The sequence below is a fragment of the Zea mays genome, chromosome 4, assembly GCF_902167145.1.
Source record: "Zea mays cultivar B73 chromosome 4, Zm-B73-REFERENCE-NAM-5.0, whole genome shotgun sequence".
In the NCBI taxonomy this organism is placed as follows: domain Eukaryota; kingdom Viridiplantae; phylum Streptophyta; class Magnoliopsida; order Poales; family Poaceae; genus Zea; species Zea mays.
This window is the reverse complement of record NC_050099.1, coordinates 96,978,243-97,050,331: the sequence shown is the minus strand read 5'-3', so window position 1 is coordinate 97,050,331 and position 72,089 is coordinate 96,978,243. Positions and strand designations below refer to the sequence as shown.

The 72,089-nt window shown below is 45.0% G+C and overlaps 1 protein-coding gene and 1 long non-coding RNA gene across 3 annotated transcripts; one reads left to right on the top strand and one right to left on the bottom strand.

Moving 5' to 3' along the window:
* Positions 1-54,657: 54,657 nt before the first annotated feature.
* On the bottom strand, positions 54,658-55,037 carry LOC103653533 (uncharacterized). Its single transcript, XR_565538.2, has 3 exons — positions 54,987-55,037; positions 54,846-54,887; positions 54,658-54,746 (listed from the first exon to the last, which is right to left on the bottom strand). It is a non-coding gene; the product is annotated as an uncharacterized lncRNA (long non-coding RNA).
* Positions 55,038-67,479: 12,442 nt separating this feature from the next.
* LOC100281223 (uncharacterized) lies at positions 67,480-71,386 on the top strand. 2 transcript variants are annotated; one of them, NM_001154142.1, is made up of 5 exons: positions 67,574-68,086; positions 68,178-68,275; positions 69,853-69,885; positions 70,751-70,821; positions 70,913-71,154. In NM_001154142.1, the coding sequence occupies exons 1-4, from the start codon at positions 67,693-67,695 to the stop codon at positions 70,811-70,813; spliced, it is 588 nt and encodes a 195-aa protein (NP_001147614.1). In that variant the 5' UTR covers positions 67,574-67,692; the 3' UTR covers positions 70,814-70,821; positions 70,913-71,154. The 2 variants fall into 2 exon arrangements, with proteins under 2 accessions (XP_008677187.1, NP_001147614.1); XM_008678965.4 differs by lacking the exon at positions 69,853-69,885 and having other exon boundaries at positions 67,480-68,086; positions 70,913-71,386.
* Positions 71,387-72,089: the final 703 nt, after the last annotated feature.

Here is a 72,089-nt window from a genome sequence, read left to right as displayed (position 1 = left end):
CCTGTTCACACATTGTACTTACAGAAATACTGTTAAATCCTGTTTTTGAGGACCTTCGGACGCCGAAGGTCCCCAACAACATCAAACTTGTACAAACATTGGCACACAACTCAAAAAGGTATAGTATTAAATACAGGGGAATGAGATCAAGTTATAAAATGGACTAATCCTAATTGGGGATTAATTACCCTCTAAGTGTTTGGAACATGGTTCAAAAAGGTTAAGAGGTAATTAAACAAGTAGAGATTAAATTATAAGAGGAACTATTCTTATTTCGGAATTTGATTATCCTTTAAGTGCCATCCAAAATTACATACCTAATTATATTTATGTCATTAAGGACTAAAGGTTAAGCCAAAAATAAATCCATGTATTGCATAACACTAATCTCACTAGCTTAAATATATTTTAACTCCTAAGGCTTTCATTTTATTTATTTCATCAAATAAAATAAACTAACATAAACATTAATCCTATATTCTAAGTGTAAAATTGAAGTATACAGGTTACAGTTGATCATATTTTATTTGAATAGAGAATAATATTGTGAACATTTTGCAATTTGAACCACTAAATTTGGAGTTCATATGAAAAAGATATGAAATAAACAAGTTTTGAAGTTTGAAATATAAAATTAAGGCTAAATCTGTGATTAAATAAAAGTCCAGGGGTCTAACTAAAACAACCCAGGGACCTATGCGCTAAAACAGAGGACGACAGGTTGATTTCCTAAAACCAGGGGGTTCTTAAGCAAAACCACCACGCGAAGGGGTATGGGGTAATCTCAGTCGTCGGATCAGAAACCGACGACCCAGATTAGATCGTGGGCACGCGGGCGCGACTGACATGCGGGGCCAGGGCGTCAGCGGGTTAGGGCGGGCTGACCGGCCGGGCCCAGGGGCAGAGATGCAGGTGAGGGGGAGAGAGGGGGGTGGTCAGATCCCGATCGAAGGGCTAGGATTAGATCTACTCGGGTTGAGTCTGAACCATCCAATCTCAAACAGACGGTTGAGATCTAATGGCCAAGGCTGGCTTGGGTGCGGTGGTGCCGCTCGGTCCCGCGGCGAGAGTTCGTCGAAGACGGGCAGATCGGCTATGGTGGGGCTCTTGTGGCTTAGGGGAAGGGTCAGACACGTTCAGCGCGACACGGCGAACACGACCGTGGGCGCAGAACCGACATTGGGGCGCCAGAGAACGCAGACCGCGGTAGAAAAGGTTCTGCGGCGGCGCAACTAACTCCGACGAGCAATTGCGCGGGCGCAGGGATGATACTTGGCGAAATAACGGCATGGGAAGGATGCTCACCTCGAGTGCGAACTCCGGGACGCTTGGAGAATGGTGGGGGTGCGGTGGAGGCTCGGGTCGACAGAGGCGGGGCTCCGACTGCGCAAGAACTGCTCCAGTGAGCATGGACCAGGCGCAGCAGGGAGGTAGAGGGCACACCGAAGGGTGTCCTGAGTAGCTGACGGCAAGGCGAAGCTCACCATGGCACTGGACGAGGCACGGGCGCAACGGCGGCCACCGAACAAGAGGTGGACATAGGCAAGCGATGGCGGAGCTCTCGGATCGCGCGGACAGAGAGAGAGAGAGGACGAGGGAGCTGGGCAGAGGGCGCAAATGAGAGAGGGGAGATGGGCGAGCAGGGCGCGGGGCTCAAATGGGGCGCGGGGCTCGGACATGGCCGGAGAACGCGTGGTCGTGGGCGCGTCCACGGCGGGAGATCGTGGGCGAGAGGTTAGAGACGGCTGACAGGTGGGGATGGTGGGACAGAGAGAGAGCGGGTGCGCGCGAGAGAACTAGCGCCGACAGGTCTGGCCCACGGGATAGAGAGAGAGGGAGAGAAGCGCGCTCGGGGTGGCGCCGACAGGCGGGACCCGCCTGTCAGGCAGAGGGGGCGCGCGGGCGCGCGCCGGCCGGCTTGGGCTGAAATGGCCTTTTCTATTTTCCTAGAATTTCTATTGCCTTTTCTATTTATTTTCTCTAGGGTTTTCAATTCAAATTCAATTCAAGTTTCAAATTCAAACCAACTCAAATATGTGCAACAATTTAAAGAATATTTAGGCTCAATATGATGCAACATTCCATGACTCATATGTTTTGGGCAAAATAAACTAAATAATCCCTCACTAATACAACTAACTCTAATTAAAAGAGAAAGAGAGAGAGAAAACTAGAGAGAGAGAGAGAAACTAGAGTGAGATAGAGAAGAGTAACACCTCAATTTGGATGATCATAAGAAAGAAATTTTATACCCCCAAATTTAGGGTGTTACACTCATTCCTCGTGAAGTTGTTGAGCTCCTCTTGCATTGCCACCACGCAATCTAGATCTCTTAGTGCATCCTCTACCCTGCATGGATCAATAGAGGACACAAAAGAGTAATGTTCACAGAATTGAGCAACTTGAGATCTAGTGGTTACCCCCTTATGAATGTCACCAAGTATGGAGTTGACGGGGTGATCTTTTTTAATTGCTTGGTGGACTCTTGGGTGTGGCGGTCGTTGATCCCGAATTTCTTGTTCATCTTCCTTGTCTTCATCATAATCTCCCCCTTGATCAATGTCCTCCTCTTGACGTGGCTCATCGTCTTGATCTTCGTCCTCTTCTTCTTGAGCCTTATCCTCATCCTGAGTAGGTGGAGATGTTTGCATGGAAGATGAAGGTTGATCTTGTGCTTGTGGAGGCTCTTTGGATTCTTTTGGACACACATCCCCAATGGACATGTTCCTTAGCGTGACGCACAGAGCCTCTTCATGATCTAATTCATCAAGACCAACTTGCTCTACTTGAGAGCCATTAGTCTCATCAAACATAATGTCACAAGAAACTTCAACTAATCTAGTGGACTTGTTGAAGACTCTATATGCCCTTGTGTTTGAGTCATAACCAAGTAAAAAAGCCTTCTACTGCTTTAGGAGATGTTTTCTTGAGGATTTGGTGAAGATATAACCGGTTGATGGAGTAGCAGGCGGTGTTAATCGCCTCCGCCCAAAACAGGTCCGGTGTCTTGTACTCATCAAGCATGGTCCTTGCCATATCCAATAGAGTTCTATTATTCCTCTCCACTACACCATTTTATTGAGGTGTGTAGGGAGAAGATAACTCATGCTTGATGCCCTCCTCCTCAAGAAATCCTTCAATTTGTGAGTTCCTGAAATCCGTCCCATTGTCGCTTCTAATCTTTTTGATTCTCAATCCGAACTCATTTTGAGCCCATCTTAAGAATCTCTTTAAGGTCTCTTGGGTTTGAGATTTTTCCTGCAAAAAGAATACCCAAGTGAAGCGAGAATAATCATCCACAATAACTAGACAATACTTTCTCCCGCTGATGCTTATGTAAGCAATCGGGCCGAATAGGTCCATGTGGAGTAGCTCAAGCGGCCTGTCAGTCATCATGATGGACTCTAACTTGCTTCCCTGCTTGACATGCGCTACAAATACTGTCTTTCTCAAAATGAACATTGGTTAGTCCTAAAATGTGTTCTCCCTTTAGAAGTTTGTGAAGATTCTTCATCCCAACATGGGTGAGTCGGCGATGCTAGAGCCAACCCATATTAGTCTTAGCAATTAAGCAAGTCTCTAATTCAGCCTTGTTATCATTAAAATCAACTAAATATAGCTGACCATCTAACACTCCCTTAAATGCTATTGAATCATCACTTCTTTTAAAGACAGTAACACATGTATTAGTAAAGAGACAGTTGTAGTCCATTTTGCAAATTGAAAAACAAAAAGCAAATTGTAATCTAAAGAATCTACGAGAAAAACATTAGAAATGGAATGGTCAGGAGATATAGAAATTTTACCCAAACCTTTGACTAAACCTTGATTTCCATCCCCGAATGTAATAGTCTTTGGGGATCTTCATTTTTCTCATATGAGGAGAACATCCTTTTCTCCCCTGTCATGTGGTTTGTGCACCCGCTATCGATTATCCAACTTGACCCACCAGATGCATAAACCTACAAAACAAATTTAGGCCTTGTTCTTAGGTACCCAAATGGTCTTGGGTCCTTTGACATTAGAAACAAGCACCTTGGGTACCCAGACACAAGTCTTTGGATTCATGTGTTTGCCCCCAACATATTTGGCAACTACTTTGCCTGATTTGTTAGTTAGCACATAAGATGCATCAAAAGTTTTAAATGAAATGTTGTGATCATTTGATGCATTAGGAATTTTCTTTTTAGGCATTTTGACATGAGTGGTATGCCCAGAACTAGAAGCCTCATTTTTATACACAAAAGCATGATGAGAAAGATTGAGGTTTTCTAGCATGAATTTTCCTAATCTTATGCTCAGGATAGTTTGCAGGATATAAAATGTAGCCCTCTCTATCCTGAACCATGGGAGCCTTACCCTTAACAAAATTAGATAATTTCTTGGGGCATTAAGCTTGACATTGCTTTGGCTCCCTTGTTGGAAGCTAATGCCATCCTTAATGCCAGGGCGTCTCCCATTATAGAGCATGCTTCTATCAAATTTCAATTTTTCATTTTCTAGTTCATTGTCACACCCGGATTTAAGGGATAAAGCCGGGTGCATCTCATATGTGCGCCAAGGAAGAACAACACATATAATTACAGAGTGCATAGAGATAAATGTCATAAATATCATAAATGTACTTATTACATAGCGGAAGTCTTAAAAAATAAATGATAAATATAAAACAAACTAAATCTTATTTCTCTGGCGCCACAAAGCTAACTGGGAGACGCCACCTAGATTAAGTCGAACTCCTCACTGGGTGGCTCCTTTTGAAACACCTGTTCTTCTTCTGTGGGGGGTGTGACATAGCAAGGGTGAGCTCACATACGTTCATAGCTCAACAAGTTGTGGGGAATAATGTGCATGAACTCACCAAAGGTGGGAGTTCGTGTGAAGTGTAAGGCTGGTCAACAAAATAAAGGTTGAAGTTGAGCATTGCTTTTATAAGTTGGTCAAAATTTTATTAGCAGTTACTAAGTGTAAGTGATTACCAAACCATAGTAATAATAAATAAAAGTAATGGTAAAATAATCCCAATGTGATGCAAATGACAAATTGAATTTTAATTCCATAAATTAATCATGTGAGGGTCTGGGCTGCTCATGACCGTGAGCACGGCTAGTATACCAGTTTTACACTCCTTAGAGGTTGTGTATCTTTACCCACAAGTCATGTTACCCATCTGCCAAGAGACGGCCAATCCCATACACCTCTACCGAGGAGGCGAGGCAGGGTAACACTATGAGGCCTTTACAAAGTTCCACTAGCTTCAGAAAACCCGCTACAATTTATAGGAAACTCCAGTGCGGGGATCCCTCGCCTGACCGCCATCGCAGCAAAATCAACCCAACGACCTCCCTACGCTGACCACTCCTCTACTACCCTTGCCCCTATTAGGTAAGGTAGTCATCCACTAGCTTTCCTAGTTAATCCGCCAAGGGTGTCCCATACCATCCTTGTGGTAGCACTGTTTTCTCGGATGGTCGCTCCATGTTCCCATTAACATAATGATCTTAACATGAACAGTAATAATAAACTGATAAAGAAGTGATCAAGGGCACAACTTGCCTTCAATGAGCTCCTGCTCAGCAACTTCTATTCGTTGAACCCCCGGCTCTTCAGTAGCTTGCTCATCTACTCACATCAATACAAACATACATAGTATAGCAAGAATTAACATCACACCAAACAATAGATCAGAATGCATAATAATATTCTACGTTGCGTAACGAGATCGTAGGAACAAGAACCACTAATTTTGGAGTTATAGATGTTAAGTTATGAATTTCCAAAGGTTTTATGTATTTGATACAAGATTAACTAAGAAATAAATTTTATTACTGTTTTCCTGTCAAAACAGAGACACTAGGTGATAAACAATAATATTATAAAATTATAGAAATTGGAATGGATTAATTTGGACTAAGTATGAATTTTCTAGGAATTTAACAAGTTCTAGAAATTGTTTTCATATTAAAAATGCATTTTCTAATTCATTTACCCTGATTTTCCATTCCCTGGGATGCGCGCATAAAAACCAGAGAGTGCAGGGGCCTCTGCATAAAAATCCTTAAGACTCAGAGTACTGTTAAACCGGACTGCGGGTTGATACTAAAATAACAGAGGGACTCATCTAGAAATTGCCATGGCCGAAAGGGTATTGTGAATTTTGGGTCGCGAGATCACACACCAACGGTGTGGATTAGATCGCCCCCGGGCCCGAATCGGTACTCGCTCGCAGTCATCGGATACAGATCCGACGGCCCAGACTATCAAGTGCCCGCGATCGATCCACAAACGTGAGATTGGAATCGGACAGACCAAGCTAACCGAACGAAACGCTACCCTCAGTTCCAATCTGTGTCGCAGATCCCACGATCGACGGCCAGGACGTCACTAGACTGAAGCGGTACCTTATCCCTAATCCACACCGTATATTCCAAATCAGACGGTCCGGAGTCATCCCCCCACACGATTCCGACGGCGGTGGTGCTGCTTGGCCATACGGCGGCGCCATGAGCGGCCATTGCCGTTTTCGCACCCTAACGGTCCAAACCGCACGAGCCTAGCTCTACGCAATGTCCAACGATGGACGAATTAGTCATAGGTTGCTTACCAGAGATGGGGAGGCCGTTGGGGCTGTCCATGGCGCGGCGCGGTTGACGGTGGTGCGCCCACACCGGCGAGAAATTGGCGCTGATGCAGCGGAGTTCTCTCCCGTCCGAGCGCAGCACCACACTCCCAACTGCCGGACGATGGTCCGGTGTGCGCTCCAGGGACAGAACGCCAGCGAAGGTGCGGGTTCGCGGCGTTCCCAGCTCCGCCCTGGTTCCGGTTCACCGCACGCTGCGCTCCCTCGCGAATTCTTGGGTAACCGGTGAATGCAGCTGGGAAAAGGGGATGCAGGTGGCTTGCGCATGGGCTTATTAAATGGCAAGGCGGTGATGGAGATTGTGGCTGGATATGTGCGAGCGGCTCCGAGGTCTTCGGTTCGCCCCCGCCATGCACGGAGCTCCGTTGCGAGGGAAGAGGAAAAGGGTGTCGTGGCTGACGTGTGGGGCCCGTTAGTCGGCGCGACAACGCGCACTGGTGAGACTGCCGAGTGGGGCCATGCTATCGGCGCCACTTCTCGGGACTGGGCTGCACGGCGGGATAAGTGGGCCGAATAGGATAGCTGCCGGCCCATTTAACTTTAAACCATTTTCTTTTTATTTTCCATCTTTTTTTCTTCCTTCCCAAATTCAAATTTCCCTTTCAAATTTAAATTCCATTCTTGTGGCAAATTTATCCTTAGGTTTATATTGTGCCATTAAAGTACTGACTTTGAAGATACATCTTTTTATATATATTTTCTATAAATTCTATATTCTTTCTCTTTCTTTTCCTTTTCTATGTTATTTTCCAAATTCCTAAATTGTAGCTTAGGTTAAATTCAAATTTGGATAATAATATATTTTTATCAATATTGCTGGTGTTGGGGGTATGCTTCGTAGCCGAAGATCCTAAAGAAATGAACACCTTCGGCAGATCCTCTCCAAAGCAACACCGAAGCTATCGACTATAAAGCTTCGGCACAGTGACATGTCTCAAGACGAAGGGGTGAACCGACTTAAAGATGAAATGACTTAAAATACCCATGATATTCTGTGTCATTATTGTAGTTCATTGTAAAGGGTATAAATATAATTATATACAGGATGTGAACTGTGCCTATAAATAGGTGAACAGTACCCATGTACTGTTCACGTGCTCTCCTGTAATCACGCATTGGGTATTTGTTTTTGCTTCACGCTGGTATTTTTGCTTTTCTTCAAGCCAAAGGTACATTTGTAATTTGTTATCATTTTTACAACAATGAAATAGAAATAAGTTAATAATAATAATCATGTGTTTAAATTATTTTACATATTTTTTACCCTTCCTCGTTATTTGTTGTGTTTATGAAGGTATAACCTTCATAACCTTCGTCCGGAATCCATTATATCCTGAGGGAAATAATGCTTCGAAGGACGAAGGACTTTAACATTTAACAATTTGTATGTTGCCTTGTTCTTGATTCATAGCAGTTGAGAACGAGTCCCCAACATTGGCGCCCACCTCCGGTGAACTCACTTCCACTTTTTTTGAGCTGATGGCTTCGATCAAGAATCAAGCTGGAACTGCTTTGGCTCCGAAGCTGGTTCTCCCGATAACAGGCGGTTCATGCTCAGAGCCGGCCAACAAGAAACAGAAGAAGGAGGCACAGAGAAGAGTACAACATGTAGGGGTACAAGGACCCTTCATCAAATCAAGATGGTCTCACATCCCAATCACCTTTTCTCAAGAGGATCTTCAGCTCAAGGATTACCCACACAATGATGCTATGGTTATCTCTTGTGTGATCAAAGGATTTCTGGTCCATAATGTTTTGGTTGATACAGGCAGTGCAGCTGATATCATATTTGCTAAGGCCTTCAGACAGATGCAAGAGCCCGAAGACAAGATCCATGATGCCACACATCCCCTTTGTGGCTTCGGAGGAAGGCAGATTGTAGCACTCGGAAAAATTACAATGCCAGTAACCTTCGGATTTATCAACAACACAAGGACTGAACAAGTTGTGTTCGATATTGTTGACATGGAATACCCTTACAATGCAATTATTTGTCGTGGTACTCTCAATGCCTTCGAAGCAATTCTTCATCCAGCATATCTTTGCATGAAGATACCTTCGGACCAAGGACCCATTTCTAGTCATGGAAGTCAGGAAGCTGCTAGAAGGGCCGAAGGAAACTGGACAGACTCAAAGGCAATCCATAACATAGATGGAGCTGAAGCTTGTGAGCAATACAAGTTCAGAAGGGAGAAAGCTGCTTCGGCCGATCAGCCGAAGCCCATGCTCTTATGCGAGGACATAGCAGAGCAGAAGGTGCTATTGGGATCCCAACTGTCCGAAAAACAGGAGAAAACCTTGATAAGGTTTCTGTTCAACAACAAAGATGTTTTTGCATGGTCAGCTAATGATCTTTGTGGAGTCAACAGGGATGTTATTGAACACTCGCTCAATGTTGATCCATCCTTCAGACCCAGAAAGCAGAGGCTTCGGAAGATGTCTGATGACAAGGCCGAAGGTGCTCGGAATGAAGTGAAAAGACTCCTCAGTGCCGGAGTTATCAGAGAGGTAAAATACCCAGAATGGCTGGCTAACACTGTTATGGTAAAAAAGGCCAATGGTAAATGGAGGATGTGTATCGATTTTACTGATCTCAACAAGGCCTGTCCGAAGGACGAGTTTCCATTGCCAAGGATAGATTCCCTAGTTGATGCAGCAGCTTCATCAGAGCTTATGAGTCTGCTGGATTGTTATTCAGGCTATCATCAAATTTGGATGAAGAAGGAGGATGAGCCGAAGACCAGCTTCATAACCCCTAGTGGAACATATTGTTACCTTCGGATGCCTGAGGGACTCAAGAATGCTGGAGGAAGCTTCAGCAGAATGACAGCGAAGGTTCTTCAATCTCAGATAGGCAGAAATGTGCTAACTTATGTTGATGATATCATTGTAAAAAGTACGAAGCAAGAGAATCACATTACTGATCTGCAGGAGACCTTCGCTAATTTTAGACAGGCCGGCTTAAAGTTGAATCCAGAAAAATGTGTCTTCGGAGTGAAGAAAGGGAAATTTCTTGGTTGTCTAGTTTCAACAAAAGGGATTGAGGCTAATCCAAATAAAATCGAAGCTATCCTTCGAATGGAACCACCAAGTACAAAGAAGGGGGCTCAAAGATTAACAGGAAGACTGGCATCTCTCAACAGATTCATATCTAGATCAGCAGAGAGAAATTTACCATTTTTCGAAGTACTGAAGTCAGCCGAAGTTTTTCAATGGGGACCAGTCCAGCAGAGAGCCTTCGAAGAGCTGAAGCAATATTTGATAGACCTAACAACACTAACTCCACCAACGCCAGGGGCTCCTCTGTTGTTATATGTGGCAGCTTCGCACTCAGCGGTAAGTGCGGCACTTGTTCAAGAGAAGCTTGAGGGGCAAGTCAAAAAGCAAGCCCCAATATACTTTGTATCCGAAGTTCTTAGTTTATCAAAGAAAAATTATACAGAATTGGAGAAGGTGCTATATGCTGTTTTGATGGCCTCCAGGAAGCTTCGGCACTACTTTCAAGCATACAATATAGTTGTTCCTTCTTCACAACCGTTGAAGGATATTATGAGAAACAGAGAAGCTACTGGAAGGGTTGGAAAATGGGCTGCGGAGCTCAATGAATTTTGTATTGATTATGTGCACAGATCTTCGATTCAGTCCAAGTGTTAGCAGACTTCATTGCTGACTGGACGCCAGGGGCTCAGGAAGAAGAAACGAGTAAAGATGCCGAAGTTTGGACAGTATTTTGCAATGGATCTTGGGGAACCTTCGGAGCAGGAGCAGCTGCTGTGTTGGTCGCACCTTCCAAAGTTAAAACTTGTTACGCAATAAGACTTGATTTCAGTTGCACAAATAACATTGCTGAGTACGAAGCTTTGCTCTTGGGTCTTCGGAAGTTAAAGGCAATGGGAATCAGAAGGGCGGTTCTTAAAACTGATTCCCAGGTTATTTCTGGTCATATTGACAAAAGTTACAAAGCAAGAGATCCGAAGCTTGAAAAATATTTAGACACGGTCTGAAGGATTGAGGCTTCTTTTGAGGGGTTTTCTGTTAAAAATATTCCTCGTGGAGAAAATAAATATGCTGATTTATTAGCCAAGTCAGCAGCACAGGGGCTGCCCTTACCTTCGGAAGTGTTTTTCGAAACAATAAAAAGCACCTTCGGTTGAGCTTCTTGAAAGAGCAGTCCTCAACATATCCCCTGTCTATAGTGAAGACTGGAGAACTGAGATCATATCTTTCCTTCAGGGTAACTTTCTTTCAGATGACGAAGCTTATAATAGGAGGATAGAGGCAAGAGCTCGACCATATGTTATAATAGAAGGAGAGCTATACAAGCGTGGGGTCTGTTCTCCGTTACTCAAGTGTTTATCCAGAGCCGAAGGTATAGAACTAATGAAGGAAATACACGCAGGCCTGTGTGGATCTCACATTGGATCTAGGCCTTTGCTTGGAAAAGTTTTTCGTCAAGGATTTTATTGGCCAAAGGCAGCTTCGGATGCAGCGGAATTAGTCCAAAAGTGCGAAGGTTGTCAGAAATGTGCAAGCGATCAAAAACAACCTTCGTCTCTAACTCAGTTAACACAACCCACTTGGCCGTTGCAAAGGTGGGGCCTTGATTTGTTAGGTCCGTTACCACCAGCACAAGGGAACTTAAGATATGTTGTAGTGGCAGTGGAATATTTTTCTAAATGGATTGAGGCAAAGCCTTTAGCCACAATAACTTCGGTCACTATTCAAAAGTTTTTCTGGCAAAATATTGTTTGTCGTTTCAGAGTACCGAAGGCTATTACTGTAGATAATGGGACACAGTTTGATTCCGAAGCTTTCAGAGAATTTTGTGATCAAATTGGCACAAAGATCCATTTCGCATCAGTTCGACATCCGGAGTCAAATGGACTTGTTGAAAGAGCTAATGGCATCATAATGACATGAATAATGAAGTTAATCTTCAATCAGCCCAGGGGAAAGTGGCCAGACGAATTAATCAAAGTGGTGTGGAGCCACAACACAACAATATCAAGATCAACAGGCTTTACGCCATTCAAACTATTGTTTGGTGACGAAGCAATAACTCCGGAAGAAGCCAAAGCAGGATCAATAAGAATAGTAGCTTCGACAGAAGGCGAAGCTGAAGCTGATTACTCTGTAGAAAAAGATGCTATAGAGGGGATCAGGCTTCAAGCTGTGGAAAACATCAACAAATACCAAGCTGAAACAATAAAATGGCGTGATAGAAAGGTTAGGCTGAAGAACATCGAACCAGGACATTTGGTGCTTCGAAGAGTAGCCAACCCAGAGACAGTAGGCAAATTACAGCTGAAGTGGGAAGGACCTTTTCTGGTAGTATCTTCGTCAAGACCCGGTTCCTACAGGTTGAAGGATATGGACGGCAACGACATTCCTAGATCATGGAATGCGGACGAGCTTCGGCGATATTATGTTTAGCTTGATTTAATTTTTTCTATTCTTTCTTGTGGCACCCTTTTCCTTTCCAAAGGGGGAGAAAGGTTTTTAATGGGGACACAACATGTAATTTTTCTTTTCCTTATTTCAATTCTATAAGAGTGATATCCCCCAAAGATGTAAATGTAAAAGTTGACAACGCACCATCGAGTGCAAAGGAAAAAGAAAAGAAAACAGGGAGAAGCTCAAAAGTCGTTCCTAAGGGAATGCAGAGCTTACAGCGAAAAATAAACGCTGATTCCGCCGAAAGTAAAAGGCGAAGAAGCTCCTAAGGGAGGCTTACAGCGAAAAATAAATGCTGATTCCGCCAAAAGTAAAAGGCGAAGAAGCTCCTAAGGGAGGCTTACAGCGAAAAGTCAGCGCTGATACACCGAAAAGTAAACGGTGAAGCCGAAAAATAAACGGCAAAAAGATTTGAGTCATTCCCAAGGGAATGAAGGCTATGATTATGGTTTTGAAAATACATTCGGATATTCATTTGCACGATACATTACATCATGACATTTGCATTCATAAACATTCATTTAGGCATATATAGGATCATTATCATCATACCACACAAAAAAGGCAGATGCTTCGGCTATGAGGAAAAAACTTCGGAGAAAGAGGAAATTTTCATGCTTCGTTGTGTACGCAAAGAAGGGAAGGTGTTTTTGCCTATGGCTCAAAAGTATTAATTTCGTCCACACCAAAGCATTTCATACATGGACGGAAAAGTAAGATTATATTACAGAGTAAGACTCAGATTACATCATACTTTATACAAGTTACTACAGAAGTTTTTTTTTTTGAGCTACTTTTACAGATTATTCAAGCTTCGGTACTATCTTTGGAGCTTCGTTCTTCTACTCTACAGCTTCAGCTTCAGCTTCAGCTTGGTCAATCTGCACGAAGGTATTATAAGCTAAATTCAAAAAATTCAAAAGAAAAGGTAACATAAGGTATGATTTTGTTACCAGCTTGAGGTGGCTCCGAGCTTTGTCACCAGCTTTGCTCCGACCACCCTTTGCCCATACTAACTTTATAAATCTGTTTGCAATACTTCGAGCCAGATTCGGAACATCATCTAAGTCTGTCGGTGACAGGCTGAAGTTAGGTCTATTAACAATCTTGTCGTGTTCACAGCCAGACTTCAAAAAAGCAACAGCTGTGCCCCGAGAAGCTACCAGGGCACAAAAGTCGCTATGTCCAGCTATAACTTCGTCAAGATCATTAACTTCACCTTCAATGTGCTCGAAGGCACCAGGCAGATCGTCGGCCGAAGGAGTAAACTCTTCACTACTGGCTCAAACAAAATGGAACACTTGCTTTAGCTGATGAATGCATCGAGTACAGAACTCCAAACATTTATTTTGAAGATTTTTCAAAGATTCTTTCAATTCCAAGTTTCTTTGAGTTTCGGCTTCAAGCCTTGCATCAAGCTTCAGTTTCTCTTGTTCAAAATTTTCTGACTGGGAAAGAAGCTTCGAATTTAATTCTGTTATTTTTGCTTCAGCATCCACTAATAAGCCTTCGGCTGTTTGCAGCTCGAGGTCTTTCTTCTCAATGGCAGCAGATTGCTCCTTTATTTTGTTTTCTAAATTTTCAATTATAACTTCTTGCCTTTTATCCTCCAAATCTTGTTGCATTTTAATGCCTTGCTCAAAAGTATGCTCTGTGTACAAATAGCCTTCGTTAGAAAATATTTTCGTACCACAAGTAATAAGAGTTAGACACAAAATATTTACCTTGAAATTAGAATAGAATAAACTGCCGACAATATGCTGTCGACGGTAGCGGCTGATATCCGCTTCAAGCTTCGGGAAGCCGATACTCTTCGATAAGGTACCGACAACCTTCGCACCGGTTTGGTCTCGTATACAGCTTAACCCTTCATCATCAATACCACCAAAGAGAAGCGCCCCCGGCCGATATCCACAAGATATAGCATATTCTTTTAATTCTTCTTTTTCAGCTTCAGTCAGCTCCTGGCCAACTAAGTTTCGGAAGTCAAAAGTTTCATCTTCCAAGGTATCTTCGGTTATTCCTCCTTTCTCGGGTTTGGCAGCCGTGGTTTCTTCGGTGGCTGCAGCAGTTTCTTCAGCGGCCATGTTTAGCAGCATTTTATCTATATCAGTGGCTATGCTCTCTAAATTAATACCTTCGGAGTTAGCATCTTCGGCTCTGGCCTCTTCTGCGACAGCCTCCGAAGGTACAGCTTCAGTAGCTGTCATGATTTCAATTGCCGGCATCTTCAGAGTTGGAGCTCTTGGTGGTGTTGTTTCAATCACTTCAGTCACGGTAACAATCCTTTGTCTTTTTGGCCTAGATGCTTTTGTCTTTGTGGGCTCCTTTTCATTATGAAAAAGCTTCGTCAGATGAAGCCCCAATGGACTTAGTTTGACAGGCAAAGTTTCAGTCATTACCTTTAGAATTTCCTCTATTTCAGCATCAGAAGATGTCGCAGAAGTCTTCTCTTCTTCATCCATTGGTTTTTGTTCTGGGATTGATTCCTTTCTTTTCTTCGAAGTTAACACTTTCGATTCAAACTTTTCTTTCTTCCTTTTTGATTGATCTTCGTCGTCTTTGATCAAAGCACCAGCTACTCTTTTCCTTTTCTGCCCTTCGGCACCCTTGTCGAGTCGCTCATAATCAGGATATTCAAAGCCTATAGCATCAAGCACTCTGTTTAGCCTTCGTTTCAGCCGGGTGTCGAAGGCTGCTGTCATCAATTGATCTTCTTTTTTAGAATAATTCCCAAGAATTTCAGTGCTCATCACTTCGATTGTTCGAGCCATTCTTGGCAGGGTGCTTTGAAATATTTCTTGAACTTATAGTGGTAGGGCAGTCGGACAAGCTCCCCCTCTTTCTTCTCTCTTTCAAGCTTCGGCATAGCCCATTCCTTCATAGTTGGAAATATTTTGAAAGCCAGAAATTCCTGCACTAAATCTCTAGTGCCAATGTGCTCTGCGATAATCCTGAATTCAGCCAACGCAGTTTGGGTTGGACCTTCTGGTGTCATATTGCATTGGGGTCTGGTTTCTCCGAAGATCAGTTCAAGCGGACTCTGTACTAGCTTCTCCTTGTCATCGTCAACTTTGACGTAGAACCATTTCGATTTCCAGCCTGCCGGCCACTTGCTTCGATAGCTGATCACAGGAAATTTTGTAGTTTTCCGATAGGCAAAATTGTAACAACCAAAATTTTCATGTAACCCATCCTTTCTGGCCTTGGTTTGGTAATGTAGCTCGTGCACCCGGCAGAAACCTTCGGCAAACGGTTCCACCCCCTGGCTTCGGAGAGCCCAAATATAAACACTAAGCCTAACAATAGCGTTAGGAGTTAGTTGGTGAAAGTGGATCCCAAATTTCTTTAGCACATCGGCAATCATCCTATTCAAAGGAAATCTCAAACCAGCTTTGAGGAAACTCTTGAAAATCACTATTTCATCTTTCTGTGGCTTCGGGGTAGTTTCTTCTCCACCAAAGCAAATCAGCTCTTTCTTATCTTCGCTAAAGTAGCCCGACTTCACCATCTTAGGAAAATCAGCTTTGGAGATGGTCGACTTGCTCGGCACTGCGATGTTGTAATCATCTTCAGAATTGGTCTCTTCAATATCTGCTTGCTCTGCTTCAGCAGCAGGGACGTCTTCCGGTGCCACCAACCCAGATCGCTTCATTGCTTCCGAGATAGGAACAGTTTCCACAGCTTCGGTTTCGTCTCCCTCGCGATCGACTCTTGCAGTAGAGCGAACTCTGACCATTTGATTATGACTTACTTGAAATTTTTTGAATTGGCTTTTTTGTCTTTTCCGAAGCTCTTCCACTTGCGCCGAAGCAGATTTTGTATGAGCGCAATGATCAAGCTTCGGCTATGACTAAAAATTTGGCAGCAAAACAGTACAATAGCAATGAATGCTGTGGTAACTTCACACCTACCCGTCTGTTTATATAATGCTGCAGGTGGGAAGGTGAATCGGCAAGGTCTCCAACACTGAACAAACAGTCACCCACACTCACTGAACGGTGGGCCACATAGCTCGAGAAGGTGAATCGCTGGCGAGCGTGTAATTGGTGCAAGATGGGTCGCACGTCCGACGATTATTTTAATCGTTTCTCGCCAACGAGCTCAGGGAAGGTGTTTTTTGGATCTTCGGCATCCCGAAGCTTAGAAGATTTTTCACGGATCAAGCTCGTTACGAAAAATGATCTAGCGCCGCGAAGGGGCTACTGTTGGGGGACACCTTCGGCAGATCCTCTCCAAAGCAACACCGAAGCTATAGACTATAAAGCTTCGACACAGTGACATGTCTCAAGACGAAGGGGTGAACCGACTTAAAGATGAAATGACTTAAAAGACCCATGATATTCTATGTCATTATTGTAGTTCATTGTAAAGGGTATAAATGTAATTATATACAGGCTGTGAACTGTGCCTATAAATAGGTGAACAGTACCCCAGTACTGTTCACGTGCTCTCCTGTAATCACGCATTGGGTATTTGTTTTTGCTTCACGCTGGTATTTTTGCTTTTCTTCAAGCCGAAGGTACATTTGTAATTTGTTATCAATTTTACAATAATGAAATAGAAATAAGTTAATAATAATCATGTGTTTAAATTATTTTACATATTTTTTACCCTTCCTCGTTATTTGTTGTGTTTATGAAGGTATAACCTTCATAACCTTCGTCCGGAATCCATTATATCCTGAGGGAAATAATGCTTCGAAGGACGAAGGACTTTAACATTTAACAATTTCTATTTTGCCTTGTTCTTGATTCATAGCAGTTGAGAACGAGTCCCCAACAACTGGTATTAAATGCACAAACAAATAAATCCAATATGATGCATAGGTTATTTATGTGTCTTTTGTTAATTGTTTATTTGTTTAAGTGAGGTTTTCACATGTGATGGTAAATAGAGACACACACATATATATAAAGGAAAATAATTTCTCCTTTTATTTTTTCTTACAATTTGGGTATTACAAATCCTACCCCCCCTTAAAAAGAATCTCGTCCTCGAGATTTAGGAAGGACTAGGAAAGAGGTGGGGAAAATCTATTAGTAGTTCTTCTTCTCTCTCCCATGTAGCCTCATCTTCTGCATAATGGCTCCGTTGCACTTTGCACATTTTAATCACTTTGCTCCTTGTGACACGAGTCAAGGTATCAAGAATCTTGATAGGATATTCAGTATAAGACAGGTCATCTTGAATAGTAAGGTCCTCCATAGGTAGCTGCTCTTCAGGTACCCTGAGACACTTCTTTAATTGTGATACATGGAAGACATCATGTACATCCGCAAGGTGATCAGGTAGTTCCAGTTGATATGCAACTTCTCCCACCCGCTTTAGGATTAAGAAGGGTTCAATAAAGCGAGGGGACAACTTTCCTTTGACTTTAAATCTTCGCATACCCCGGAGTGGCGACACCTTCAAATATACATGATCACCCTCCTTAAACTCTAATAATCTTCTCCGGGTATCCATAGCTTTTCTGCCTTGACTGTGCAGTTCTCAAATTCTCCCTTATTTGATGGACTTGTTCCTCTGCCTCTTGTATAATTTCAGGCCCAAAGACCTGCATTTCACCAGTTTGATCCCAATACAGTGGAGTCCTGCACTTTCTAGCATACAAGGCCTCAAACAGGGACATTTTCAAACTGGCCTGGTAGCTATTATTATAAGAGAACTCCGCATACGGCAAACTCTTATCCCAACTACCACCATGTTTAAGAGCGCATGCTCTTAACATATCTTCTAGTACTTGGTTGGTTCTCTCGGTCTGCCCATCAGTTTGAGGATGGTAAGCCGAACTAAAATTCAATCTTGTATCCAAGCACTCATGCAACTTCTTCCAATATCGAGAAGTAAACTGTGATCCCCGGTCTGACACAATCTTCTTAGGCACACCATGTAAGCACACAATCCGTGCCATGTACAACTCTACTAGCTTGGCTCCTGAATACATGGTCTTCACTGGAATAAAGTGGGCTACTTTAGTTAGCCTGTCCACAATCACCCATATAGAGTCATACCCAGCAGATGTGCGGGGTAATCCCACAATGAAGTCCATGCCAATCTCTTCCCATTTCCACTCAGGTATCTTAAGCGGGTGCAGCAAAACCAGCAGGTCTTTGATGTTCCGCTTTCACCCTCTAGCAAACATCACATAGTGCTACATGTGAAGCAACATCCTTCTTTAGTCCATATCACCAATACTTCTGCTTCAAGTCCTAGTACATCTTAGTACTACCAGGGTGGATGGAGTAAATTGAGTCATGTGCATCCTTCAATATGGTTTCACGAAGACTGTCGATCTTAGGAACACAAATCTGGTACTAGAACCATATCGTGCCTTGCTCATCCTCCGTGAAATGTGGGCCTCTACCTTCCGTTTCAGATCCTTGATCTCCTGAATTTTGCATCACCGATCTGACCTTTTCGTATTTATTGCTCTAAGGTAGGTTCCACTTCTATGGTAATTCCTTTTGTATGAGCAACTATTCCCAGATTGAGCCTCTCAAAATCTTCTGCTAACTCATCGGGTAACTGGGTGACAATAGCTGCATGGACCTGCCCCTTCCGACTCAAGGCATCCGCAACCAGATTCGTCTTGCCCGGATGATATTGAATTTCTAGGTCATAATCCTTGATGAGCTCCAACCATCGGTGTTGCCTAAGATTGAGATCCTTCTGAGTGAAGATGTATTTTAAGCTCTTGTGATCAGTGTGGACTCGACACTTGGTTCCCATAATATAGTGTCTCCAAATCTTGAAAGCATGCACAACGGCTGCCAGTTCTAAGTCATGAGTGGGTTAATTCAACTCATGTTTCCGTAATTGGCGAGACACATAGGCAATAACATGTCCCTCTTGCATAAGCACACATCTCAAGCCTTGGCCACATGCAACACAATAAATGCCAAATCCCTTCTGTAGATCTGGCACAACCAACACTGGGGGTGACATCAATCTAAACTTCAGTTGATTAAAGCTATCTTGGCACTTCCAGTCCCACTTAAACTCTCTTCCCTTCTCCAGAAGTGAGGTCATAGGCTTAGCAATCTTAGAGAACCCTTCAATAAATCGCCAATAATAGCCTGCAAGTCCCAAGAAACTCTAGACATCGGTAACTGTACTGGGTATACTCCACTCCACTATCTCCTTGACTTTAGCAAGATCCACTGATATCCCACCATTAGAGATGATATGTCCAAGGAATGGCACTTCGTTAATCTAGAACTCGCATTTGCTGTACTTGGCGTAGAGTTGATTATCTTGTAGCTTTTGTAGCACCAATCTCAGATGTTCCTCATGATCACTATCACTCTTGGAATAAATAAGAATATCGTCGATGAATACCACGATGAATCTGCCAAGATACTCCATGAACACCTTATTCATCAAATTCATGAAGTAGGCTGGTGCATTGGTTAAGCCAAATGACATGACTGTGAATTCATATAGACCATATCGGGTAGAGAAAGCCGTCTTGGGAATACCAGATGGCCTAATCTTCATTTGATGGTAGTCCGACCTGAGGTAAATCTTAGAAAACACTCTAGCACCTCTCATCTGATCAAATAAGTCATCAATACGAGGTAATAGGTACTTGTTCTTAATGGTAACATCATTAAGCGATCTATAGTCCACACACATCCGTTGTGAACCATACTTCTTCTGTACAAACAGCACCGGCGCTCGCCAAGGTGAGGAACTCGGACGAATGTACCCTGCTTCCTGCAACTCCGTTAACTGTTTCTTAAGTTCTTTTAACTCTTCCATTGACATCCTATATGGCATTTTTGAAATGGGAGCAGTACCAGGTAAGAGATCAATAACGAATTCGACTTCCCTATCTGGTGGCATTCCGGGTAAATCTTCAGGAAAGACATCTGGAAAGTCTCTAACAACTCGGATGTTTCTACCCACAAATTTTCCATCTACTAGAAATATGGCTGGTCTAGTAGAGGCGGTTACAATAATCTCAACTTCAAACCTTTCCCCTTTGGAACTGGTGAGTTCTACGGTTCCCTTAGCATAGTGTATAACTGCCTTTGCTTTCCTTAACCAGGACATCCCGAGTATCAGATCTATATTGCTTTCTTCTAGTACTATGGGTGTAGACCAGAATTCTCTTCCCATAATTGTCAAGGTCAATCTATGTGTCATATAATTTGCCTCAACAGGCCCTTTAGGTGTAATTACTAACATTGGTGTTTTCATATTTTTCAGTGGTAGCTCATTTGTGTTGGCATATCGAGCAGACATGAATGAATGTGTAGCACTAGAATCAAATAATATTGTTGCAGGAATTGCATTAATATAAAACATACCAAGTGCGATGTCAGCTCCTTCAGTAGTAGCCTCAGCGCTGACTTGATTAACCCTAGCAATAGAGAATCCCTTGCCAGGAGTCTGTTGCTTGTTCTGAGATGGTGCACTAGAATTCCCCACCGGACAAGCATTTGCATAATGCCCAACCTGACTGTACTTGAAGCATGTAGGGCCGGTCTTATGTCCTATATGCCTCGCTAGGGTGCCAGTGGGGGCAGCCTGACGAGTGTGGGGCGTCTGTGGTGTCCCCTTTGGAGCATATTGAGCTAGACGTGGTCCTCCTCCTAGACGAGCTGGGGTACACTAGGGTGGAACGTAGCGAGGACGAACACTGCTGCTACCCTATCCTTGTGCAATGGCCTTCCTCTTCAAGTCTCCCATTTGAACACGCTTGTGTTCAATAGCGAGAGCTTTATCTAGCAGCCTCTAGAATGATGGAAATGTGTGAGCAACCAGTGTGTACTATAGTGGCCCATTGAGTCCTTCTGTGAAGTTCTCTTGCTTTCTTTCATCATCAGCCACCTCATCAGGAGCATATCTTGATAGTTGAATGAACTTGTCACGATACTCGCTGACAGATGTTGGGGACTTGTTCTCAAATGCTATGAATTAAGAACAAGGCAACACAAAATGTTAAAGGTTAAAGCCCTTCGTCCTTCGAAGCATTATTTCTCTTAGGATATAATGATCTCTAGACGAAGGTCATGAAGGACATACCTTCATCATCGCAGTATATGATAATGAAAGAAGAAGCATGTAAAATATAAGAAACAATATGAATAATCATATAATATTAGTAACTCATCTTTTATTATATTGTCATGGATAAACAGAAATAATATAGAATTACATTTGTACCTTCGGCTTGACAGAAGGAGAAAGAACAAGTGTGATTCATGAGCGAGTACAAATCAGCGTGGACAGTATGGGGATACTATTCATCTATTTATAGGCACAGGGCGCAGCCTGTGTGAAATTACATTTATACCCTTTACAATCGATTACAATCATGACACAAACTATCATGGGTCAATCTGTCTTTTCATCTTTAAGTCGGTGCAACCCTTCGTCTTAGGCATGTCGTTATGCCGAAGTTCCCTGGAAGGTAGCTTCGGCGTTGTTTCCGTGCTGATCTTCCGAAGGTGTTTCTTCTTACAGGACCTTCGGCTACGAAGCAGACCCCCAACAGTAGCCCCTTCGCGGTGCTAGATCGTTTTTCGTAACGAGCTTGATCCGTGAAAAATTGTCCTAGGCTTCGGAATGCCGAAGGTCCAAAAAACACCTTCTCTGAGCTCGTTGCCGAGAAACGATTAAAATAATCTGAGCGAGGGGTGGTCCCACCATGCAGCGGGTATGCACGATCTGTCGATTCATCTCGCACGCATCGTGGTCCACCGTTTAGTGAGTGTGGGTGACTGTTGAGCGGGTACGGGCGACTTGACGATTCACCTTCACACCTGCAGCACTGTATAAATAGACGGGTAGGTGTGAAGTTACCACAACATTCATTGCCATTGCATTGTTGTGCTACTGAAAAATTTAACCATAGCCGAAGCTTTCTCATTGCATTCTCAAGCAAAGCATCGTTTTGATCTAGCTTCGTTATAAGAGAGAGCTTCGTCACAACCATAAAAATCACCAACATTCGTAAGAACTGCAAGGAATTCAACACCTGATGGCCAGAGTTCGTTCAACTGCTAGGGTGACTCGTGACGAAGAGGAGGCCGAAGCCACAGAGACTGCCCCGATCTCTGAAGTGATGAAACGATCGGGAATGGTTGTGACAGAGGTAGCTGCTGACGAAGGTGTGCCTGCTGCCGAAGCTGAATATGCTGACATTGAAGAAGATGTTGTTGATGAAGAAGAGGAAGATTATAATACTCTCATGCCAGCCAAACCCAGTCCCTTGGACTTTGGAAAATCTACCGTTTCTGAGGCTGATATGCCTATGATGATAAAGTTAGGCTACTTCGGAGAAGCTGAGAAGAAGCTGATTCGTTTTGGCAGGGAAGAAACCACTCCGACACCGAAAAATGATGAGTGGTAGTTTTCAGGAGTTTCTTCAGAGCGGGGTTGAGGTTTCCTTTGAACGAAATGATTGGGGAAGTTTTGGAAAATTACGAAATATATCTTCATCGGCTGACTCCAAACGCTATCGTTAGACTCAGCGTCTTCATCTAGGCTCTCTGAAGCCAAGGAATAGACCCGAATGCCGAAGCCTTTTGCCGAGTGCACGAGCTTCATTATCAGACGAAGGCCAGAGAAGATGGTCTTCATGAGAATTTTGGTTGCTACAACTTCGCTTACCGCAAAGATATGAAGACTCCGATGGTTAGCTATCGCACCAAGTGGCCAACTGATTGGAAAAATGAGTGGTTTTATGTGAAGGCCGATGAGAAGAAGAGGGAGAAGCTCAAGACGCTAGTATTGAGCCCTCTGAGCTTAAGCTTCGGGCTGACTAGGTCGTTGTGCCGTATGGAGCCAGGGTCACCATGCCAACAAGCTGTGGCAGAATTTCGGGTGGTAGCCGAGCAGTTCAGCACAAGAAATCTAGTCCAAGAATATCTGGCCTATAAGGTGTCCCCAACGTTGAGTGAATGGAACATGCTGAAGCTGACGGGGACAAAGGAGAAGAATGAACTTGTGCGACTACCTTATAAGTTCAAATTTGAGAAACAGTTCAAAGGGCCATGTCAAGAATGGTTAGAAATGATAGAAACTATGTGCAACGAATTTTTGGGAAATTACACTAAAAAGAAGATCAACTGATGACTGCAGCCTTCGGCACTCGACCGAAGTGAAGGTTGAATTGGGTGATGGATGCCCTGAATTTTGAATATCCTGACTATGAGCGATTGAACAAGGGTGCCGAAGGGCAGAAGAGAAAAAGGATCGTTAGTGTTCTGAGCAGACAAGCTGCTAGAATTATGAAAGAAGATGAAGAAATTCTAAAGAGGAGAAAATCGAGCCCTGAGTCGAAGGTAGCTGCTCCGAAGAAGAGGAAAGTTGCGGCTCCGAAGCCAAAAACGACTGAGATAGAGGAAGAGACTCCTTCAACACCTTCTGCTGCTAACGTGGAAGAAATTCTAAAGGTAATGACTGAATCCTTACCTATCAAGCTAAGTCCACTGGGGCCATATCTGACGAAGCTTTTACAGAAGAAGAAGGAGCCCTCGGTAGCGAAGAAGTCTGCTGGGCCAAAGAGGCGAAGGATTATTACTGTAATCGAAGCCATTGAAGAAACGCCACCGCCGGCCTCAGCGTCGAAGATAGCACCTGCTGTCGAGGGCGCTACAGCTGCCGAAGCTACTCCCACCGAAGCTACAACTACCGAAGCTGAAACAGCCGAAGATACAAATCTAGAGAGCACATTTTCTGATATTGATAAAATGCTTCTGAATATGGCCGCGGAAGAAGCTTCTGCAGTCGCCGAAGAGACCCTGGTCACAGTGCCTAGAAAAGAGAAGGAGATCGCCGAAGATACTTCGGAGGAAAAGGATTTCAATTTTCAAAACATAATTGGTCAAAAGTTGTCTAAGGCTAAGAAAGAAGAGCTGAGAGATTATGCTATATCCTGTGGTTACAAACCAGGAGCGCTGCTCTTCGGCGGTATTGACGATGAAAGCTTAGGATGCCTCTGAGACCGAACTGGAGCGAAGGTTATCAGTACTCTGTCGAAGAGTATTGGTTTCCCGAAGCTTGAGGCCGATATCAGCCGCTACCGACGACAGCATATCGTTGGTAGTTTATTCTATTCTAATTTTAAGGTAAAAAATTTTCTTTGGCTTTTCATTGTTTTAACGACGAAGGTGTTTTCTGACGAAGGTTGTTTTTGCACAGAGTATGCTATTAAGTAAAGCCTTGAGGATGCAACAGGACCTTGAAGATAAAAACATGAGGTTATAATTGAAGGCTTAGAGATCAAAATAAAAGATCATGAAGCTGCTCTTGAAAAGAAAGATTTTGAACTTCAAACAATGGAGGGTTTACTGGCAGAAGCCGAAGCCAAAATTGCAAGATTGAATAGTGAACTCCTCACAAAGTCAGAAAGCTTCGAACAAGAAAAGCAGAAATTTGATGCGAAGTTTGAGGCTAAAGTCAAAAAGAGTTCAAATTTGCAGAAATCATTGAAAGAGCTTCAAGATAAATGTCTAGACTTCGGCAACCGATGCGTGCAGTGGCTGAAGCAGGTCTTCAACTCAGTTGGGGCCAGTTCTAAGAAATTTGAACCTTCAGTTGAAGACCTGCCAGGGACCTTCGAACACATTGAGGGTGAAGTTGATGCTCTTGACGAAGTTATAGCTGGACACGGTGACTTCTGTGCCCTGCTAGCTTCTCGGGGCACAGCTGTTGCCTTCATGAAAACTGGTTGCACGCATGGGAAGATCGTTAATAGACCAAACTTTAGCTTATCACCAGCAGATTTAATTGATATCCCCAGCCTGGCTCGACGCATAGGAAATAGATTCATAACACAAATCTGGACGAAGGGTGGGCGAAGCTTAGCTGGTGATGAAGCTCGAAGTCACCTCAAGTCGGTAATAAAGTCATACATGATGCTTACCTTCTCCTTGAAACTTGAGTTTACCTTATAACGCTTTGTTATGTACAGGATGACAAAGCCGAAGAGCAATGATCCGAAGCTTGGCGGATGGTGATGAAGCTGAAGACACTGCTATGAAAAAACTCTAGAGAAATTCTTGAATTATCCTTGTAAAGAATATTGTAATTTAAGAATCAGATACTACTCTGTAAATTTGTCCATACCTTTTAATATATTTTTACCTTTCTGTCCATGTGTGAACTGCTTTGATGTGGACGAAACTTGTATTTTTTTGAGCCGAAGGTGAAAAACACCTTCCCTTCTTTTCGTACACAACGAAGCATAAATCTGCTTCTTTTTCCTCTTGTCGAAGCCTTGTCATTAGAGCCGAAGCAATTGTCTGTACTTCTATGATATGATGATGATGATCCTACGAATGTCTAAATGAATGTATATGAATGCAATGAATGATGTGATGTATTGTGCAAATGAATGTCCAGACACACGCTTATGAAGCCACATCCAAACTCTGCATTCCCTTGGGAATGACTGAAATCTCTTTGTCGTTTATTTTTTGGCTGCACCACTTATTTTTCGGTGTAAGTTCTGCATCCCCTTAGGAACGTCTTTTGAATTTCTTCGCCTTCTATTTCGGCGGTATAAGTTCTACATCCCCTTAGGAACGTCTTTTGAACTTCTTCGCCTTATATTTCGGTGGTATTTGGCTCTGCATTCCCTTAGGAACGACTTTTTGTAGCTTCGTCGTGCTCTGCATCCCCTTAGGGACGAATTTTGAGCTTCTCCCTGGTTTTTTTTCTCTGCACTCGATGGTGCGTGCTCAGATGTTACATTTTACATTCTTTTGGGGGATTTTGCTCTCGTAGAGCTGAATAAGAAAAGAAAAATTACAGGCTATGGCCCCATTAAAAACCTTTCTCTCCCTTTGGAAAGGAAAAGGGTGCCATAGGAAAAAATGAAAAAAGATTACATCAAATTACACATAATATCGTCGAAGCTCATCCGCATTCCAAGATCAAGGAATGTCGTTGTCGTCCATGTCCTTCAACCTGTAAGAACCGGGCCTTGACGAAGATACCACCAGAAAAGTTCCTTCCCACTTTAGCTGTAGTTTACCTACTGTGTCCGGATTAGCCACTCTCCGAAGTACCAAATGTCCTGGCTTGATATTTTTCAACCGGACTTTTCTGTCGCGCCATTTTATTGTTTCGGCTTGATATTTATTGATATTTTCCACAGCCTGAAGTTTGGTCTCTTCTATAGTGTCTTTTGCCACGTGATAATCAGCTTCATCTTCTGCCGAAGCTGCAGTTCTTATTGGCCCCGCTTTAGCTTCTTCTGGAGTTATAGCTTCGTCACCAAATAATAACTTGAGTGGCGTAAATCCTGTTGATCTTGATATGGTTGTATTGTGGCTCCACACCACTTTAATCAACTCATCTGGCCACTTTCCTCTGTGCTGATTGAAGATTAGCTTCATTATTCCCGTCATTATAATGTCATTTGCTCTTTCGACAAGTCCATTTGACTCTGGATGTCTGACTGATGCAAAATGAATCTTCGTGCCAATCTGATCACAGAATTCCTTGAAAGCTTTGGCATCAAACTGTGTTCCATTGTCCACAGTTATATCCTTTGGCACGCCGAAGCGACAAACAATGTTTTGCCAGAAGAATATCTGGACTGTGACCGAAGTTATTGTGGCTAAAGGCTTCACTTCAATCCACTTAGAAAAATATTCTACAGCCACCACAACATATCTTAAATTGCCTTGTGCTGGTGGAAGTGGGCCTAGCAAATCAAGACCCCATCTTTGCAACGGCTAGGTGGGCTCTATTAGCTGAGTGAGAGATGAAGGTAGTTTCTGGTCTCTTGCACATTTTTGACAATTTTCACATTTTTGGACTAGCTCTGCTGCATCCGAAGCTGCCTTCGGTCAGTAAAAACCTTGTCGAAACACCTTCCCCAGCAAGGACCTAGCCCCAATGTGAGATCCACACAGACCTGCGTGTATCTCCTTCATTAATTCAATACCTTCAGCTCTTGATAAACACTTGAGAAGTGGAGAACAGACTCCATATTTATATAACTCCCCTTCTATTATCACATATGGTCTTGTCCTTGCCTCCATTCCCTTATTATAAGCTTCGTCGTCTGAAAGACAATTACCTTGGAGGAAAGATATAATTTCTGTCCTCCAATCTTCACTATGTACCGGAGAAATAGTAAGCACTGCTCTCTCCATGAGTTCAACCGAAGGTGCCTTTATTGTTTCAAAAAAATACTTCCGAAGGTAGAGGGATCCCCTGAGCCGCTGATTTAGCTAGTAAATCTGCATGCTCATTTTCACCTCTTGGAATATTCCTGACAGAAAAACCTTCGAAAGAAGCCTACAACCTTCGAACTATATCCAGATATCTTTCAAGCTTCGGATCTCTTGCCTTGCTACTTTTGTCCACATGGCCAGAAATAACTTGAGAATCAGTTTTCAGGATGGCCCTTCTTATTCTCATTGCCCTTAACTTCCGAAGCCCCAACAGAAGTGCTTCGTACTCAGCAATATTATTTGTGCAACTGAAATCAAGCTTGGCTGCATAATATGTTTTGACTTTTGAAGGTGCCACTAGGACCACAGCCGCTCTTACACCAAAGGTTCCCCAAGAACCATCGCAGAACACTGTCCAAGCTTCGGCATCTTTATTTACTTCTTCTTCGTGAGCCCCTGGCGTCCAATCAGCGATGAAGTCTGCTAACACTTGGGACTGGATTGAGGATCGATGCACATAGTCAATGGTGAATTCATTAAGTTCTGCAGCCTATTTTCCCAATCCTTCCAGTAGCTTATCTGTTCCTCATAATATCCTTCAGAGGCTATGACGAAGGAACAATTATGTGATATGCTTGAAAATAATGTTGAAGCTTTCTGGAGGCCATTAACACAGCATATAGCACCTTTTCCAATTCTGTGTAATTTTTCTTTGACGGACCCAAAACTTCGGAGACAAAGTACACTGGAGCTTGCTTTTTGACTTGGCCATCTAGCTTCTCCTGTACAAGTGCCGCACTCACTACAGAATGTAAAGCTACAACATATAAGAGCAATGGAGCCCCTCGCGAAGGTGGAGATAACGTTGTTAAATCAATCAAATATTGCTTCAACTCTTCAAAGGCCTTTTGCTGAGCCGGACCCCACTGAAAGACTTCGGCTGACTTTAGTATTTCAAAGAATGGCAGATTTCTTTCTGCTGATCTGGATATAAATTTGTTCAATGATGCTAATCTACCTGCCAGCCGTTGAGCTCCTTTCTTTGTGCTTGGTGGTTCCATATGAAGGATAGCTTCAATCTTGCTTGGGTTAGCTTCAATTCCCTTCGTTGATACTAGACAGCCAAGGAACTTGCCCTTCTTTACCCCAAAAACACATTTTTCTAGATTTAACTTCAAACCAGTTTGCCTGAAGTTGGCAAATGTCTCTTGCAAATCAGCAATGTAATTTTCTTGCTTCGTGCTTTTAACTATGATATCATCAACATAAGTCAGCACATTCCTGCCTATTTGAGAATGAAGGACTCTGGTTGTCATTCTGCTGAAGCTTCCTCCAGCATTTTTTAGCCCCTCAGGCATCCGAAGATAGCAATATGTGCCACTGGGGGTTATGAAGCTAGTCTTCGGCTCATCTTCCTTCTTCATCCAGATTTGGTGGTAGCCTGAGTAACAATCTAGTAGACTCATGAGCTCTGACAAAGCTGCTACATCTACTAGAGAATCTATTCTTGGCAATGGGAACTCATCCTTTGGACAAGCCTTGTTAAGATCTGTAAAATCAATGCACATTCTCCATTTACCATTGGCCTTCTTCACCATAACAGTATTAGCTAGCCACTCTGGGTATTTGACCTCTCTGATAACTCCAGCGCTAAGAAGCCTCTTCACTTCGTTCCGAGCACCTTCAGCTTTGTCATCAGACATTTTCCGAAGCCTTTGTTTTCTTGGCCTGAAAGATGGATCCACATTGAGTGAATGCTCAATGACATCTCTGTTTACATCGCAAAGATCATTGGCTGACCAAGCAAAGACATCTTTGTTGTTGAATAGAAATCTTAGAAAATTCTTTTCCTGCTCTTCAGATAACTAAGACCCCAGCAGTACCTTTTGTTCTGCTATATCTTCACATAGAAGCATAGGCTTCGGCTGATCCACCGAAGCAGCCTTCTCTCTTTTGTATCGATATCGCTCACAGGCTTCGGCTCCATCTATGTTATGGATTGCCTTTGAATCTGTCCAGTTTCCTTCGGCCTTCCTGGCAGCATCTTGACTGCCATGAACAGCAATGGGCCCTTGTTCCGAAGGTATCTTCATGCATAGGTATGTTGGATGAAGTATCGCTTTGAAAGCATTAAGTGTTCCACGACCAATGATTGCATTATAGGGATATTCCATGTCAACAATGTCAAAGACAACCTGTTCAGTCCTTGTGTTATGAACAAAGATGAAGGTCACCGGCATTGTGATTTTGTCGAGTGCTACAATCTGCATTCCTCTGAAGCCACATAGAGGATGTGTAGCATCATGAATTTTATCCTCTGGTTTTTGCATCTGTCTGAAGGCCTTATCAAATATGATATCCACTGCACTGCCTGTATCAACTAGAACATTATGGACTAGAAATCCCTTAATAACACAAGATATGACCATAGCATCATTATGAGGGTAATCTTTGAGCTGAAGGTTCTCCTGGGAGAAAGTGATAGGGATGTGGGACCATTTTGACTTGATGAAGGGTCCTTGCACCCCAACATGTTGTATCCTTCTCTGTGCTTCCTTCTTCTGCTTCTTGTTAGCCGGCTCTAACTTGAGCCACCTGTTATCAGACACACCAGCTTCGTAGCCGAAGATGCTTTGGCTTGGTTGCTGAACGAAGCCATCAGCTCAAAAGTGGAAGTGAGTTCACCGGAGGTGGGCGCCAATGTTGGGGACTTGTTCTCAAATGATATGAATTAAGAACAAGGCAACACAAAATGTTAAAGGTTAAAGCCCTTCATCCTTCAAAGCATTATTTCCCTTAGGATATAATGATCTCCAGACAATGGTCATGAAGGACATACCTTCATCATCACAGTATATGATAATGAAAGAAGAAGCCTGTAAAATATAAGAAACAATATGAATAATCATATAATATTATTAACTCATCTTTTATTATATTGTCATGGATAAACAGAAATAATATAGAATTACATTTGTACCTTCGGCTTGACAGAAGGAGAAAGAACAAGTGTGATGCACGAGCGAGTACAAATCAGCGTGAACAGTACGAGGGTACTATTCATCTATTTATATGCACAAGGCACAGCCTGTGTGAAATTACATTTATACCCTTTACAATCGATTACAATCATGACACAAACTATCATGGGTCAATCTGTCTTTTCATCTTTAAGTCGGTGCAACCCTTCGTCTTAGGCATGTCGTTATGCCGAAGTTCCCTGGAAGGTAGCTTCGGTGTTATTTTCGTGCTGATCTTCCGAAGGCGTTTCTTCTTACAGGACCTTCGGCTATAAAGCAGACCCCCAACAGACATGTTGCCTTTCTTCAATGACAGAAATTCCTTCTTTTTTATCTTCATCAACCCAGCAGGAATGTGGTAGTTTCTAAATTGAGTTGTGAATTCCGCCCAAGTAATAATGTCAGCAGCGTCATGGGCAGCAACATAAGAATCCCACCAGTCAGCACCAGGACCGGTTAGGCGACCTAAAGCGTAGAGAACCTTCTCCCGGGCAGAGCATTGGGCAATGTTTAGCATCTTCTCCACTGACTTCAACCAGTCATCGGCCTGCAGAGGATCTGGAGGGCTGGCAAAGGTAGGTGGCTTGTGGCTCATAAATTCTCGGTGCTTGTCCCGGGGTGGAAGTGGTGGTGGTGGTGGTGGCAATGGTGCTTGCTGTTGTTGCACCCTCCTCTCCTAGCGCATCTCTTGGTGTTCCTGCCGCATCTGCGCATGCATGTCTGCCATAGTTAGGGATGGCAATTTTACCCACGGGTTCGAATATCCGTCAGATATCCGACCCGTCGGGTACGGGTTCGGGCACGAAATTTGACCCATGGGTCTTACCCGTACCCGACCCGATTTTATTACGGGTCGGGTACGGATTTGATTTCTTACCCAACGGATATCCGAAAATAGTGATTTTAGATTTTCAACCTACCAGTACGCTAGCTAGCTGTCCACCCTCGACAGCTCATCCTACTACCATTCCTCCCTGTCTGCTGATGCTTCTGATCTGGTTCTAGTACTAGTGCCAGTACGTTTGATAAAGTGCAAGTACGTAGTAACAGTGATATCTAGTACAAGTACTTGAGCTAAGAGAGTGTTAATACACCAGACGACTATGCTAGCTACTCTCCGATTTTGACGAGTTGGAAGTTTATTAACAAAAAAACATTAGCAACACATGTCCAGGGCTACATCTACACGACTGCACTGTGCAACAACATTATGTGCCTCCGGTGATCATGGCGATGTGCGACGCTCAGAACTGCGCTAGACTTCATTTAGGGAGAATGCACCAAGCTGCTATACCTGACGGATACCCGATATCCGCCCGATACTCGATGGGTACGGGCACGGGTACAAAATTTTATCTGTGGGTATAGTCATGGGCGGATATGGATAATCCCTGCAGGTATGGTCACGGGTGGGTATTTACTCTACCCGATCCGAACCCGACCCATTGCCATCCCTAGCCATAGTATCTGCCATCTGTTGCATTATCCGCATCTGGGTTGCAACAGCTGGGTCAGCTCCGGCTAGTGGAGGATTGGGAGGATTCATCTCTTCTTCTTGTTGTTGTGGTTGTCTATATATCCTCCGAATGTGTCGATTGGGGGGTAGATCAATTCCACCACCCTTCCTGGTATTGACCATCTGAGTTAGAAACATATGGTAAGAAAGAAAGAATTGTAGACAAGGCAGGTAATTACGAGGCATGTTACTTTGGGGGATTTATTAGCTAAGTGTGTCACCTACTAAAGCTAATACATTACTTTATGGCGGTACATGCCAAGATGCCCAACAATAATGTTTCAATCAATCAAAGAAGCAAATCAGGCATTTATCATCAGAACAATCAACCAACATTTTAATTGATAAAATAATTTTAATTTTTGTCTTAGGTCTCCTATCTCTTTAGAGGGTCATGGATGTAGGATTCCAAAGTGTGAAATCCTCCTTGTCTTAGGTTAGAAAAGGTAAGAATGATCAGAGTAGAACAGTAGAAGGTGAGACAGGATCAAGATAAGTATAGAAACAATCAGATTGAGGTAAGTAGGTAAGGGATTTGTCCATTTCTATCTAGGTTTCGTCCTACCGTCAACATTTCCTCTGATACCACTTTTGTCACACCCGGATTTAAGGGATAAAGCTGGGTGCATCTCATATGTGCACCAAGGAAGAACAACACATACAATTACAAAGTGCATAGAGATAAATGTCATAAATATCATAAATGTACTTATTACATAGCGGAAGTCTTACAAAATAAATGATAAATATAAAACGAACTAAATCTTATTTCCCTGGCGCCACAAAGCTGATCGGGAGACGCCACCTAGATTAAGTCGAACTCCTCGCTGGGCGGCTCCTCTTGAACCACCTGTTCTTCTCCTATGGGGGGTGAAACAGCAAGGGTGAGCTCACATACGTTCATAGCTCAACAAGTTGTGGGGAATAATATGCATGAACTCACCACAGGTGGGAGTTCATGTGAAGTGTAAGGCTGATCAACAAATTAAAGGTTGAAGCTGAGCATTGCTTTTATAAGTTGGTCAAAATTTTATTAGCAGTTACTAAGTGTAAGTGATTACCAAACCATAGTAATAATAAATATAAGTAATAGTAAAATAATCCCAATGCGATGCAAATGACAAATTGAATTTTAATTCCATAAATTAATCATGTGAGGGTCCGGGCTGCTCATGACCATGAGCATGGCTAGTATACCAGTTTTACACTATGCAGAGGTTGCGCATCTTTACCCACAAGTCATGTTACCCATCTGCCAAGAGACAACCAATCCCATACACCTCTATCGAGGAGGCGAGGCAGGGTAACACTACGAGGCCTTTACAAAGTTCCACTAGCTTCAGAAAACCCGCTACAGTTTATAGGAAGCTCCAGTGCAGGGATCCCTCGCCTGACCGCCATCACAGCAAAATCAACCCAAGGACCTCCCTACACTGACCACTCCCCTACTGCCCTTGCCCCTATCGGGTAAGGTAGTCATCCACTAGCTTTCCTAGTTAATTAGCCAAGGGCGTCCCATACCACTCTTGTGGTAGCATTGTTTTCCCGGGTGATAGCTCCATGTTTCCATTAACATAATGATCTTAACATGAATAGTAATAATAAACTGATAATAAAAGTGTATTCATGAATAATGTATCTCCATACCCAAAACCACATAAGCAATAGCAAGTACTACCCAAAAAGTTCAGTGGTGTCAAGGTATGAAGATAATCAAACTAGGGTAACCTAAAAGGTCCCATCAAAATTAACCTATGCAGATCATTATGATTAATAAGAACATGACTGGGTAAAAAGAACTGATCAAGGGCACAACTTGCCTTCAATGAGCTCATGCTCAGCAACTTCTATCTGTTGAACCTCCGGCTCTTCAGTAGCTTGCTCGTCTACTCGCATCAATACAAACATACATAGTATAACAAGAATTAACATCACACCAAACAATAGATCAGAATGCATAATAATATTCTACGCTGCGTAACGAGATCGTAGGAACAAGAACCCCTAATTTTGGAGTAATATATTTTAAGTTATGAATTTTCAAAGGTTTTATGTATGTGATACAAGATTAACTAAGAAATAAATTTTATTACTGTTTTCCTATCAAAACAGAGACACTAGGAATATTATAAAATTATAGAAATTGGAATGGATTATTTTGGACTAAGTATGAATTTTCTAGGAATTTAACAAGTTCTAGGAATTGTTTTGTATTAAAAATGCATTTTATAATTCATTTACCCTGATTTTCCATTCCCTGGGCTGCGCGCATAAAAACCAGAGAGTGCAGGGGGCTCTGCGTAAAAATCCTTAAGTCTCAGAGTACTGTAAAACTGACTGTGGGTAGATACTAAAATAACAGAGGGACTCATCTACAAATTGCCATGGCCGAAAGGGTATTGTGAATTTTGGGTCGCGAGATCACACACCAACGGTGTGGATTATATCGCCCCCTGGCCCGAATTGGTACTCGCTCGCAGTTGTGAGATACAGATTTGACGGCCCAGACTATCAAGTGCTCGTGATCGATCCACAAACGTGAGATTGGAATCGGACGGTCCAAGCTAACCGGACGAAACGCTACCCTCGGATCTAATCTGCGTCGTAGATCCCACGATCGACGGCCAGGACGTCACTAGACTGAAGCGGTACCTTATCCCTAATCCACACCGTCTATTCCAAATTAGATGGTCCAGAGTCATCCCCCCACACGATTCCGACGGCGGTGGTGCTGCTCGGCCATACGGCGGCGCCATGACCGGCCACAACCGTTTTCGCACCCTAACTTTCCTTTCAAATTTAAATTCCATTCTTGTGGCAAATTTATCCTCAGGTTTATATTGTGCCATTAAAGTATTGACTTTGAAGATACATCTTTTTATATATATTTTCTATAAATTCTATATTCTTTCTCTTTCTTTTCCTTTTCTATGTTATTTTCCAAATTCCTAAATTGTAACTTAGGTTAACTTCAAATTTGGATAATAATATATTTTTATCAATATTGCTGGTATTAAATGCACAAATAAATAAATCCAATATGATGCATAAGTTATTTAGGTGTCTTTTGTTAATTGTTTATTTGTTTAAGTGAGGTTTTCACTTGTGATGGTAAATAGAGACACACACATATATAAAGGGAAATAATTTCTCCTTTTATTTTTCCTTACAATTTGGGTATTACATTCATGCTCGGCAATTTTAGCAGTTAAATTAGCTATGTGATCATTTTGTTGTTTAATCATAGCAAGGTGATCATCAATAGCTTCAATATTAACATCTCTACATCTAGTACAAATAGTGACATGTTCAACACTAGATGTAGAAGGTTTGCAAACGTTCAATTCTTCTATCTTAGCATTTAAACTAGCATTCTCATTTCTAAGACAGGAAATTGAATCATTGCAAATGCTAAGCTCCCTAGATAGGTTTTCACATTTTTCTACTTCTAGAGCATAAGCATTTTTCAACTTGACAAATTTTTTATTCTCCTTAACGAGCAAGTCATCTTGGCATTCCAAGAGATCATCCTTCTCGTTAATGGTTTCTATTAATTCATTCAATTTTTTCTTTTGGTCCATGGTAAGGTTGGCAAAGAGAGCAATTAAATCATCATTATCATCACTAGAGCTACCCTCATCATCGGATGTAGTATATTTGGGGGTATCTCTTGAATGTACCTTCTTCATTTTGTTGTCCTTGGCCATGAGACACTTGTGGCCGACGTTGGGGAAGAGGAGGCCTTTGTTGATGGTGATGTTGGTGGCATCCTCGTCAAAGGAGGAGTCGGTGGAGCTCTCATCAGAGTCCCATTCTCGCCCCATGTGCGCCTCGCCACCCTTCTTCTTGTAATACTTCTTCTCCATCTTCTTCTTCCCCTTCTTGTCTTCGTCCCTGTCACTTTCACTAGAATATGGACATTTATCTATAAAGTGACCGGACTTACCACACCGGTAGCACACCCTCTTGGAATGGGGTTTGTAGTCCTTCCCCTTCCTTTGCTTGAGGATTTGTTGAAAGCATTTAATAATAAGAGCCATCTCCTCGTTGTCGAGCTTGGAGGTGTCGATTGGTAGTCTACTTGGTGTACACTCCTTCTTTTCTTCCATTGCTTTGAATGCAACGGGTTGCACCTCGGGTGTAGAGGTGGCGCCTTGCTCCAAGTTGACAATATGTTTGGAGTCTTTGATCAAAAGTTCAAATCTCACAAACTTGCCAATCATCTCCTCGGGAGACATCTGTTTATATCTAGGATCCCCACGAATTAATTGAACTTGAGTAGGATTACAAAAAATGAGGGATCTAAGAATAACCTTGACCATTTCATGGTCATCCCATTTTGTGCTCCTGAGGTTGCGCACTTGATTGACCATTGTTTTTAGCCAGTTGTACATTGCTTGCGGCTCTTCTCCTTTGTTGAGGACAAATCGATCGAGTTCTCCCTCGATCGTCTCTCGTTTGGTGATCTTGGTCACCTCGTCCCCTTCGTGCACTGTTTTGAGGACGTCTCAAATTTCTTTAGCATTTTTAACCCTTGCGCCTTATTATACTCCTCTGGACACAAGGAAGCAAGGAGTATAGAAGTTGCTTGGGAGTTGAAATGCCTAATTTGGGTGGCCTCATCCGAGTCGTAGTCCTCATCGCCCACTTGGGTGCCTACGCTCCAAACTCAACAATATCCCAAATACTTTCGTGGAGTGAGGTTAGATGGTGCCTCATTTTATCACTCCACATGCAATAATCTTCACCATCAAAATATGGTGGTTTTCCTAGGGGTACCGAAAGTAATGGAGCGTTGTCGGTGTTTTGGGTCCGACCGCACACCCGGGGTTGCCCCTCAAGGTGTTTTTAGGAGTAGGACGGTGTCGCCGACTGTAGCAAAATGGTTCGTGCCAGATGCACGAGGGGCAATGGACAGTGTTTACAGGTTCGGGTCGCTTAGAGATGTGTAACACCCTACGTCCTGGTGAGTATGCTTTGTGTAATGGGTTACAAGGTAGCTCTCTAAAGTGAGAACATGGAGAGTTAAGGTGGGTGGCTGAGTAATGGGATCGATCCTTTTGAAGGGGTGCCCCCTAGGCCTTATATATTCGACCGTGGGGCAATACACGTGGATATGATAACTATGTGCACCTAAAAGATAGTGAACTGTTTGAGTCTATCTTCCTATGATTCTGCCGACCTATCCTTGCCTGGTTCCGCTGCATGGGGCTCCAGCGTGGGAAAGTCGGATCCTTGTTGTGGTCGCTTGCTCAACGCTGTGGGCCATCCGGGCTTGCACCAATCCGGCCTTACGTCGACCCGCTTTATTGATTGTCCCTTCCTAGGCCCACGAAGGAATGGCCTTACGATTCATTGGGCCCTTGGGCCTTTCGTGAGGTCTTTCATCCTTCTAGTGGACCCGGGGGATATCTGTCCCCCACAAGCCCCCGATCTTTGGGTTGATTTTGAGGTAATCAGCCTAAAGATCCCAGGTCCAGTTTACAGTCTTTATTTATGATAAGAGATGCTTTCCAAGCAGTCCAGTAAAAATGATTTTTTACTGTCTCCTTCTACTTAGATCACTCGTAGACTGGAGCCTTGCTTCATGTTTGTGCCTTAGAGGTCGACATTTCTTCTTGTGGGATCCTGGATTTCATTGGGTGCACCGGAGGTCACCCAATGGGTGTAGCCTCGAGCTTCGAGTAGATTTTGGAAAATAATCTGCTCGAAGGTCTTCATCAGAAATTATCTTTATTTTACCCTTGTTCTTTGGCTGAGAGCCAGCCTTGTCTTTAATCTTGTCCCATGCCTTAGAAGTCGGCACTATCTTGGCTTGAAATGGTGATCCACAGGGTGCACCGAAGGTGCATCCAATGGGTGTAGCCCCCGACCTTCAAGTGGATTTTTGAGGATAATCTATTCGAAGGTCTTCCTTTTGCGTCTTTTTGTTGAAGATTATCCTTTCTGCCTGTAGAAGTCTGCATGATGCCATCTGCATTATGCTTTAGAGGTCAGCATTATGTCATCAATATTATGCTTCAGAGGTTAGCATGTATTTTGTCTTTTGCAGCCGAGTTCATAATCCACCCATATCTTGCTAGGTGGTGTAATTTATTTGCTCTGCGACTGATTGGACATTTGATGGACGTTCCCTGGCTAGTCTTCACGTTGCTTCTGTCGGTCAGATTTTGTACTTCCCCGGCTATATTTGGCTTTCCTCTGATCCTTACAGATATCTCATTTTTGTCTTGAGGTATTCATTGCGTGCCCTGCACAGATGTGACAGTTTTGAAACATATACTGATAATTCCTGGGCGTCCCCCCCCAATGGGTGTGGTCAAGGGACGGCTTGGTACGCTGAGTGTTTTGGTCGGCTGCTTCTGAGTAGTAATGTGATGCGACGGCGGGCGTAATCATATCATCCATGCTGTTGACTGGAGTCCCAATGGGTGTTGCGTTGCGTGAAACGGCGTCAGCCGCCTGACGTGTCTTCAGACAAGTTGAAGTGTGTATTGAATGCCTCACGACTGTTCAGTGACCATGGTTGGAGGTGAGCGGTTGCCTTCTTCTTCTATAAATAGTGCCTTTGTCTCTCTGGTTTTTTCATATCTCTTGCTATTCTCCACTGCTTGCTTTCTTCTCCTTCTCGCGCTTCCACCATGGGCAAGAACAACAAGCGCAAGCGTGAGCTGACTCCTCCATCTAAGGACTTCGGTGACTCGGAGTACTCAGAGGAGGAGTTCTCCTCTGAGTCTGAGGGGTCCCCGGCTCCCATCCCTCTGTGTGAGTCGTCTGATGATTCAGACGACTCCCAGGGGCTTGCGGCGGAGGTCTGGACTTACATCCGGGCCGTCGAGCGCTCCAGGCTTGAGGGCTCGGATGAGTCGGAGTACTCCTCGGACGAGGAGGACTCGTCCGAGGAGGACGGTGATGGCGAGGACGACGATGACGGCGACGACGACGAAGGCGGTGGCGGCGATGATGGTGACGGCGGCGGCAGCAGGGACGGCAGCGGCGGCGGCGGCAGCAGCAATGGCAGCAACAAGGTCAGTGGCTAAATGCCACTGGTTTTTAGATATTAGTATAGATTAGAAGTAGTATAGTGAAATAATGTAGTAGTATTAGTAGTGTAGAGTAGTATAGTGTAGCGTAGTAGTAGTAGTAGTAGTAGGGAAGTATCAACTCATAATGAGTTGATTTGTAAGTACTGTTACTTCCCCTTAATGAAGAATGATATTGCCTTCTCTGTGCCAATTGTTCTGCTTCGTAGTCAGTTAACTTCTGTTGTGATATTCATTGCTCATGATGCTCTCTGGTTGTAGCATAACTTAGAGTTCTTGAATCATTCCTCCGCCCTCCTTATTTGTGAAGTTGATTTCCTTGGAATAGTAAGTAAATAACTCGGGCATCATATTGACGCTTTTAGAGGTAGCTGCCGAGTGACTTGAAGACGACGTCGGAGTTTTAGAGATAACTGCCGAGCGACCAAGGATGACATCGGCGTGTCAGAGGTAACTGCCGAGCGACTGAACACGGCGTCGGTGTTTTAGAGGTAACGCCGAGTGACTTGAGGATAACGTCGGAGTTTTAGAGATAACTGCCGAGCGATTGAACATGACGTCGGAGCTTTAGAGGTAACTGTCGAGCGATTGAACACGACGTCGGCGTTTTAGAGGTAACGGCCGAGTGACTTGAGGATGACGTCGGTGTTTTAGAGGTAACTGCCGAGTGACACCGTGGCACGCTGGTGTTTTGGAGGTAACTGCCGAGTGACAACGTGGCACGCTGGTGTTTTGGAGGTAACTGCTGGGTGCTGACTGGGCGCTTTTTGAAACGGTATCTGGCTTGAGAATATCCATAAGTACTGCGCTTTTAGCCGCCTCTGCTTTCTGTGCCCTAGTTCTTGCTTTCCTGCCTCTAAATCCTCTCTGCAATTCGGCTCTTGCTCCGTCCGCCAGTAGAATTGAGATGGCGCCCAAGCGGAAAGCATCGAGTTCATCCGCCGCGGTGATTCCTCCAATCGACCCCAACAGTCAGTTGCCTTTCGCAGGTAACCACATGTCTGTTGTCTCCGAGCCTGACCTTCTCCACCTCGTGTCCATCGGGGTCCTCCCCCCGAGGGAGCTATGTTCTTAGCGGATTTGTCATGGGGTCACTGTCCCGACAGAGGATACCCATGAGTTCGTAATTTACGTTCCTTTTCTTCTCCGCGGTCTCAGTCTTCCTATTTCTCCCTTTTTCCGCGGCCTCCTTGATTTCTATCATCTTAACCTGACCCATTTGAATCCCAATTCTATTCTGCAAATTTCCATTTTCATTCATGTATGTGAAGCTTTTCTTGGTGTGCTGCCGCATTTTGGGTTGTGGAAGTACTTGTATCACTGTCGCCCTGGGATGGCCGGGGGGTAGCATCAGTTGGTTGGGGGTGCTAGTTTGGAGATGCGCCGTGGGAGGAAGACCGAGTATCTGGAAATCCCCCTCAAAGACAGTATCAAAGGATGGCGCTTGGAATGGTTTATTGTTGAGAACCATGGCAATTCTCTCCCTTCACTCTCGGGAAGACAGCCGGATGTTCGTACTCCGAGTTGGACTGAATCCCCCACTGATCAGGAGGTGGCTGAGGCAGGGGCTTTGCTAGCTGAAGTTGGACTGCTGAAGGAGAGGGGTCTAACTGCTGAGGCTGTGGTTGCTAATTTTGTCTTCAAGAATATTCAGCCGTTGAAAGATAGGGCATACCCGGCTTACCTGTACCGAGGCCTAGCTGACTCGACTCGGGTTACCAATAGAAGAATTCCCTCTGTAGACCTGGTGAACCAGCTTGAGATGATTCTTATAGGCAAGGTATCAAATGTTGGTGCCCCAGTGGCATACTCAGCCTGGAACTTGCCTCCTCCCAAGGCCTTCACTCTTTTTGTGTCGAATCCACCTGTCACTGACGGCAGTTTGGGCCTTAGAGTGCGACCCTCTGCTGAAGAAGTTAGCGTCTTGGTTGCCTCGCTCAGGGAAGTTCCTGATAGTGAACGGCAGGTCCACTTTGAGGTGCCCTTGGATCCTAGCGATGCAGAGATAAGTGTTATGCTTGATTTGTTGGCTGAGGACTCTTCTGATGCTGCTCCTGCTGGGACATTGGTGGTGGCGCCTCTCCCAGAGGCTGGTACAACTTCAGATGTTCAGAAGCCTGTCAGTGCTCGCCCGAGACGCCCTTGCCGAGTCAATCAACTTGATCCTCCTGCTGATGAGCAGAAAAAGAAAAAGAGACGCCTCCGGCGAGTATCTAGTTTGGATCGGGACGTTGGTACTTCGGTTCCTGCTGCTGAAGAAACGCCTGTGCCTGAATTTACTGACGCCGACCCCACTGGGTGTGCTCCATCTGCTGCTGATCCCAATGGGTGTGCTCCATCTGTTGTTGATCCCAATGGGGGTGTTGCCTGTGCTGTTGGTGAAGACGATGGGGAGGAAGAAGATGAAGCCCTCTGACTCGAAATAACAGTCGGTAGTATGTCGCCAGTGGTGAAAGTAGTGGAGTTCCTTCTCCTGCTTTGTCTGCTCTCATTGGTCTGCAAGAATTGTCCCTGGCAAATTTTGATCAGACTCTTGAGGATATGGTCCCAGAGGATCTGTTATCCGAGCCGGCAGGTGATGGTGTGATGGAGGTTTGTGCTGATGTGCTCGACGCTGGATTGAGGTCATCCCGTGCCTCGTCGACCTTAGAGTGCGGTCTCGAGGGTCAGGAGACTGACTTGGATCGTCCTGGTCCCATGGAATTAACTGAGGGTCATCAGCCTTAGAGGCGGCTACTGCAGAGAACTTGGTTCTCAAGGACGGCGTTGGCACTTGCCCAGCCCCCGAGGATGTTGCCGGGGATGACTCGGCTTGGGTGGGAAGCGCAAGCCACTGCCCAGCCCCCGAGGGTACTGCCAGAGATGATCCGGCTCAAGTGGGCAGCACGAATCATGACCCAGCCCCCGAGGGTGTCCGAGTGGGGTCTCCCTCTTGTACTTCCATGGACGTTCATGCGGGATCGCCTCCGCACTCTGGCTGCATGGTGGTAGCCCAAGCTTTGGACCAGGGAGTCGCTTTAGAGGGCAGCGTCCCCGCTGACCAAGTTTTGGGCTCTGTTGACGGCACTGAATTGGTCCCTGCTGGTTCGTTGCAAGCTGCTTCGGGTGGCGACCTTATGCCCGGTCATCAATTGATCTCTCATGATTTGGGAGTCCCTTCGTTCTTTTCCAACCTCCAGGTACTTGTGGTATTTTTAGCTTGATTTTTACTCCGCATGAACTACTATCATTACACTCATCTGTTCTCCTTATCAGGCTTTGGTGGACGGGATGGCTAGCCAGCTGAGGTTGCAGGGTGCTCCTGTTTCGGAAGGAGCTTTGTCTCTTGCACGTTGGAATCCAGTGTTACATCGACATCGTGTCTCTGACTTGGAGGCGACCAATGCTGGTTAGTGCTTTTTTGCTTCCCGTTGTCTTCATTATTGAGCTGCCTTACATTTTGACCCCTTTTGTTTGATTATCTCCTGCTAGATATGACTCGGCAGGTTTCCACTCTTGAAGAAAAACATTCTCGAGATCAGGCTGAACTGGTCCAGCGGTGCTCTGATTTTCAAGAAAGGTATTCTCAAAGCCAGACTGAACTAGCTCAAGTCTTTGCTGCCCTAGATGACGTCAATGCGTTGAGCTCTTCCCTTCGCACTCAGCTTGATTCTGAAAAGGTGACTTATGAAACTGTGCGTTGCCTTACTGTGCTCCTATTGCTCGCTTGATGTTTGAAGGAGTTGATTCTTGTTTGCAGGAAGAAAAATGTGTCCTTGATGCTTCTTGCGACAACCTTGACAGACTGTATCGTGATTCTAGCAACTCATTGACCATCCTGGAGAGGAGTCATCGCTTCACCATGGAGGAGTTAGACAACCATCGCTGTAAGCTGCAGGAATCCACGGATGAGGTGATCCGGCTCAAGCAATTGATATCAGTGAAGGACGCTACTATCAAAGAACTCCGTGCTTCCAAGAAATCCATCGCCCAGGAGCTAGAAACCGCTCGGTTGGCTGCCAAGGTCGCTGATGAAACTTCCATTACTCTGAGAGCCCAGCGCGACAGAGCCATGGATAAGGCCATTCGGGCAGGACGGATCTTGATGAGGAGACCCGGCGTGGTTGTTCCCAAAGATATACGGGCTGACGTGAATACTGCTCCTGATTCCTCGAGTCGCCCTTCCTCGTCGATTGCTCCTGAGAAAGATATCACGAAATAGAGAAATATTTTGCGTGCTTTGAGCGTGCGGTTAGCATGGTCAGACATTTGTTAGAGGACACCGGTTTTAGCACTTGAATGATATTGTTATTCTCTTATTGTTTCAGAATTCAACAGTACGTAAATTTGAAGTAGTAGAATGATGTGTGATGGTTTTGAAACTGTTTTGCGGGACATAGAAGTCATCCTATGAGTAATTGTAAGCACGTCAGATCGCCTTAAGTCGCTGCTGACTTAAGTCGATTGCTTCTGTTAATAGGGCGCAGTGGTCACCCTGAATTACGTAGGCGCGAGCATGTTGCACCGGCTTAAGTCGCTGCTGACTTTAGCCGATTGCTCCGTTTGCAGGGCATAGTGGTCACCCCGAGCTAAGTAAGCGCGAGCATGTTGCACCGCCTTAAGTCGTTGCCGACTTAAGCCGATTGCTCCGTTAGTAGGGCATAGTGGTCGCCCCGAGTTAAGTAAGCGCGAGCATGTTGCACCGCCTTAAGTCGTTGCTGACTTAAGCCGATTGCTCCGTTTGCAGGGCATAGTGGTCATCCCGAGTTAAGTAAGCGTGAGCATGTTGCACCGCCTTAAGTCGTTGCCGACTTAAGCCGATTGCTCCGTTTGCAGGGCATAGTGGTCACCCCAAGTTAAGTAAGCGTGAGCATGTTGCACCGCCTTAAGTCGTTGCCGACTTAAGCCGATTGCTCCGTTTGCAGGGCATAGTGGTCACCCCGAGTTAAGTAAGCGTGAGCATGTTGCATCGCCTTAAGTCGTTGCCGACTTAAGCCGATTGCTCCGTTTGCAGGGCATAGTGGTCACCCCGAGTTAAGTAAGCGTGAGCATGTTGCACCGCCTTAAGTCGTTGCCGACTTAAGCCGATTGCTCCGTTTGCAGGGCATAGTGGTCACCCCGAGTTAAGTAAGCGTGAGCATGTTGCACCGCCTTAAGTCATTGCCGACTTAAGCCGATTGCTCCGTTTGCAGGGCATAGTGGTCACCCCGAGTTAAGTAAGCGTGAGCATGTTGCACCGCCTTAAGTCGTTGCCGAATTAAGCCGATTGCTCCGTTTGCAGGGCATAGTGGTCACCCCGAGTTAAGTAAGCGCGAGCATGTTGCACCGCCTTAAGTCGTTGCCGACTTAAGCTGATTGCTCCGTTAGTAGGGCATAGTGGTCACCCCGAGTTAAGTAAGAATGCAAGTCGATCATGAACAATCTGAGTATCTTTGAAGCCCTTTTTTTATTGATGACATATTTCCCATTTTACAGAGTACATCGTCGTCCCGATAGCTTTTGAAATACGGCTAGGGGTAGAATTTTCTGAGATGTTCTATATTCCAGGAGTTCCCAATTTCTGTGCCGTCCAACTGAGTGAGACAATATGATCCTGGCCGAGTGACTTCTGCTACTATGAAGGGTCACTACAAGAAACTGATAAATGTTCGTGGGTAAAATTAAGAACGTGGGTACCCACGTTCTTACTTGAGTTAAGTTCATGGGTTAATTTAAGAACGTGGGTACCCACGTTTTTAAGTTAAGTTCGTGGGCCGTGGATAAAACCGTCGAACTTAATGCGTTAGGAACGTGGGTACCCACGTTCTTAAATTAAGTTCGTCGGGCTCGTGAATACCGTCGAACTTAACTGTGAAAACCTAAACCCACTCATCCCACGCGCGCGCGTCTCTCTCTCACTCTGTCTCCTCCCACGCACCCACACGTACGCGCTCCTCCTCCCTCATCAATTCACCGCGCCACCACCGCGCCACCGCCGGGAGCCCGCGCCGCCACCGCCGGGAGCCCGCGCCGCCACCGCCCGGAGCCCGCGCCGCCACCGCCCGGAGCCTGCGCCGTCACCGCGACCGGGCCGCGCCGCCGCTGCGCCGCCGTGAGCGGGGTACGCCACCGCGAGCGGGCCGCGCCGCCGCCCCAGCTCGCCAGCTCGGCACCGACCGCCCCGGCTCGCCCACCCCGCGCTCTGAAGGTGCTGCAGTTCTTCAATATCACCTTATCACAGTTCTTCAACTATAAAGGTGTCAGTTCTTCAATATCACAGTTTACAAAATTTAATCCTCTAATCTGAAAGCCTCTGAAGTCGAGATTGAAGCTCACATGCCTATGTGGTTAAAATAGCTTTCTCGCCAAAAACCTCGCCAGCATGCTGTAGATAGAACAAATGTCAGATATCATGTACCATGACCCTAGGCAGATCAAAAGGTTTTATAAAATGATGATTGAATAGATATTAGGTCAGAGGGTAAGACCATATCATTTGTAACTTGTGATATTGTAAACTGACACCTTAATCCATATTTCTGATCACATATTGTCAGTTCATTCTTGTGCTTTTGATATGCAGAATGAACCATAAGTTCATTCTTGTGCTTTTGAAGAATGAACCATACGTTCATTCTTGTGCTTTATAGTTGAAGAAATATGGCCACAAGAACTGACACCTTAACCCACATTGTGAAACATTATGCATATCAATAGCACAAGAATGAACCACCAACCTCAACAACAATATGGCCACATATGGTTCTTTAGCAGTACAGCAGTATGTGAAGCATTTTTAATTTCAGCAGGAGTGTACAACCCAATATAACTGGATATGTATATATAGGATCTGGAATATTAATTATAATGATCACTGCATATGTTCTTTTAAATTTTTATTATAGCTCATTCATCATTTTGCTTAGTGGTACGGTCATAAAACTAAACAAAATACAGAAAGCCAAGAAAATTGATCAAGGGGAATCAGCTGGTAATAATAACTACGCACATATGATTATGGGAAATACTGGGAAACATTATATTCCAGACTAATTATGATTTTGAGTAGACAGCTAAGTGCATATATAAGTATTGCATGATTTTGATTACTAATAGTGACTTTGATGATCTTTCTTTTGAAGACGGTCTAACATATAAGCGCATGATTTAGATGAACGAAATTACTTAATGATGTTTATATGCTTAATGATGTTTATTTACACTTTTTTATACATTGGGTTATTTAGTTTTGCAAATGGATGACAATAGAAGAAGGGCGATGTATGATGGATTCAATAGCGTGACTCTAGGTCACTCAAAGGAATGGGTTAGGGTTGCAAAACAATTCGTGGATCTCGCATTTTCCGGTGGACCTCGTGTGGTGAAGTGTCCGTGTACCAAGTGTCGGAATTTTAAGTATGTGAGAAAGATCGAAGAACTGGAGCATCACCTTTGCAAGAATGGGTTTATGCCTAACTATCTTGTGTGGCGCTCACATGGAGAAGTAGAGCAGAATATCACAGAGTCAGAAATAATTGATGATGATGAGGAGGATCGGATGGATGACTTGGTGGCTGATATTAGTAGAGAGTATCCAACATTGGCCTCAGAACAGGATACACCAAATGAAGTGCAGGAGTTTTACAAGCTTCTTCACGCGTCAGAGGAAAAAGTGCATGACGACACCACTGTGACTGTGTTGCAGGTGGTTACACGTCTTATGGCAATGAAGGCAAAGTATAACTTCTCGAATAATTGCTATAACGATATAATCAATCTGATTATTGATCTCATCCCATCGAACCATAAGATGCCAAAAGACTTATACCAGTCTAAAAAGATTGTGTCCGGTCTTGGGATGAAGTATAAGAAGATTGATGTGTGCGAAGATAATTGCATGTTGTTCTGGAAGGAATATGAAGCGAGCACCCATTGTCAGAAATGCGGTAAATCAAGATATGCGGAGGTACTAAAAGAGGATGGAGCTACTTTTGCTACAAAAGTGGCAGTTAAACAACTTCGATATATGCCCATCACTCCAAGGCTTAAACGTCTGTTTTTAACCCCAGAAACTGCGAAGCTAATGTTGTGGCATAAGGAAGGAGAACGTGAGATCCAAGACCTAGACATTATGATGCATCCATCAGATGGCGATGCTTGGAAGGCTCTGGATCGTTTTGACCCAGAATTTGGAAGAGACGCTAGGAGTGTTCGTCTAGGCTTGTCCACTGATGGTTTCACTCCTTACGACAACAGTTCAACTTCATACTCTTTTTGGCCGGTTTTCATCATGCCCTACAACCCCCCTCCCAACAAATGCATGAAAGAAGGGTTCATATTTCTTGCCCTTATTATTCCAGGGCCTAAACATCCTGGAAAGAAGATCAATGTATTCATGCAACCGTTGATTGAAGAGTTCAAAGAGCTATGGGTAGGGGTAAAGGATTATGATGGTCATCTAAAACGTGAATTTACCTTACGTGCGGCATATTTGTGGTCAATTCATGATTTGCCTGCATATGGTATTTGGTCTGGCTGGTGTGTTCACGGTCGACTGTGTTGTCCCATATGCATGGGGGACACACAAGCATATCGATTGGAGCATGGTAAAAAGGTCTCATTCTTTGATTGTCATCGACGGTTTCTTCCATCCAATCATCTGTTTCGAAATGATACGAAGTCATTTAGAAGAGGCATAAAAGTTAAAGACGGTCCACCAAAACGTTTAATGGGTGAAGATATCATGATACAACATCGTGCCCTTCAAAGGGCTGCAGAAGGTCATGAGTTTGAAGGCTATGGTCAAGATCACAACTGGACTCATATTTCTTTTCTCTGGGAACTTCCGTATGCGAAGGTATTGATTTTACCACACAACATAGATTTGATGCACCAAGAGCGCAATGTTGCTGAAAGCATCATAAGCATGTGTCTAAACATTAAGGGTAAAACAAAAGACAACATCAATGCCAGGAAAGATTTAGCTAATCTTTGCGATCGCCCTAGCCTTGAGGTCAAATTAAATCCTAATGGAAAGGAGAGGACACCACGAGCTCCATACTGTCTAAAGCCGGAAGAGCGAAAAGAAGTATTTCGATGGTTGAAAATGTTGAAGTTTCCAGACCGCTATGCAGCTAACATAAAACGTACTGTTAACCTCGACACTAATAAATTAAATGGTTTGAAGGCTCACGATTACCATATTTTGATGGAAAGACTTATGCCAGTAATGTTCCGTGGCTATTTGAAGCCTCCTTTGTGGAAGATGATTGCTGAACTTAGTTACATATATAGACATATATGTGCTAAGCATATCTCAAAGAAATTGATGATTCAATTTGAGAAACAAATCGCGGTGCTTGTATGCAAGATGGAAAAAGTATTTCCGCCTGGATTTATGAATGTGATGCAACATTTGCTAGTGCACTTACCTTATGAAGCATTGGTAGGAGGACCAGTGCAGTTCCGATGGATGTACAGTCAAGAAAGAGAATTGAAAAAACTTAGAGCTACTGTGCGGAACAAAGCAAGGGTTGAGGGGTGTATCGCAGAGGCCTTTGCAGCTAAAGAGATCACAATCTTCTCAAGTCAGTATTTATCACACACTAACAACGTGAATGCTCAGTCAACACGGTATCATACTGAAGAAGAAGGTCCTTCGACCGACCTTAGTGTTTTTCTCTGGAAGGGGAAAGGGGTCGGAGCTTCTATTGCACATTATGTTGACATAAGAGAGCGTAATTTCACCATGCTCTACTTGTACACCAACATGGAGGAACTTGATCCATACTTTGAAATGTTTGATTCCATATATTTAGCTGGCCACAAACCTACACCAAAGGAACTGGATAATCTACGTATGAAAGGGATGAATGGAGGTCCATGTTTCGTTGAATGGTTCCACGAGCATGTAATTATCTCTTTATAATTTTCCTTTGTGTACTTAGTTTGCACATATGACTTGCTATTTACCTATATCTTTTTTTCTGCTCTATGTAGTGTAAGAAACTTGACTCTCTAGTCTCGGATGATTTGCGACAGATATCACATGGTCAGTTGAAAGCAAGAAAATATAGCCGCTATGATATTAATGGATACCGTTTTCGAACATCAAAATTAGAAAAAATCCGCCCGCAGGCAGCCACGACAAACAGTGGGGTAGTAGCAACTGCCACAAATGCAGACGGAGGCACTCATGACTATTATGGTGTTCTTCAAGACATAACGGAGTACACTCTTGGTGGGGCCAAAGAGTTCATGTTTGTGTTATTTGATTGTGAATGGTTTGATCCGCAACAAACGCGAGAGGATGAATTTGGAATTGTGGCGGTAAAGCATGAATCACGGTTTAAAGGCAGCGATTATAGCAATGTTGTGCTTGCACATCAAGCGCAACAGGTGTACTATCTAACATATCCTCATGAAAACTTGAAGTCTTGTTGGGTTGTATACAAAATTAATCCTGAAGTCCATCCGTTACGGTATGATTATTACAACACAAATAACGAAGATGATGATTCTGTTGATATTTATCAAGAAGATGGCGATCAGTCAGAAAATAGAGAATTTACTATATCTGAGGATTTAGGGCTCAATGCAGTAGCTAGTCTTGCCATAGATTTGATGGCAGAAGAACCAGGTCCTTCTAGGGCAAGGACTCGTAAGTCACAGAGAATTCTTGAAAAACAACAAAGACTTGAAATAATTGAGCAGCGTGTTGCTGAAGCAGATTCTGATGCCGATGATTTTTTAAAAGTATATATATTTAAATTCTTGTATATGCATTCCTATTTCAATACTAAAAGTATATATATTTAAATTCTTGTAATGAAATTTGTGCAGATGATGAGGGTCATGGACAAGCTCAAAGGGAAGAAGCGCGGAGACCGTGGTGACTCCTCGAGGTCACGGTCGACTAGGGGTTCAGGTGGTGGGGATACATCCTCTATGTTGTTCCAGGTATTTAATTTGTTTTATTTTCTTTTCTTCTACGTATACATCGAGTACTTGATATATCTCATTGTTGATTATGTTTGTAGGGCTCTACAGCGTCAAGGCAACGGCTAGAGCAGCTCCTTGGTTGCATGGAGGAGCAGGGGCGCGAAGTGGGAAGCCATAGTGCACTTGGGCACGAGCGCGAGGTGGCAGGCCATAGTGCACCTGGGCAAGAGCGCGATGTGGCAGGCCACAATGCACTTGAGCCAGAGCGTGAGGCGATAGGCTCAAGTGGACCTATGCTAGAGCAGGACCACAATGCATTTGAGCAAGCGCGCGAGGCGGCAGAGCACAATGCACCTAGGCAGGAGGACGAGCTGGCACGCCAAGATTCACCGATGCGTGATGATGATGACTATGGGGAGGACTACGATGGAGAGGCCGATGGAGAGGCTGATGACGAGGTTGTTACAACGACACAGGCAACGAACTTCAGGTAATTTTATTTTGACGAGGAGTTCCATTTTTGTTGGATTGATATTATTACCAGTGCACAATTTACAATTTTGTAGGTTTCTGCGGTCCCTTAGAGTTCCACCGACACAACCCTTGGACCAACGTAGGGTCATAAACCCTGCAGGAGAGAGGAGTTGGGTGGAGGTGGCATGGAGTGGCAAAGGTCATCGGACACCAGTTAACACAGTGCTAGGATCTATAGCTCGTTTTCACTATCCAGGGGTGGTACAACTCAACGGGGCAGAGATAGGGGCGTATCACTGGGCTCACTGGGGCCTCAAACCATATGGACCCGACCGTACTCACCAAGACGCAGTGTGGTCATCGTTTTGGGTGAGTTTATTATGTCTTTTAAATTTACTTATCGTGGGCGTCTATAAATGAATTTAATTGCTTCTTCATTTTGCAGGAACAATTTAGATTGGACGAAACAGCGAACGAAGAACATGCAAAACGTGTATTCCACAATGCTGCTAGAAAAGTTATAAATGGTTCAATGTCAGATGCACGGGTCAAAGCTGTTACCGTGTACTTCAAGAAAGTGAAGGGTCAAAGAATGACCAACAAGCAGACATGTGAAATCCACTTGACAGCAGAGGAGTACAAACAAAGTGAAGTGGACTGGCTCACTGCTCATCCTGAAGCTTGGGTCAAGCTCTGCGAGTACTGGTCCTCAGATGAGTACAAAGTGAAGTCAGATAGAAATCGTTTGAACCGGAAGAGCAAACCGGGCCTCCATCGATTTGGAGCAGATGGATTTATTAGGAAATCACAACGAATGGTATGACGAGCTAAGTAACATGTAGTCTTTTTCCCTCAGACAAATTTGTATATTTTATTATGTCTCTTACTGCAGGAGGCTCGTGATGGTGTTGAACCCCGATTCATTGACGTTTACATGGAGGGACACCGAGGTCCAGATCCAGATCATCCAGAAGTTTTATGTGACGAAAGCGCGACAGAAAAGCTGGTAGGTGTAAATAATTACTATCTATTCTTAATTAACTTGTGACTCATTTATAATTAACATAAATTGTTTTGTAGACTCGTTATGCTGAGGAGGTTAGGAGGAAAGCAGGAGACGATGATCTAGATTGGAGGGAGGCACCTTTCGATCCGGATGCAGCATATGTTGCCGGTGGTGGGCTACCACATGGGAGGTATGATAAGATCAAAGTTGTGATATATAAACACTATATTATCATAACTTGTGATGTTTCTAGGTTGGGGATCGGCGATGGGGTTGTGAGTCGCGATAGCTTTGGTCGTCGGTCAGTTTCCTCGGCGGGGAGTAGATCTCGAACTTCAACTTCGAGGGAATCAGAGCTTGATGAGCAACTAAGACAACAACAACAACAAGTTCAACATCTATCTCAACAAGTTCAGATGATGCAGGGAATGCTGATGCAGGTAATAATTTTATTAATCCGCTCAGAATCTGCCCATATTTTTTTTTATCTAAATCGCTCTGAGCCTTAGACAGCATAAAATCGGTCTGGTCAATTGTTGAGTGATTTCTGCATTTATTAGGAGGTTGTCACAGCCTGTGATATGAACATACCCTTAACTGCACAAGCACAACCACTTCAGATTCAGGATGTGATTAGTTGAATCTAGGCTAAGTGAGACAATGTCAATCCCTTAACATTAGCCAAGCAACCTGGGGGCAAATTCAAAGAATTAAAGAACATCGACACACTTGTCTAACGCCAAGCTGCCATGGGCTTTCTACAAGAAAGTTCTCAGCTGCTCTGGTTCCAGAATTAGTTGCACACACTAATCAGCTGCATGCTCTGGTTCTCAGCTGCTCTGGTTCCAGAAATAGTTGAACATCATCTGCCTCAAACAGACTGTTGTAGTGTTTATTCAGGGCAGGCCATTGCCCGTGAATCTCTATCTCATGGCCAGTGCATGCGTGAATCCGATTGGTACCCTTCAGTTCAGAAAAACTTCCCCACGGAGTGAATTGAAAGCAGCTGGTCGAGCGAGCCTTTCCAACTCCAAACAACAGTGAGCTACTTCCCCGGCCTTCTCCTGGTCTTGTCTCTGCCAGTGATCTGGGCAGCTGGTAGGAGTTTTCAAAAGAAAGAGAGGATATTTCGATCCTAGGAGAGGCCATAGGTTTTCTGAGGATAGCGAAGCATATTGCTGCGTGCATCTGATAGCAGCAAAGATCTCTCCAGTGCAAAGGTTCTTTGCTTTCGAAGCCCTCCTTCAATCCTCTCTCTCTCAACAAACAGAAACAAACAAGAAAGGGACGCCGTCCTCATAGCCCATAGAAAAGGCATCCACGGCAAGCTCATCAAAAGACTGGACCCAATCCCAACTTCCCAAGTGCACTTAGAAAGAAGCTGGGTGAACCAAAAACTGCGTACTTATTACGTCTTATTCTCTCTATCGATCTGTAGCCTCAAAAAGTTTAGCCAAGCTCAAACGCTACAATACAGCGAAATGTGGAAACCATTTGAGCTCCCCCCCTAACGCTTCGTTTGTTTGACACTGATGGGTGATTCTGCTCGCTGCTCAGGGCCGCCCAGCCGCTAGGAGCTAGTATTTCATCCTCGCCATCTTTCCTGCAACAGATGCACGCCCACAGCTCGCAGTGTCCGTGGGTGTAGCCCTTCCCCTCCATGCCCAGGCACTCGTCGACGCATCTCTTGTTCTTCACGCAGTAGTTGTCCCACAGCCGGAAGCATTTCCACTGCGACAGCTCTCTTGCTGCGCGACATGGAAACGAATCGATCGAGCTCGTAAAAACCAATCAGTTCAACCATGTGTTTCATTTCACTTTTTTCAGACATCATAGCTTCAGAGAGAAGATATATATATACCTGAACCTAATGACAAGGCCATCAGCATCTATGCATCAGTGAATTAGCTGATTTTTTGTGTTATGTGTAATCTAGGCTTTTCCTGTTTGCTTTCTTGATTAGCTGTTTTTTGTGTAATGTGTAATCGCAATTTCTGTCATCTGCTAGTTGCCTGCATCAGTGAATTGTGACTTCAGTTGGTAAAGCCTAACTCATGGTTCAGTTGGTAACTTGCTTGTGGCTTCTATGATGCATGTGCTAGATAAGATTACCATCCCATGTGTGAGTTTAAACTCTATATATACATTAGTTTAAAATAAAACTCAAGCTTATTGTATTTGCAGATGTATAGTGCTCAGATGGGATCTCCAATGGGACCCCAGTTCACCCGTCCGTCACAATCTGGACAGACCCCAAACACCAATGAAACACAGGTATAGTTTTGTAGTATATTTACTTTCATTTACAATTATAATCATGCATCGTTTTATTTGGTTATAGGGTTCTGAGACCGGACAAGGAAACCCACAGATGGACATTCAGTGGTCGATGCCTCCTAGAGGACAGATTCTTCCTCCTCCACAACCAGGTATGGGATATTGGCCACCACCACCATGGGGATATCCTACACATCCAATGGGGCCTTGGGGACGCCCCCCATGGCCAACACAGCCACTTCCGTCACCTGCGGTACGTTCCTGAATTTCAATGCTAGTTGATTTCCTCCTAATTAAATAAACTAAGTCTAGATTGGTTTTATCGTCTAGCTTTAGTCACTATCAAAGGGGGGCCACAGTGCACCATTTTCACCTACCTGGGCTAGTTCTCAATTCTCACCTACCTGAGCTCTTCTGAAATCAAACTATAGATTCAGTGTCTATGAACCTATTTAATTGAGATAGTGACTATGAACCTATCTGAAATCAAACTACAGATTCAACAAAAAAGTGACTATCAAACTAGAAAATCAAACTATCTGAAATCAAACTACAGATTCAGCAAAAAAGTGAAAACAGCAAGTGATGCACACTAAAAACAGTTAGTGACTATGAACCTATTTAATTTCTAGCAAATGAAATGGTACATGGCTAGGCTTTGTGGGCTCAGTTTGTAGTTAGTGGCCATGTACTCCATCTATCCATCTATGAACCTAAATCTGGCGTCTTAGACCACTCGACCAAACTGTCACTATTGATATGAGTGGTACATATAATTATATATTAGCAGCCATCTAAGCTATTTGAAATGGCCAAACAGATGATCTAAGCTATTAAAAATTAGCAGCCATCTAAACTGTCACTACAGATTGTTCCGTACTAATGGATGAGGCGCATCTAAACAATCTGCCCAACTCATCTAAGTTTTTGCATGGCTGAGGCGCATCTAAACAGATGATCTGGGACTTTGAGTCTGCTTCTTGCATTCACAATCTGCTGAGTTACATTTCTAATGACGCAGAATCCTTACCTCGGACTGTTCCATACTAATGGATCATTAGATCTGAAGCCCAGTAGCTCATTCCCTGTTCTTTATTGTTCTTGGATGCCGCTGTGCGATAGATTAGGCGATTTAAAATTGCCAAGAATTTAGTGGTCCTGGGCAGAAGAATCCTAGGCAGTAGGACTGGCACTTGAGCGGCCTGTAGGGCATGTTCTTGGTGTCCTGCAGGTTGATCTTCTGGTCGGTGGCCTGTAGGGCATGTTCTTGGGTCCTGCAGGTTGATGTCAGCCATACATTAGCTTGGCTCTACACTTTGAATGCATCCGAGGGCTGCTCATTTTGGTTTATGTGGTCATTTTAGCAATCATACCTTGGTCCTGAGGTTCATGTGGTCATTCTGAAGCTCATTCTCCTGCAGATAGGATATGATGCAAACGAATGAATCTAGATAGGATTAGCTAAAATGAATGAGGTCTGAGGTTTATGCATGTAGGTAACATGTATGTATTACCCTTTTGGCCATGTAATTGATCTCGGCAGCCAGCAGCTCACTCTGAAACAAGAATTCAGCAATCAGAGTCTGACAAATAAACAACCTAGCCATCACGAACTCATAGTTACTTACATCAGAACTCTACCTGTTAGTGTTTTGCAGCATCTGGATCTGGTTGCGCAGTTTTGCGGATTCTTGCTGGTAGAATTGCTTCAACAGATAAAGCAAATAGTTGGAATAATTTTCTGTTCCCAACAGTAACCAAATAGTGGGGGGCCAGAGGAAGAGCCAACGGCGTGTGCCTTCTTGTACCTCTCGATCATTTTGGTTTATGAGAATTTTAGTGTACATGTGATTTAATGCTTTCCTATATTTATTTAGAAAAGGACGCTATGTTTATCATGCTTTCCTATATCTTGGTGTACATGTGATTTAATGCCAGTTGTATATTTATGAGAATTTTGGTTTATTTTGTAGGATTCCGGCTCTCATCAAGTGACTCCTCCCCCTCACGCTGACTTTGCGGACAGATGTCTCAATTCTAGTGGTGGAGCTACGAACAACAATCCGATGTCCTGATCGAGAGCGATGGAGCTAATGTTTGAACTTGTGAACTAAAAATGAGAACTATGGATATGAACCTATGTATTTGGACTTGTGTGAATTTGTGAACTTATGTATTTGGACTTGTGTGAATTTGTGAACTTATGTATTTGGACTTGTGTGAATTTGTGAACTTATGTATATTTGGACTTGTATGAATTTGTGATATGTATATATATCCCTGTGTTTGAAAATTGTATTGTATGTGATATTCTGTGTTGCATGTGTTATTATGTGTGTCTAATTTATCATTTCTGTATTTTTTATTTTTTTCTAGAAAAGAGTTAAGAACGTGGGTACCCACGTTCTTAAGGTTAAGAACGTGGGTACCGTCGAACTTAATGGGCAGCCCGCGCCGACTCACGCAGGACACATAAGTTCGACGGCCACCTGTACCCACGTTCTTAAAGTTAAGAACGTGGGTGCCGTCGAACTTAAGGGACACAATTCGACGGTCCCCGTCGAACTTAAAAACCCACGTTCTTAACGTTAAGTTCGACGGTACCCACATTCTTAAAGTTAAGTTCGACGGTACCCACGTTCTTAACGTTAAGAACGTGGGGGCCGTCGAACTTAATTCTTTAAGTTCGTCCAAAAACCGCCGTGGGCTATATTCGTCGGTAAACCCACGTTCTTACGTTAAGTTCGACGGCCTATTACATTAAGTTCGACGGTTTTTCACCCACGTTCTTTAACCAGTTTCTTGTAGTGGGTCCTTCCCATAAGGGTGATAACTTGTGCCGTCCCTCCCCCGTTAGAATTCGGCGGAGGACGAGATCTCCTACTGAAAAGGATCGCTGTCGCACGGCCTTGTCGTGATAGCGCCTTAGAGTCTGTTGGTACCGTGCTGATTGGATTACTGCATTTAGCCGTTCTTCTTCAAGTACATCAATGTCCTCCATCCTAGTAGCTTCGGCTTCTGCTATGCTTTCGAAGATCAACCTTGGCGCCCCGAACTTGAGATCGGTGGGTAACACTGCCTCCGACCCATAGACCATGAAGAATGGAGTGTTTCCATGCAGAGCTCGGCTAGGCTGGGTTCTTAGGCTCCAAACGACGTAGGGCAATTCCCTTATCCACTTTCCTGCGAACTTTTCATTTTTATCGAAGACCTTTTTCCGGAGTGCCTCCAGTATCATCCTGTTGGCTCGCTCAACCTGCCCGTTGGCTCTTGGGTGTGCTACAGAAGCATACTTGATCTGAATGCTTTTTTGCTCGCAGAAGTCGAAGAACTCTGAACTTGTAAAGTTGGATCCTAGGTCAGTTATGATGCTGTTTGGTATCCCGAATCTGAATATTATGTCTTGTATGAATTCCACGGCCTTAGCTGAGGTTAAAGAAGCAATGAGTTTGAACTCTATCCATTTAGTGAATTTGTCGATTGCTACCAGTACATGAGTGTATCCTCTTTGAGCTTTCTTGAAAGGTCCAATCATATCCAGTCCCCAACATGCGAAGGGCCAAGTCACTGGTATGGTCTGCAGTTGCTGTGCTGGTAGATGTTGTTGTTTTGACAAGTACTGGCAAGCTTCGCACCTCTGAACTAACTCGGCTGCATCACTCTTCGCTGTTGGCCAATAGAATCCTGACCTGAAGACCTTCCCGACTAGTGTCTTGGACGCTGCATGTATTCCACATTGCCCAGCATGGACCTCCTCCAGAAGTCGCTTCCCAGTAGATGAGAGAATGCACTTCATGAGGACGCTTGATGCACCCCTTCTGTATAATGTCTCCCCAATGAGTGTGTAGTGAGCCGACTGTCTGGCAATGCGCTCGGCTGCATTTTTGTCATCTGGTTCCTCTTCATTCTTTATATACCTGATGATTGGCCTTCTCCAGTCATCAGAGTCTGACTCTGGTTGATTTATAATATTACATTCTTCAGCTTGATCCATTGAGATGCTCGGATGTAGTATTTCTTGTACAAAGACTCCAGGTGGGACCTGAGTTCGACTGGATCCTAGCTTGGACAATACATCGGCTGCCGTGTTCCGATCTCTTTCTACATGATGAAATTCCAGACCCTCAAATTTATCTTCAAGTTTTCGGACGGCAGTGCAGTACTTCCCCATTGAATTGCTTGAACAATCCCATTCTTTGTTTATCTGGCTAATGACTACCAGAGAGTCTCCGTACATCATCAGTCTCTTCATGCCCAATGATATGGCGATGTTCAGTCCATGGATCAGAGCTTCATACTCGGCTGCATTGTTGGAGGCTGGAAATAGCAACTGGAGGGCATATTTGAGGTGCTCGCCTCTAGGTGCGGTGAAGAGAATTCCTGCTCCTGCTCCCTGCAGCTTCAGCGAGCCGTCGAAATACATTCGCCATACTTCTGCAGTCTCTGGGTTATCTAGTACTTGCTGTTCAGTCCACTCTGATACGAAGTCAACCAATGCTTGAATTTTGATGGCAGTGCGAGGTCGAAATTCGATGTCATGAGATCCCAGTTCGCAGGCCCACTTGGCTATTCGGCCAATGGCTTCCTTGTTGTGAAGAATATCCCCTATTGGAAAACTAGTGACTACTATGACTTTGTGGTCGTCAAAGTAGTGACGTAGCTTGCGGGCAGTTAGAAGTACTGCATATAATAGATTCTGAACTTGAGGATACTTTTTCTTCGAGGGACCCAGAACTTCACTGATGAAGTAAACAGGATGTTGCACTGGGTAGGCATGTCCTTCTTCTGCTCGCTCGACTACCAACGCGGTGCTTACCACGTGAGTCGTGCAAGAGATATACAGCAGCAGATCTTCAGCTGGTTGAGTTGATGTGGCTCGCCGTGGCGGTTTCAGTACTGGTGGTGTTGTCAAGAATTTTTTCAGTGCATCTAGAGCTTCCTGTGCCTCTGAGGTCCACTGAAACTTATCTACTTTCTTGAGTACCTTGTAAAATGGTAAACCTTTTTCTCCCAGCCTGGATATAAATCTGCTCAGAGCTGCCATACATCCGGTAAGTCGCTGGACCTTCTTTTGCGATCGTGGTGCCTCCATTTTCATGATAGCTTCAATCTTATCTAGATTAGCTTCAATTCCCCGGTGGCTGACAATAAATCCGAGTAACTTTCATGTTGGTACTCCGAAGACGCATTTTTCAGGATTAAGCTTCCATCGATACCGCCGCAGACTGTTGAAAACCAGCTGTAAGTCTTCGATGAAGTTTTCTGAGTTCTCCGTTTTGATTACCACATCATCTACGTAGGCTTCCACGCGCTTGCCCTAGTGATCGGCTAAGCATGTTTGAATAGCTCTCTGATAAGTCGCTCCAGCGTTTTTGAGGCCGAACGACATGGAGGTATAACAGAAAGCACCAAATGGAGTGATGAACGCTGTTTTTTCCTCGTCTTCCTTTGCCAAACTAATCTGATGGTATCCGGAATAGCAATCCAGGAAAGACAGCACAGAACATTCAGCGGTGGAGTCCACCACCTGGTCTATCCTCGAGAGCCCGAAGGGATCCTTTGGACAGTGTTTGTTGAGATCAGTATAGTCGACGCACATGCGCCAATCCACTTTATTCTTTTTGAGTACAAGAACAGGGTTGGCTAACCACTCGGGGTGTAACACCTCTCTAATGAATCCAGCCGTGACCAAGCGAGCTAGCTCGGCGCGAATGGCCTCTCTCTTGTCGGGCGTGAAACGACGTAGTTTTTGCCGGATCGGCCTTGCCTGGGGATAAACCTTCAGTTTGTGCTCGGCCAGTTCTCTTGGGACTCCCGGCATATCCGCAGGTTGCCATGCGAATACGTCTCGGTTATCTTGCAGAAAATGGACGAGCGCACTTTCCTATTTGTCGCCTAGGGTGGAGCTGATGATGGCAGTCTTGCGTTCATCAGCAAACCCCAGGTTGATCCTTTTAGTTTCTTCAGTCGACCGCATAGAGGTTGCAGCCTGAGCTTCGTTGGCCGGTACTGCGAGGTCCTCCTCAGGCTTAGAGTTCGCCTGTGTTGGAGAAGTCGTCGACGGCTTGGTGGTGAGGGCCTCTTGGATGGCCACTCGGAAACACTCTGCGGCGCCTTGGAAGTCGGCGCGCACAGTTATGATTCCTTGTGGTCCTGGCATCTTCAATATCATGTACGTGTAATGCGGGATGGCCATGAATTTTGCCAATCCCGGCCTCCCGATGATGGTGTTGTACCCGCAGTCGAAGTTGGCCACTTCGAACCTCAGGAACTCGGTTCTGTAGTTCTCCAGAGTTCCGAAGGTGACGGACATGTAGATGTGGCCTAGCGGGTATTCCCCTTCAGTCGGCACGATACCGAAGAAAGGAGTGTCTGACTCGCGGAGCTCTTTGAGGTGAACTCCCAAGCCTTGGAGTGTCCGGGGGAAGGTGACGTTGATGCTGCTCCCCCCGTCCACTAACACCTTCTTCACCCTGCTCTCTCGGATCACCGGATCGACGAGGAGCGGGTATTTGCGAGGGTGGTTGAAGTTGAGCCATTGATCCACCCGAGTGAAGGTGATCGGGTGCTCCGACCACCGGTATGGGGCGGGAGGACCGGTGGTCGCCACCAATATCTGGCGATCGTTGAGCTTTTGTTGTCTTCTGTTCTCCTGCGATCCATGTCCGCCGAAGATGACGTTGACCTCCCTGTCAACGCGCGGGAAAGCTCCTCCTCCTCCCTCCTCCTGCTGCTGGGGTTGTCGTGGTTCTTCTGGCCCTCCCCTCGGCGGAGGAGGAGGTAGAGGTTGGAAGGGTCGGTCGTGCCCGACGGAGTGCTTGAAGTCCCGGCAGTTCCGAAGAGTGTGGCGCATGTCCTTATGGTACGGGCACTGGGCGTCGAGGATGTCGTCCAGCGTGCGCTCGCCTCCGCGAGGTCCTCCCCGGGCGCGAGAGGCTGGTGGTCCGGCGGCGTGTACTTCTTCGCGAGGTATCTTCTCCCAGCGTTTGTCGGGTTGCTGGTTCGCGTCGCGTCGTGGTGCTGCCGGTGCGGGCTTCGCTCCTCCGATGAGGTCCTGGGCTCGCTCGTCGGCGGTGATGTAGAGGTCGGCTTCCCGGAACAGCTCCTCGGAGGTGGTCGGCGCCTTCTGTAATATGGCTCGGACGAAAGCCGAGTCGTTGGATCCTCTGTAGAAGTCCTCGATCACGGCCGCCTCCGTGACCTCAGGGATACTATTTCTCATGGTCTGGAACCTTTTGAGGTATGACCGGAGAGTTTCGTCCCCCCCGGCGCTTGATGGATTTGAGGTCCCATGGTTGCGCCGGTTTGTTGGAGAGGGACTGGAAATTGGCGGTGAAGCGTCGACTGAAGTCGCCCCAGTCGTCGATGCAGTGTCGGGGTAGATGTCGCAGCCATTGCAGCGCGTCTTGCCCGAGGATAATGGGTAAGTACGCGGTCATCACGTCTTCGGACGCCCCGGCAGCTCAAGCAGCGGTGGTGTAGACGGCTAGCCAGCCCCCTGGATCCTGCTTAGGTTCATATTTATCGACATTGGATACCTTGAAGTTAGGAGGCCATTGGATGGCCCTAAGGCGTGGAGTAAGAGCAGACACTCCACACGTGTCCTCCTGTCGTCAGGGATGATGTCTGTCCCGGGGAGGGGAGTAGTTGTTGTGGTTCCTCGACCGTCCCCGGGTAGTACCGCCAGTTGAGGTCGTTGCCGACTCAGTTCTGGCGGCCTAGCTCCGAGCTGGGATGCCATGATCCCTGTCGTACTCCTCCCGGCAGCGAATCTCGTTCTCGTGCCGTCGTTCACGCGAAGCATTGATGGAGCTTCGCGCGTCCCGACGGCTATTGATAGCGTGTCGTAGATCGTTCGGCGGGTGAGCGAGCGGTAGAAGATGGCTGGCTGCCTGAGTGAACATTCGTCGATAGCCCTCGGCGTCGGGAGTCCGAGGGAGTCCATCAGCTATCCGAGCTAGTACTCCTCCAACTTCACTCGGCGTGTTCATGGCTCGGGCGAAGTCGGGATTCAGGTTGCGCCCGAAGACTGGATTCGCCCGGCGTTGCCTTGCATCTTGCTCGGCTGTTCCTGAGCCCGGCGGCGATCACGTCGTCGGGAGTTCCTTCGTTCTCTGAAGACGCGTTCCTCTGGAGTTTCTCCTATCTCCGAGACCTCGTCCCGCAAAACAGGTTGCTCCGGATCCCGTTCTCCGGCCTTGTGGTGTCGCCGAATGTTTCGGCGCCGGTTTCTCCGTCGACGGGATTCCCGCTGAGGTGGTTCTTCTCCGGGCGCGGTCGGCTCGTCGTCGGAGATGGGGGGCGACTCCACTCTCCCGATGAAGAGGACGTCGGGGTAGAATGGTTCGGTGGTCGTGACGATCTTGTTTCCGTTCTCCTTTGAGGGTGGAGGAACGGAAAGAACAACTTGCTTTCTCCCGGCTTCTTTCTTTCTTGCGACCTGTGTCCATTCTTTCGTCGGGGAGGTAGACAATGGAGTTCTCCGAGTCAGCGGGCTCTCGGCCCCTGGCTTGCTGAAGGCGATCTTTTTTCGGAGAGCTGGAGGTTGCGCTTCTCCGGTATTTTCGGAGTTTGTTGGAGGAGACTTCTTTTTCGGCGGATCTGCAATGCGGTGTAGAGTTCCCTCTTCATCTGCTATGGATGAGATTGTTCCGAAGCAGAATACGGATCCGGGACGGAGGGTGATCCTGCTGTGGAAGGTGACGGCCATTGAGCTAGCTTGGATCGTCGACACACCCCCTACCTGGCGCGCCAGCTGTCGGTGTTTTGGGTCCGACCGCACACCCGGGGTTGCCCCTCAATGTGTTTTAGGAGTAGGACGGTGTCGCCGACTGTAGCAAAATGGTTCGTGCCAGATGCACGAGGGGCAATGGACAGTGTTTACAGGTTTGGGCCGCTTAGAGATGCGTAACACCCTACGTCCTGGTGAGTATGCTTTGTGTAATGGGTTACAAGGTAGCTCTCTAAAGTGAGAACGTGGAGAGTTAAGGTGGGTGGCTGAGTAATGGGATCGATCCTTTTGAAGGGGTGCCCCCTAGGCCTTATATATTCGACCGTGGGGCAATACACGTGGATATGATAACTATGTGCACCTAAAAGATAGTGAACTGTTTGAGTCTATCTTCCTATGATTCTGCCGACCTATCCTTGCCTGGTTCCGCTGCATGGGGCTCCAGCGTGGGAAAGTCGGATCCTTGTTGTGGTCGCTTGCTCAACGCTGTGGGCCGTCCGGGCTTGCACCAATCCGGCCTTACGTCGACCCGCTTTACTGATTGTCCCTTCCTAGGCCCACGAAGGAATGGCCTTACGATTCATTGGGCCCTTGGGCCTTTCGTGAGGTCTTTCATCCTTCTAGTGGACCCGGGGGATATCTGTCCCCCACAAGCGCGTTTAGGAATGCGAGGATAGCGTAGAGGCATCTTACTATACTTCTTACGCTCGTGGCGCTTCGAAATTGTCGACTCAGTGCCGGAACTAGAAGGTGATGAAGAGTCGGTCTGGTAGTAGACCACCTTCTTCATTTTCTTTTTCTTCTTGTCACCCTTCCTTAGTGACTTGATGGAGGAAGATGATTCCTCCTTGTATTTGTCACCGGACTCCCTTGATAGAGTCCTCCCCGAGCCCGTGGGCTTGTCGCCGATTACGATCTCCCTCTTGGCATGATCTCCAAACATCACTTCGAGTTTGTTAGACTCTTAATGAAGCACTGGCTCTGATACCAATTTAAAGTCGCCTAAAGGGGGTGAATAGGCAAAACCTGAAATTTATAAACTTAAACTTGCACTAAGGCCAAGGTTAGCGTTAGAATTAAATCCGAGTGCGGAAGATTGTTTCTCTTGCTATGAGTTGCTCAAATGGATGTGTGTGACTTTGGTAGCAAACTCAAAACAATATTAGCAAGGAAACGTTAGAGAGAGGAAAGAGGGAAAACAAATCAAATGGAAGTCAACACAAGTGAACACGATGATTTGTTTTACCGAGGTTCGGTTCCAAGGAACCTAGTCCTCGTTGAGGAGGCCACGAAGGCCGGGTCTATTTCAACCCTTTCCCTCTCTCAAACGGTCACTTAGACCGGATGAGCCTTCTCCTTAATCACTTGGGTCACTGAGACCCCGCAAGGATCACCACACACTTAGGTGTCTCTTGCAAGCTTTACAAAGCACTTAAGAGAATAGGAGTGGAGAAGGAGAAAGCAATCCAAGCAACAAGAGCAACAAAAGAACACAAATAATCCTCTCTTAAGTCTCTAAGCAATAGAGTTGATTTTGTGGCTTGGAGTGGATTGAATGCTTTGGATGTGTCTTTGGAGTGGTTGCCTTTGCTCTTGCAATGACTGTGATGTTCAGAATACTTGGATGTCATTGAAGGAGGTGGTTGGGGGGTGTTTATTGCCTCCAACGACTTCCTAGTCATTGGCTGTTTTTGCTGGCGATGGGCACACCGGACAGTCCGATGGCGCACAGGACAGTCAATGTTCACTGTCCGGTGCGTGCCACGTCAGCACGCCCGTTGGGGTTTGGAGCGATTTGACCGTTGGGTCGGAGTGCACAGGACAGTTCGGTGCCACACCGGACATGTCCAGAGACCTTTGACTTCGCTGCTCTGACTTCTGCCACACACTATTCATCATTGTACACTTTTGCAGTCGACCATTGACGCGCAGTGACCGTTGGCCGTTGCTCTACTGGCTCACCGGACATGTCCGGTGCACACCAGACAGTCCGGTGAATTATAGCGGAGCGCGCCCGACAGAAACCCGAGAGTGGCATGTTCGCTTGTGCGCGGGCCTACTGTCCGGTGCACACCGGACACTGTCTAGTGCGCCACATGCAGCACACTCTCAAGTCCTTTGCTCCAAAATTGTTTGTGTCCCCAACTGAATTTCTTTCTTGGTTTGTGTTGAACCTTATGCACCTGAGATAAATGACATCTAGGCAAACTAGTTACTCCACGTGGTTTGTGATGGACGTCAACCACCAAAATCGATTATAGGAAATGGTTAAGCCCATTTCCCTTTCAGAACCCGAATGTCACCTACGATGACATGCTCGAGGACGAAGTGTAGGTCGATCTCCACGTGCTTCGTGCGCTGATGCGGCACGGGATTGGTGGAGAGGTAGATCGCGCTGACATTATCACATTATACGAGGGCGGCACGCTGGAGGAGGCTGTGGAGCTCTTGGAGGAGCTGCCGTAGCCAAGGGGTCTTGACCACTCCATTGGCTACAGCGTGGTACTTGGCCTCAGCGCTGGAGCAAGAGACGACAGGCTGGCGCTTGGTGGCCTAGGAGACGAGGTTGGTGCCTAGGAACACGGTGCAATCGAAAGTGGACCGGCACGTGTTGGGACAACCAGCCCAGTCAGTGTCGGTGTAAACCACGAGCTCTAACGTCAGGGAGGGTCAGAGTAAAAGGTCGTAGTCGAGGGAGCCGCGGAAGTAGCACAGGATCCTGTTGAGAGCGGTGAGATGGGGCTCCTGTGGGGTGTGCATATGCAGGCACACCTACTGGACGACGTAGGCGATGTCGGGCCTGGAGGAAGTCAAGTACTAGAGCATGCTAGCCAGGCTCCGGTAAGACATTGCGTCAGCGACCGGGGGCCCATCGTCCTTAGAAAGCTTCACTTGAGTGTCAACAGGCATGGAGCAGGGCTTGTAGTCGGAAATGTAGTCCGCTCCAGGATGTCGATGGCGTACTAGCACGGGTGGAGGAAGATATCTTGAGGTAGGCGCTCGACAGTGATGCCGAGAAAGTGGTGAAGGGGCCCATGTCCTTCATCGCGAATTCCCGCTGGAGGGCGACGATCTTGCACTGTAGAGGGTCGACGGTGGATGCCGTGAGCACAATGTCGTCGACGTAGAGCAGGAGGTAGACGATGTCGTCGCCGTGTCGGTAGATGAATATGGACGTGTCCGACTTGGCCTCGATGAAGCCGATGGAGGCCAAGTAGGAGGTGAAGCGATTGTACCATGTCTGAGGCACCTGCTTGAGGCCGTATAGGGAGTGCTGCAGCCGATAGACCAGATTCGGACGAGTGGCATCGACGAAGCCAGTGGGCTGGCTGCAGTCCCGGGAGAGGGCGAGGAAGAGGACGACCCCCATACATGCGGCGAGTTCTAATCTCCTCACATTATTTAATTACTTTATTTTTTTGCAATATTAACCCATTTAAGTATCATAACCTGATAACAATGTGTATTATGGTAATACAAACAATATATGATTTTTAAACTTAAAAAATTGATGAAAATTGTTAAATATCTGGATTATAGTTTATAGGGGAGCTGAATAGGGTAAATGGTTGTGTGGGAATATATTTTAGGGTGAGATAGTAAAATATAGTAGAAAGTACAGTAGAGGGAGAAATGTGGGGGAATGGTTGGAGATGACCTATGGTCACCAAAAACATTGTTTTTGTACTAGATAATGCAATGTTCGCATAATGAAGTTTGAATATGGGTACGAGTATGAGTAGGGCCGGTCTTGAGGGGGGGGGGGCTGGGTGGACGATCGCCCCAACCCCAAAGTCAAAGTGCCCCAAGTATGTATATACATATAACACATGTATGGGTTGTGGCCTGTCAGGTTATAGCCTTTGGCTTATTAGTTAGACGCTAGGTCCTATATAACTGAAGCATCCATCGTCTAGAGCGCCACACGTAAATTTGGATCTCTAGCTAAGTAGATGTTGTGACACATCTTTGGTCGTTGTTGTAGTCGTCGCTCCGTTCTAAATTCTGTATCGTATAATTATATCTTCAGTCCGTAATCTGATTATTCTGATGCCAACAAGCTAGGTAAGCCTGTGTTCTTCTTCGTGTTGGATTTCCATTCGTTAGTATGCATTATTTTATTTATTATTAATTTTTGAAATAAACATTCAATCAATTATTACATTAAGCAACAATAACTAGCATCCTGGTCTCTAAATTTCAGCACCAACAAATGACCAAAAAAGCCTAAGGTAAGGTGCTACTACACATACAGTAATACATGTTTACTGTTAATAATTTAGTAATTATCGAATCATACATAATTTGTTGTTTTATAAACATTCAACAATTTTATAGATTTTTGTCATGTAAAGATAATTTATTCATTGACGTGTTCATGAATATATATAGGAGAAGACTGGCTTCTATATAAGTTTTTGTGTAGTGCTCTAAAATGTCGGGACCAGCCCTAAAGATTAGTAAGCTGTAAGAAATAGGGAACTGAGAGCATCTCCAACAATGCCTCAAACTAGTGCCTCAAATTGAAATATGGGGCTCTATACAGGAAAAACTACTCCAACAGTGCCCTATTTCATAAATTTTTGCCAAAAAACTATAGGGCACCCTCTCAAGTGACTCAAATATACTACACCGTAGTGGACTGCCCTATAATCTAGATTTGAGGCTTTACTGTTGGAGCGAGGTGTTTTATTTGTGCCTTAAATTCTATAAAATATACTTATTTTCAAATTATAGGGCATTTTTATAGATCACGTTGTTGGAGATGCTCTGATGCACTACAAATCTACAATGTCATCACACTGATATTCCAACCAAAACGCAGGGGCAAAACCGTAACCTCCCTTGCCTCACGTCTTTCATACAATAGATCGCCCGTCGCCGGGCACAGTGGGACTGTGGGATCCAGCGACAAAGCCCTTTTACCGTTCGCACCTCACCACGTCCCCATACACCCAGTTTTCCCATACCAAATCCGAGCACGCCACAACCTTTGTCTCTGTCGCGCGGCCCCACCTATTACGCTCCCGTTAGGCCGTAACCCGACGTTCATAGACCTGGTGCAGGCGTCGGGCAAAGCCAACGTGAAAAGGGCAAGCTATTTTGATTTGAGAAGAAAAAAAGCGGAGAATACGAGCGAGAAACCTTGGGCGCGTGCATCATTCCCTGAAGACCTACGCTGGGTCCACGAACTATGAGCTTCTGACATTAGGACCCACTAAAGGGGTCTCAACAAGGCCTTGGAAGTCCGCGGTGCATGCACCATCCGGTGACAACGCCAAAAGTCGCGTTATTTAACTTGAGGGCAAAATAGAAAAGGTGGAAATTTAGGAAGCAAACAAAAGCTCCGCTGCCTTGTCTGCAATGGCGTCTGGCGCTTTTCCCACGAGCGCCCCCTGCCCTTCTCGCTCTCCTCCATAGGCAGACGCCGCGCTCCCCCAACGCCGCTCCGCCGACCCCAGTCATATCTCCCGCCCCCAGCTGAGGCAATGGGGTCCTCGTCCTCGCCGTCGCCGCCGCCGCCGCCCATGATCGGGCGGGCCGGGAACCTCACCGTCTTCATCACGCCGCCGTCTCCTGCTAGCACGCCGCGGGGCGCTTTGCGCACGCCGCCGCCCGAGTCTCCGCGCTCGGATTTCTCTACACCCACCCGACAGAGGATAGCCCCGTCGCCCTCCCCTTCTCCCTCGCCGCAGAAACACGAGAGCCCGTTCGCGGCGCCTGCGGTGGTGTTCACCCCGCCCCCGCCGTCGGCTCCTGTGAAGGTCGCGCCGCCGCCGGTGCAGGTGCCGCCGCCGCAGTACGAGAAGGCGTCCGCGGGAGGCAAGCACGACGGATCGGCGTTTGGCTTCTTCTGGGACGCCGTCGCGCGCGTCCAGGAAGGTGAGCGAACCGCATTTCGTGATTTTGTTGGATTTTCGTCCAGAGATTTTTGGGTTCTAATGCTTGGATTCTCTCTCTGTTCTCGTCGCAGCGCACGCCAGCCTCGACGAGTACATGGCTACCTGGTTCGGGTTGGATCAGTCCAAGTACCAGTGGGCGCTCAACGACTACTACGAGGCCACAGGCAAGGTGAGTGGTCTTCGACTTCGCTCCTCTTCAACTTTTCTGAATGACCGTGTAATTAGGGGGAATTGCGTTCGATCTGTGTCGTTTCGTCTCCCTATCGGTACTCTGATCTGGATCTGTAACTGGGATGAGATACTGTTTTTTGACGATGCCTGGAGGTGGATGGAGCATTTGATGTTTATGTGGCGGTGGATGTTGGTTGGTAAGATGCCTTAGATGACCTGGTTAGCTCTACATGCTGGTGCTAGGTTTGGAGCTGTCCCTACAACCTTTGGTGACCATGAAAGTGCTGATAAGTGTCTTCTCTGTATGATGGTATGTCATAGAAGTGTCTTGTAAAAACTCAGACCTGCGTGGGCTAACAGTGTCTTGCGTGTGTGTGTGTTCGCTGTTGCCTGGTCCCAAAAAGGCTTTTGAATTGGGGAATATATGCAAAGGGTGTCTAGATGGTAGTGGTGGTGGTGGTGTCGCCTGTTCAGCAAAGCTGAGGTCAATCTCGGAATTCCAATATCTGTAAAGTTCGAACCAAAGGTGGCCCTAAAACACTAGGCAATTCTAGATGCCTACGCTCTTATTTTAGCAACTGCAAGGATGATGAGACATTGTGTTGGGCTACAAAATGTGCATTAGGACTGTCATATTGTCTGGAGTAGCATACTTTGAGGCTTTCAAAATGTTGTGGGATTAGTTAAAAAAAGTTGTCCCACTGGTTTTAACTTTGGTGCACTTGCTGGTTTTGTTCATTTTCATCTCGACACACAAAAGTGCATTGCACAATGAGCTCTTAACAATTCCAGTCACCAATAAAGCAGGTAGAGTAAAATTTTCTATGACATATTGCTGTTTGTGTTCTTGGAAGCACCAATGGCACTAGTTGTTAGTATTATAGTTTTTATACCCTTTTAACTTGCTACTAAACACTGGCCAAAGCTCCAAATGTTGAATGAAGGAATTTGGCAGTCAGTGTGATGCAGAACATATGTAATTTGAGTAGCTTAGACCCAAATTGGAATAAATTATGCTACATTAATGTGTTCCGCAGAAAATATTATGGCGCACAAAGATCCCACTTAACATTTTTTTTTCATCTTTGTGCTCTACCAACTTCTATTCTGTACCTTCATTTTGTCCTACCGTTAGCATCTGAGTTCGCTACTGATGCATAGTATATTTGGACTTGGAAATATTGATAGCTCTTTATCTAGTCAACCAAGCTTTTTACAGCACACAGTGTCCACTTGATTTATCCAAGTGTTCTCATTGTGGTGATTCAGTGGGTGAATGATAGAATGACAGCACTAAGTCGTAGTTAGTATATGTCACCACCTCATAATTACCTTTTTCCTGTTTTAGTACCATATATCAATCTGCAATCCTGATACATTTGAATTGGCTCGCTTTTGTATATTGTATTTGTGCCATTGCATGGCATCATTAGCTTAGTACTTACACGGTTTATTCTCTTTTTAGCACTTCATTGCTCGGAAATCCAAAGCAAAACATCTATTTTAAAGAATATGATATTTTAGAGCTTTATATCTTTTCTATTTTGACATTTGGATGATATGTACTAATTGTAGGGAACATCTAATGGATGGTGGTACAACATCAATGTAACATTCTTATTCTATACTGTTACAACTTTTTTAAAAAATGGTAGAATCCTTGAGAGTTCAGATGCAACAAATGTAGCATAGCATGCATCTCAAATCTGTTTTTTTGGGTTGGTATGTGTCTTTAAGGGCTCTCTCCCCATTTCTCTTAATACAAAGAAAATGCAGTTCTTCTATGTTTTCGAGAAAAAAAGTGACACTTGAGTTTTGCTGTTCAGCTGGCACGGCATAAATGTAACATGTTTTTTTCCCTATTTCATTGATTTAGAATAACATCAGCAACCAACTTGGTTAACTATTATAATATTATATAGAGGCAGTGACTTTGCTAAGATGTAGATAAATAGATTCCATTTCATGGCACTGTAGCATAAACATGATAATTAGCTTACAAATTCATATGCCATATTTATTGGGATTAAGCTTTCACCTAGAGACTGCTGATGACCGATGAGCTCACTAAATCAGTTGCCCTTTTAACTGTCATGGCATCTACCTATTTGTTTACCTAAATTTGTTTCTACGCAACAATTAATCTATGTTTCGTGTGAGCTCCTGTTCCACCTGCAGAATCTGATAATGAAAGTGCTCTTTACCATCATCTGAGGTCGATATGTGAATATCACGAGCAATATTAAAGAAGTATTTCTTATTTCCTCGTTCATTATCGGCATCTTAGAATGTGTTGGGAAATAGTCAGGTGGCCGAGTAGTGCCTAGTAATAGTTTGGTGGTGTAGCGCCTAGTGCGCAGCCCATTGTACTTAATTGTCCGTTTTGAAAAAAAAAAGTTGTGATGAGCATTAGGTAGGAATTTTGGTGGATAAAGGTTACATCATTTTTGACGCCCCTCGTACTTCATTGCAGGACGTGGATTGTGTAAAGGGTAGTAAGCTGAAGGAGCTTACTACTAAAGTGCAGAAAGTCTGAAAAAAAAGGTACGAAACTTGGGATATGATAAAGCAGGGATCGTCGTTTCCCCTCTTCCAACATTCTTTCTGCTTGACACGTTTATCTATACCTTCGCAGCAACTTTGTTTTGTGTTGAAGAGGTGTAGCTTGTAGCGTATGTCTGGAGAAGCATGTTCCATTAGTTACATTTTGGTGGGGGCCTTCTTGAAAAGTGGCCATCTCTGCTTCGCCAGGCAGTTGGACAACTGGAGGCCGCGGTTGAATCAAAGGAGCGGCCGTTGTTTCGTTCCGGTGTTTAGGATCTGCTGTAATCCTAAGGTTATGTCAAAACACAGAATGGGTCTTATTTGCAATGGTTCTAATCTGGATGCTGTCCGTTGCTTACCGCCACACCCTCGTCTTTTCTCTTATCTAGATAGCAAAAGCACGCCCATAACTTGATGTGGCAGGCGATGGTACACAATCATCACTTCGTTTCCGCCAGACCTGGCTCAGGGTTGTAGATCGGAGGCGCTTCCCTTCTGGCTCCTTGTTGTAAAGCTGAAGAGCTCACGAATTACGATCGTACACTGCGTTCCCTTGTTGCTTGTCCGGACCGGCTTTGGCATATGCTGAATTGCATGGGCGAACACAGCAGAAATCCAGCGTCGGTGTTCAGGGTAATGCATGTACTAGTCTGCATCCAGGTTTATATTCATCATTTGTTGTATGCATGGACTCTCATGTAGCCTTGCAGTTTCTAAATCAGAATTACGTTATAAGGCTATTTTTAGCAACTTATCCCCATCCCTCATTTGAAACTCCACTCTAAAAAAACATCACAGTCTACAGTGTCTACAGTGCAAGATAATATTTTACACGGCTATATGCATGATCTGTTGTCCATGTCATAATAAACATAGGAATCCACCTCGTAATTTATCTAAATAAATAATTGTGTTATCTATTTAATTAATCTGATTTAAGCAAGTTTATCTTGATGATCTTAAAAGATATCATTCACATCTCTATTGTATCGAGACATAGGACCTCGATTGCGTGAAATAGACTTAAAACATTTGGGTCCATTAGTTAAGGACCTTCGACAAAGCCTTCTCCCCAAAGTCAATCTGATCCAAGACAATTCTTAACAAGTGTCTGTGTTTCGACCCGAAGGTCCTAACCAACTAGTAAATGCGTGCTACGTGTCCCCATCCAGATGAGTGATCAAGAAGGCACAAGATTTATCCTAGTTCGGGTAATAGAAGGCCCTAGTTCCAGCGGAGGCGGGATGAGACTTATATTATCTTGCACC

Coding starts and splice junctions, on each gene's coding strand:
- LOC100281223 (NM_001154142.1), top strand. CDS start 67,693: ATGGGGTCCTCGTCCTCGCCGTCGCCGCCGCCGCCGCCCATGATCGGG. Junction 68,087..68,177: donor CGTCGCGCGCGTCCAGGAAG/GTGAGCGAACCG, acceptor TTCTCGTCGCAG/CGCACGCCAGCCTCGACGAG. Junction 68,276..69,852: donor ACTACGAGGCCACAGGCAAG/GTGAGTGGTCTT, acceptor TACTAATTGTAG/GGAACATCTAATGGATGGTG.